The sequence below is a fragment of the Brassica napus genome, chromosome C1 (genome assembly GCF_020379485.1).
Source record: "Brassica napus cultivar Da-Ae chromosome C1, Da-Ae, whole genome shotgun sequence".
NCBI lineage: Eukaryota > Viridiplantae > Streptophyta > Magnoliopsida > Brassicales > Brassicaceae > Brassica > Brassica napus.
This window is the reverse complement of record NC_063444.1, coordinates 12,039,733-12,111,283: the sequence shown is the minus strand read 5'-3', so window position 1 is coordinate 12,111,283 and position 71,551 is coordinate 12,039,733. Positions and strand designations below refer to the sequence as shown.

Below are 71,551 nucleotides of genomic sequence, written 5' to 3'. Positions count from 1 at the left end.
TTTTTAATTATAAAGCGTCTCTTATTCCACGTAAGTTCACGAGGCTATTACGACGTTTACTGTTACCGTGGAATATGCGAGGTAATGTATTATAAATCGTCGTAAAATTCCCGTGAGGTAACGTGGAAAGTACGACGACTGTCTCTAAACCCCTAAAACGAAACCCCAAACCCCAAACCACATCTTCTTTATCTTCTACTTCATATATCAAACACTTCTATCCTTTAACCTCAAGCAATTCATTCTAATCCAAACCGAAAATTATAAAAACACAATTCCTTTACTTATAATTAATGTCGATATCTTATTTATAAATAAACTCCCATTATCTTTAATTATATATAATAAATCAAACTCATACAAATATCAAATACATTAATCGGATTCATCGACATTCTCGTCATCACTTGAAACATCATCATTTTCATGAAACTCGTCTTCAACAGCTTCCTCCGTGGGATCTTCGGTAAGATCTTCATACTCGTGATTATGCGGATCAATGAGAAGGATGTCATCAATTTCTTGTTCAGGTTCATGAACTTCATTTATTTGTTCTTCTTGCAATGGTGGTTCTTCTCCTATGATGATTCGTCCTCGAGGTGTAACTTTGATCACGGCTAACCAATTTATACCCGACTCTCTCATCCGAGGGTATGGAAGGAAGCTAACTTGGTCTGCTTGTGAAGCTAAGATGAAGGGCTCGAATTTGTTGTACCTCCGGCCACCGTTGACATCTACTACACCGAATTTGTTCAACCGAACACCTCTATTGACGACGGGGTCGAACCATTCACACTTGAAGAGGACGCATTTTAGCTTCAATATCCCTGGGAATTCGACTTCAATAATCTCCGTCAAGATTCCGTAGAAATCTGTTTCTCCTTTCACACAAATTCCATAGTTACTGGTTGCCCGCTGTTTACCATACTCATATGTGTGAAAAGTATAGCCTCGTGTGAAATACATCTGTGATGTGGTGACCTTTACAAGTGGAGATTGAATTACTTCGTGTAACCACTTAGGATAATCTGCATCGTCGTCATAATCAACCTATTTAAAAATAAAAAGAACGTTGAAATACAATCATTCATGTATGAAAATTTTAAAAGTATTTGATTAATACCTGATTCTTCAACCACTTAACAAAGTGTTGATCTTTTCTTTTGTCTACGTCACTTGTGAATATACCAGGAAATGTTTCTTCGACTTGTGAAACAAACATGCTGTAAAATCACATTTTACATGAATTAATCTCTCTCAATTATATAATGTATACTCAATTTAAGTTACCTTTCAAAATAACGCATCAATGGATCCTCGCAATTGAGTAGAATATAGGTGTGTGCACTATGAGCGTCTTCTTCACTCGACCACCAAACCTGTTTTGATTTCCCACCAAGTCGTCCAATCTGGCTAAAGATTTCTGGAACACCAACAACTGCATATGTGGGCGCAACGCCACCATCATCATATCTTCTTGGAGCTCTTCTTCGGGTACGTACTTTTGACGCAAAGTAGTACGATGTGAAGTGAGAAACTTCTTCTGTCAAACTTCCAGCAATTATAGAACCTTCAACTTTGGCGAGGTTCTTTGCTTTTCCCTTCAAATATTTCATGGCTCGCTCGTACTGATACATCCATCCGTAATGTACCGGTCCACGAAGCAATGCCTCATATGGGAGGTGGATAGCTAGATGCTCCATCACGTCAAAAAAGCCTGGAGGAAATATCTTCTCCAAGTTGCACAATAAGATAGGAATGTTCTCCTGAAGCTGTTCTACGACTTCTTCTTTAAGAGTGCGTGTGCTCAAATCCCTGAAAAATGCTCCAATGCCTATTCCAAAAACAATTAAACACATTGTTAGTCAAATACTATTATTGTAAACTAAACCAATTTAATATTATTGTCCTATTGTAAACTACCTGCAAGTGCTTCATGTACGTTTGTTGGAAGTAGCTCCGCAAATGCAAATGGCAGAAGTCGTTGCATAAAGACATGACAATCATGACTCTTCATCCCGGAGAACTTTTGACCCTTTTCAACACATCTTGAAAGATTTGAAACATACCCATCAGGGAACTTCACTTCTGATGCCACCCAATTGAACAAAACCGACTTTTTTTCTGAAGACAATCTAAAAATTGGAACGGGAACTTGGCCATTGCTTTTTATATGTAACTCACTTCTTGAGCAAATATCCGGCAAGTCCAACCTCGATTTTATGTTGTCTTTTGTCTTCCCTGGGACATTCAATATTGTATTCATGATGTTCTCAAAGAAATTCTTCTCTATATGCATCACATCAAGGTTGTGGCGCAGAAGAAGATCCTTCCAATATGGTAACTCCCAAAATATACTCTTCTTGTGCCAGTTGTGATGAACACCGTAAGAATCAGGCATATTACGAGGGACATGCCAATTACCACCCCAGCGAACTGTTTCGTTAGCTCCGTGATAGTCGATTTGCGCTTCAATTTGTTCTCCAGTTAGATATGGAGGAGGAGTGTCTCTCACAACCTTTTTGTGCCTAAACAAATTCTTGTTTCTTCGGTACGGATGGCCAACTGGAAGAAATCGACGGTGACAATCGAACCAACTTGTCTTTCTACCATTCTTCAGTTGAAATGCATCTGTCGTTCCATTACAATATGGACAAGCTAATCTCCCATGTGTAGTCCATCCAGACAACATCCCATAGGCAGGAAAGTCACTTATGGTCCACAAAAGCATAGCTCGCATCGTAAAATTCTTCTTCGTTGAGCAGTCATACGTCCTCACCCCTGTTGACCACAAATCCTTCAACTCTTTTATCAGTGGTTGTAGAAAACATCAAGTGACCTTTTTGGATGCTTCGGACCGGGTATTAATATGGTCAAGAATAAAAACTCCCGTTGCATGCACATCTCCGGTGGCAGGTTGTATGGCGTAAGAAAGACTGGCCACAATGAATATTGTCTCCCTGACATTCCAAATGGACTAAATCCATCTGTGCATAATCCGAGGTACACATTCCGGCTATTGCTAGCGAAATTCGGATGTACTTTGTTAAAATATTTCCAGGCTCTTGCATCTGATGGATGAGTCATCTCACCATCCGTCTGAGTATGCTCGGCATGCCACCTCATCTTTCCAGCAGTCTGCTCCGATTGGTACAATCTTTTCAATCTATCTGTAATTGGTAGGTACCACATCCTTTGGTACGGTACCCTATTACGTCCCCTTCCTTGCGGCTTGAATCGTGGTTTCTTGCAGAATCGACATTCTTCCAACTTCTCATCATCTCCCCAGTAGATCATGCAGTTGTCGATGCAAACATCTATCATCTCCGAAGGCAACCCAAGACTATAAACCAGTTTCTGAATCTCATAATAAGAATCAGCAGACTCATTGTCTTCCGGCAAATACTCTTTAAATAAATCTGCCCATTCGTTCATGCAACTTTCAGGTAGATTGTGATCAGTTTTAATATTCATCATTCTAGCAGCCAATGACAATTTAGAGAGACCTTCTCTACAACCACTGTAAAGTGGTTGATTTGCCGCATCTAACATTTCATAAAAAATTTTTGAATCTATGTTAGGTTCTTCATCTTCATCATCATGAGCTACGAATGCATCAGTTACCATATCATGAACCCTATCATAATCTACCATCGGCTGATCCTCCTGATGGTAACTATGTGCATTATGCAATTGATGATCAACCGGTTTTCTTGAAAGTTGCTATTACTACTACTAGCTTCATTCTGATCATAACTATAACCTTCTCCATGTTGAAACCAGATATAATAATTTGGCGTGAAACCTCTATTTACTAAATGCTTCCAAACATTTTCACGATTTGCCAACTTTGAATTGTTACATTTCCTACAAGGACAGAATATTTTACCGCTTTCTTGGGCGAGCGGTGTAGAATCTGCTTGATGCATAAAACGCTCCAACCCAGCAAGATATTCTTTCGTCACTCTCCCGTTAGCATCTCTATGCATATACATCCACCTCCGCAACTCGAAAATATTTCCCAAGCCCGACATTTTTTCACGTTTTTTTTTCTTGTTGGTGTGCTTAAAATTATGTTCAAACCTCCATATTTATAGAAAATTTTCGAATCTGGTAGTTGAATTTTGCTAGGAATTTACGACGAAATATTAGGTTGGTTGCAAAAAAAACGTGTTAAGTTGGTGGATTTCTCGTTCTTTCCTCGTAAGTTATTTCCTCGTAAAAATCATGATAATCTTACGACGAATTTGCGACGAAACACATTTTTCTCGGAATAACCACGTCAACTTACGACGATTTTACGAGGAATCGCTTTACTCGGTATTTTACAAGGCCGTTACGAGGAAACTTTATTTCCTCGCAATTTCATCGTTAAGTCAACGTAATTTCACGAGGATTAATTTTCCTCGTTAAATTTCCTTGCTAAAACTGTGTTTTCTTGTAGTGTTTAAAAAGGCTTGCATTAATAGTTCAAACATCCACCACAACATCGTGTGTAAAAAACAATAGCAATATGTATATGTTCAAACCCTTAATGAGAAAATGATCCATATATTATATTTATATTACAACCATAATAAACTTTGATAAAAACACAGTTTGTTAAAAATCTTAAAAACTAACATTTATATAATAATTTTAATACTATATTTTCAAACATTTCTTTAAGCCTGCAAACCCTAAGAAAGGTACTGTTTACGGATAATTATTCACTTGAAAATTGGTATTAAAAATTAATATATATAGGACACATTAAAGGAAGAAAGTTTTAAATCACAAAAAAATCTAAATTAATAAATAGGCCGTAAGTTAAAGATATCTATACTAATTAAAGATATCTGAATATGTAACTATTTACGTATGTTTGTTTTAAAATTAAAATACGTATTGATATATGCAAGTTGTTAACTTTTGGTATAATTATTAGGTTAAGTTATTTAGATTTAAATGTAGATTTAGAAAGGTTTCGCCCAGAATTATTTTGAAAATTTATTTAGTATTACAGAGTTATTGCATCAAATAATTTTTTGGTATGCTATTCTACAAAGATTTTTACGCTCTAAGTGATATTCTACAAAAAAAATTTTATGCACGTTTAATATTATTAGCTTTGCCAATACACTCCCTCGCAGCAGAGAAACAAATCTAATAGAGATTCTCAATCTTATTACAGTAAAAGTTATCAGCTTAGAGAGCTTTCTTAACCTCTGAAAATTTTTGGACGTGCACCGTTGCATCAATGTCTTCTGCGGACGCCATAGCCATAGCCACAGCCACAGCCACAGCCATAGCAACACCTTTGTCTCTAACCACATCTATGGCTTCCGCGAACGCTTTAAGGTCCTTTAGACTGTGGAACAAAGAGATGATCAAAACACATTAACACCTTTTAATCATGTAATATAGAGAACAATCATCGAAAGAATGTCTTGTTAATTAACCTCTGTCTTGTTAATTAACATCGGTTAGCTTGAGCTGGAATGAAGAGAAACTCAATTATCTGTGGAATTTCAAAGAACATGTAGATTGAGTAGTGTAATTTCCAAAAGTTTTCAATTTACAGAAGTGAATATGTCATCTGAGGCTGGGCAGCGATCACATATTCATTAAGCTCTGAGATGGTGAGTGGCTCAATTTCCTGTTGAGATGAGATCAATATATGGGAAGAGAAAGACATGAGGAGTTGAGTATGATGAAGAGGCCGTACATGGCGTAGTAATACTAGTTACCCGAGTAACTTCCAAGGGTTAAACCAAAGTTACCCTAGTTTTCCTAGTATACTAGTTATACTAGTTACCCGGGTAACTTTGGATGAAGAAGAAAAGTCATATTCCCTTTTCTAAGGCATCAGACCGTTGCAAGGGAAGATGAGGCACGTGTGACAGGCTGGAGAAGAGCTGGATAAAGCAAAAGGAGCTTTATACACAAGGAAGAAGCTCATTGGATGGTTTGAATTAAAGCAAACCTTATCTCTTGTAATAGTGTCTCTTTATGAAACCCTCATCCTAGTGTTGCCTCCTCATATATATTGTAAACTCTGATCAGATTAATAATTAAGAAGTTTGGGATTATCTCTCTAGACTCTCTCTCTTGTTCATGATGATTCTTAAATACTCTTAAACATGATTACTACCTAATCTCTCTACAAATCTCTCATTAATCTTCTCTAATCTTCCTTTAATCTCTCAATACCTACTCTATTCTCTAAAATCATATGGTATCAGAGCCAGGTTGGCTTTGGTATTGAGAAACCTCGTTCCATTTCTTTCTTTCTCTAGCTCTTGTGTTCTTGTGTTCTTGCTCTTGTGTTCTTTAGTGTTCCGTGAAGCTGTGTGATAAAGTTGAGTCCCGTGGTGCTGTGCTTTGAGTTCGTGTGTTCTTGAAGTCTGGTACTGTGTGTTCTTCAGCTGAGTTGCAAGTTTGAAGATTTCTGGTCATTTCTGGTTCAAGCAAGAGAAGATGGAGGGAAACAACTTCGGCAAGCTAGTTACTGTCCCGGTTGCGTTGAAAGGTGGTTCAAACTACCTCTTGTGGTCTCGATTTGTGAAGACTGCTATTGGAAGGCTAGGGCTGTGGAGCCACATCACTGATGATGGTCCGAAGCCAGTGGCCAACGAAACTGAAGAAGGTGAAGAGGAAAAGACTCTCACCTAAGCTGAAGCAAAGAAGTGGGTGCAAGAAGACTTGATGGTGCTCTCCGTGATGCAAGGATCTCTTGATGTCCCTCTTCTTGAAGCTTACAGCTACTGTGAGACTCCCAAACACTTGTGGGAGACCCTCTTAAAGACGTTTGGAAATGTCTCCAACATCAGTCGTGTGTTTGAGCTGAAGAGAGCCATTAACTCCATGAAGCAAGATGGAGAAGAGCTCACCAAACACATGGGAAAGTTTGGATCATTATGGTCTGAACTTGAAAGTCTAAGACCTAACACCACTGATCAAGCAGCTCTTATGGAAAGAAAAGAACAAGATCAAGTGTTTGGGTTGTTGATGACATTGGATCCTTGCTACAAGGATGTCATAAAACACATCTTGAGATCGCCTAACCTACCATCCATGGAGGAAGTATGCGCGCAACTTCAGAAGGAGGAGGGATCTCTTGGCCTGTTTGGAGGCAAGGGTGAGCTCACTATGGCTCATCAAGCCGAAGGAATGCAAGCAAACAAGACTGCATACAAAAGCTCAGGAAGGAAATATGAAAAGTATGAGGGGAGCTGTGTGCATTGCAAGAGGACCGGTCACAAGAAGAGTGAGTGTTGGATCCTACATCCTCACCTCAGGCCACGTGGGTCCAACATGGATAGGGAAGCAAAGGCTCATCTTTCTGCTGAAGCAAATGGTGCTGGTTCATCTGGAGCTAGCTCAGGCGCTAAGGTGGGTGAAAGTGAAGGTAGAGCCTTGGCATCTCATCAACTAATTGGAAAGGGTATGGATCAAGAGGTATTCAAGAGAGATGACCTTGAAGCCTTCTTCAAAGCTCTTAAGGAGTCTGGTAACACTCTCGGAAACACCCTTGGATACTCATATGCTGCTCATACATTGCCTAGTACTACTGATAAGTTACTAGACATTTTTAAAAGCTCTTACACTACTGCTAGTAATCATAGTAATACTGATAAGTTACTAGACATGTTTAAAAGCGCTTACACTGCTACTAGTGAGTCGAGTATAACTAGTAAGATGTTAGGATTACTAGGAAACCTGATAAAACAAAATGAACAATCAAGGACTGAGATTACTAGAAACATGCATAAACCTTTGATCATTGATTCTGGTGCATCTCATCATATGATTAGTGATAAAAACCTGATTAAAGACATAGAACCGGCTCATGGACATGTTATGATTGCTAATGGAGATAGAATTCCTATTAGAGGAATTGGTAAACTGAAACTGTTTGATAAGGACTCTAAAGCATTTTTCATGCCTGAGTTTACTTCTAATCTTTTATTTGTCAAAAGATGCACCACCGATCTTCAATGCAATGTTATTTTTAGTCCTGATGATGTTAAGTTTCAGGATATTAAGAGCAGTAAGTTGATTGATCAAGGAGCAACCAAAGGAGACCTTTATATGCTTGAAGATCTTAGTCCCATTTCTAGTTCTTGCTTCTCATTTAGTTTTGTTTCTTCCTTAAGTAAAGATGCATTGTGGCATGCTAGACTTGGACATCCACATGTTAGGACTTTAAGCATTATGTTACCAGGTGTCATGTTTAAAAATAATGATTGTGAGGCATGTATTTTGGGCAAACATTGTACGACTGTGTTTCAAAGATCATCCACTATTTATGAGAATTGCTTTGATTTGATTCACTCTGATGTTTGGACTGCACCGTGTTTATCTAGGGATGATTATAAGTATTATGTCACATTCATTGATGAAAAATCCAAATACACCTGGTTAACACTCATTAAAACAAAAGATAGGGTTCTTGATGCATTTAAAAATTTTCAAAGCTATGTTACTAACCATTATCATGCCAAGATTAAGATTTTCAGGTCAGATAATGGTGGGGAATACATAGGCCACGCATTCAAAGATCACCTAGCTCAACATGGGATTCTACATTAGACTAGCTGTCCTTACACTCCACAACAGAATGGAGTTGCTGAAAGGAAGAACAAACACCTCATGGAAGTGGCCCGTTCAATGATGTTCCACAAGAGTGTCCCTAAGAGATTTTGGAGTGATGCTGTGATGACTGCTTGCTATCTGATCAACATGATTCCAACCAGAATCCTAGAGGATCAGTCTCCATTTGAAGTACTCAACAAGAGTCGACCAGTTCTGGATCACTTGAGGACATTTGGATGTGCGTGCTATGTACTGGTGCCAGGAGAGATGAGAAACAAACTTGAAGCAAAGAGCACCAAGGCTATGCTTATTGGATATTCCGCATCTCAAAAGGGATACAAGTGCTTTGATCCCAATACTAGAAGAGTCTTGGTGTCTAGGGATGTGAAGTTCATGGAAGATAAAGGGTATTATGAAGAGAATAATTTGGAGGAGCTTGAAGAACTTTATCAACCATCAGATAGAGCTGCTAGTTTGAGAAACATACTAGAAGAACTCGGTATTGGTGTGTCCCAGGATCAGAGCAGGCGTGAAGAGCCTACTCAAGTGGCCGCTGAAGAACCATCCCACTTTGAACATGAGGGGGGAAGTGAATCTGAAGCTGAAGGGTTAAAAGATCAAGGCTCAGAAGAAGCTGGAGGTCTAAGAGATCAAGGCTAAGATTCTCCTGTCCAAAGTGGAGATGAATTAGTAAGAGAAGTTCAGAATGAAGGTCAGGAAGCTGGATAAGAAATCCAGATACAAGAGAAAGATTTTGAGGAACAAGTAGAAGTTCCTTTGAGAAGAAGCACACGGGTAAGGAGGGATGCTTCCGAGTGGGCAAACACGAGAAACTGGGTAAACACGAGAGTGTTATACAATGTCCAGGCTGTGGAACATCCTTCCCAAGCCGTGTGCTCCTTTGCTGAGTTTCTGGAAGAGCACTACTCCTTTATGGTAAGCTTAGATGAAAGCTATGTGCCAAGAAGCTATGAAGAAACAATGATGATTCAAGAGTGGAGGGATTCAGTCAATGATGAGGCTGATGCCATGATTAGAAATGATACATGGTATGAGAGTGAGTTGCCTAAGGGAAAGAGAGCTGTGTCATGCAAGTGGATCTTCACCATCAAGTATTTATTTAATGGGAAGATTGATAGGCGTAAGACAAGGCTGGTAGCAAGAGGTTTCACACAAACCTATGGAGAGGATTACATTGATACTTTTGCACCTGTTGCAAAGCTCCATACCATTAGGATTGTACTATCAGTTGCAACCAACCTTGGGTGGGATCTTTGGAAAATGGATGTGAAGAATGCTTTCCTCCAAGGAGAGCTAGAAGATGAAGTCTATATGCTACCACCTCCGGGTCTTGAAGGAATGGTGAAGCCTGGAAATGTTCTTAGACTAAAGAAAGCCTTCTATGGATTGAAACAATCACCTAGAGCATGGTATAATAAGCTAAGCACAACACTGAATGGTAGAGGCTTCAGGAAGTCCGAGCTTGATCACACTCTCTTTACTCTCAATACTCCCTCAGGCATCATTGTTTTGCTTGTGTATGTGGATGACATTATCATAACAGGCAGTGATAAGGAAGGAATCCGAGCCACCAAGGAGTTTTTGAAATCAGTATTTGATATAAAGGATTTGGGAGAGATGAAGTACTTTCTTGGGATTGAGTTGTGCAGATCCAAGGAAGGGTTGTTTATCTCTCAAAGGAAGTATGCATTGTATCTCTTGAAGGATGCTGGTGTGTATGGAGGAAGAACAGCCAAGATGCCCATGGAGGATGGGTACAAGGTTCCAAGTGAGGGGGAGATTGAAGACATCAAGTTGTTCCATGATCCAAAGCTGTATAGGAAGCTTGTGGGAAAGCTGATATACTTGACCATCACTAGGCCAGACATTTGTTTTGCTGTGAATCAAGTGAGCCAGCATATGCAAGCTCCAAAAGAGCATCACTGGCGCATGGTGGAGAGGGTTCTCATGTACCTGAATGGAACTCAAGGGCTTGGTATATGGATGAGCTGCAGTAAAAGCACTGAAGTTGTGGGTTATTGTGATGCTGATTGGGCAGGTGATAGAGCAGACATAAGGTCTACAACAGGCTATTGCACTTTCATTGGAGGAAACATGGTTACTTGGAAGAGTAAGAAGCAGAAGGTTGTATCATGCTCTAGTGCTGAAGCTGAGTATAGAGCTATGCTAAAGCTTACCAACGAGTTGGTATGGATCAAAGGGATTCTTAGGCACCTGGAGATTGAGCAAGCAACACCAATGACTATGCATTGTGACAATCAGGCGGCTATTCACATTGCTACAAACTCAGTGTTCCATGAGAGGACAAAGCACATTGAAGTAGATTGCCACAAGGTGAGGCAGATGATAGTCTTGGGAGTGATCTTGCCATGTTATACAAGAAGTGAAGATCAGTTGGCAGATTTGTTCACCAAGACAGCAAGACAAAAGACTATGGAGTCCATCCACATCAGATTGGGACTTATAGATCTTGGGAAGATAAGGAGCTGATCCCCTAAGTCATGAGGTCTTTACTCTTTTTCCCTCATCAAGGTTTTGTCCCAATGAGTTTTTCTTGGTGAGGTTTTTAATGAGGAAGATCTCATGGCTATCCAAGCTTAGACTTTCACAAAGCTAAGCTTGAGGGGGAGTGTTGAGATGAAATCAATATATGGGAAGAGAAAGACATGAGGAGTTGAGTATGATGAAGAGGCCGTACATGGCGTAGTAATACTAGTTACCCGAGTAAATTCCAAGGGTTAAACCAAATTTACCCTAGTTATCCTAGTATACTAGTTATACTAGTTACCCGGGTAACTTTGGATGAAGAAGAGAAGCCATATTCCCTTTGCTAAGGCATCAGACCATTGCAAGGGAAGATGATGCACGTGTGACAGGCTGGAGAAGAGCTGGATAAAGCAAAAGGAGCTTTATGCACAAGGAAGAAGCTCATTGGATGGTTTGAATTAAAGCAAACCTTATCTCTTGTAATAGTGCCTCTTTATGAAACCCTCATCCTAGTGTTGCATCCTCATATATATTGTAAACTCTGATCAGATTAATAATTAAGAAGTTTGGGATTATCTCTCTAGACTCTCTCTCTTGTTCATGATGATTCTTAAATACCCTTAAACATGATTACTACCTAATCTCTCTACAAATCTTCCATTAATCTTCTCTAATCTTTCTTTAATCTCTCAATACCTACTCTATTCTCTAAAATCATATTTTCTGGACATGATCTACCTTTGACGACACTGCCGTCTGCTCTGTGCCATCAGCTCAGTCTGGTAGGGGTTAAGTTGGAGAATACAGTCAAAGAAAGAGGAAATCAGATGCCAATACAATCTAAGTGGACGAAATGGTGTTTAAAATGAGTGGTACTTACTTGTCAGACTTCTCTTTTCCTAGAGCTGTCTCAGTGTCAAAGTAAATATGTGTTCCAGATGTTGAGCTCAGAAATAGCCGGCCTACAAAGAATACATCAAGTTTATGTGAAGTTATATCCGGTCAAAAACAAATTCTATGCAATGCATTACTCCAAAGCTATATTAAAATGAATAAACTACACATAGTAAAGTTTACAACCTCCAAATATCTTAGGATTGATGCTGGTGGCAAGGACACTTCTGTACCTTTAAAATTATTTATGAGAGGAAACAGCTAAGGAGTCAAATATACTGACACAGAGGGTTACATCCATGAAAAAATGCAATTATGTTGAGACGCAGTAGGCATACGTATGAATATGGACTATAACCACTCGAGATTAAACAATCCTAAGTACCTCTCTAGACGTAGAGTAAGTACATTACATGTTGAGCCCTCTGTGAACGGTCGTTGATTGTGCTCATGACTGCATTTACCTCACCAAGTATGCCTAAGAAATTGCTAAGTGGAAATCTGTAAGTATGTGATATAACAGAAACCAACTAACTCCTAAAATCATAAAAACATACCAGGTAGCTGTCTGTTGGTGTTCGCCTAAGCACGTAGTTGGTCGGACGGACGAAACCCGGAAAAGTTCAGTTGGTTTCGGCTTTGCGAATTCCGTCAACTTTTCAAAAGAAGTGGCATTATTGAAGCGTATGGCAAGAGGGGGAGGGGGGCATCAGGGAGTCAGAAAAAGTGTTCAGTACTGCAGAGAACTAAGGTTTGCTAAGATCCCCTGTGTGGCTTTTTGGAGTAGCTAATATCCTATAATCTGGAACTAAACTTTATATAGAAGATTCTCACTTCTCACAAACGTTTTATGTAAAAATCAAAAGGCTAATTTTATCTGAAATATAAAACCTTTTAATAGACATAGTGACCATTAAATTAAAAAAAAATATCAAACATACGATTCATGTGAATATCAGAGCATATTAAATAACTTCATGGGTTAACTAACCTTTAAATTTTTATCTGCGAGAGCCAGAAGCAAAGTTGATTTTTCAGAATCCGGTCGTCCTAATAGCAAAGTCATCCGTCGAGATGTTAAGTGCTTTAATAATCTCACTGATATCTTCAAAATCATTCGCTTGTGTCTTCTTCTGGAAACATGTAAGAATATAGTCAGAAAAAGAGATATTAACAATTGGAAAAAAAAGGAAGTGGAGACCTTGTTGTTGGAGCTCGTCATTGGGCCGAGAAGCTACGTTTACTTTTCTGAAGATTTTCATCTCTTTGATAGCATTCCTGGTAATGGCGGCCGGTTACATATGAAGATGGTGAGGTCGGTTAAATGCTATAGAGTGGGAGGAGCGGGATGAAGCTAGTAAATGAACGGATTTAAGAGGCAAATCAATGGAGTAAGAAGGCGTTACGGGAGATTCATCGGAGGAGGCTTCAGCATCAGGGAAGGGTCGGCGATGTTATCTATGTTAATATTCCTAATAGATCTATATTGGGCCTGAACAAAAAAAGAATAGAAGCCCAATTATAGCCTGGTTTCGTTCGCAAGTTTACGAAAAGAATTGATGAAGAATTAAAATGTGACATGTGTCTTAAAAAGCCCCACTCTCCTTGAGGACGTGGAGGAAAGAGGAGAGAGTATAATCTACTTTATTGTATAATATGGGCCAAGTACCCTCATTGTGATTGGGAACTAGGGTTCCTGAGGGGGATTTTTTTACCAAAAAGAAAGAGGAAAAAAAAAGAAGTTTCTAAGCCGAATTCCGAAGAAGTTCCACGGAGGAGGCCAGTTCTTGAGCGGTTGTTATCGAGCCAAACAGCCCAGACACCGTATCTGTATCTTAACGAGGACACTGTGTCATTGATTTATGGCGATACAGAGTGGGATCTGGCTGGCAGGGTGGTAGATACCAAACTATTCGAGTCGAGGAAGGAGGAGACGGTCATTATTCCAAACCAGGTAGAATCCTCTGAACTCTTGGGATCACAGCCTGTAGGATCCTCCCGTGGATGGTTAATTAGCTCTTCTTACAGAAGGACCAGACAAGGAATCCTCCATACTTCTTACAAAGAAGGTGGTAGACTGTGACAACCTATACACACGACCTTCCTTCCCTGCCTTCTCCTAGTTCTCCTACTGAGAGTGTCTTGAACGCGTCTCTCTCTTCTTCCTCCCCTGAGGACGATGATGACTGCATCCTAGCTGTGAAGTTTCTTGGACCTCGTTTTAGTTTCTGTAGGGCTGCTCTTGGGGAGGAAGCCAAATGGACCCATGTCTATATGTGTGCTAACCACTTTAACACCTCCAGCATTGTTTACTCCAAATAGGCACCGAAGGTTTTATATGACGACTCAGGGAAGTCAGTATTTGTGCGCTTGGTATCTACACACTTACCCTCCTGTTACCACCAATTACAACAATTTTTGGTTAACTCCGCTCCGTCTAACGAATAAACCTGATTTCACTCATTCACTCGCACAAATGATGCTCTCATGTTTCACAACCCATTACTTGGTGGAGTCACCTTCCCTCGAATGTGAATTCTTCCATGTTACCGGCTATTTCCAGACCTGCCATGATAGAGAACTAGCTCTGGTATACCACCGTCTTGCCCACAATGCCAAACGGTTCACGGTGTTTAAGCAATCCAATTCGGAGATGAGCTACACGGAAGACATTGGTGATCTCTGCATCTTTGATGGAAAGAATGAAGCTTTCTGTCTCTCCTCCACTATGTACCCGGGCCTTAGGCCTAACTCCATCTACTTTGTTAGCCTTGGGTCCGGCCCTAATGCTGGTGTTTACGACATTGCCACCGGCACCATCCATCCTTTCCCTTTGGATCGCTTCCACTCCCCTAAGTTATGGTTTGCTCCCATTGTGTAATCTTCTTTTATTTTTATGTTTTACCTTGCTTGGTTGTTAATGGAGCTAGAGATATCTACATAGTTTGTTCCTCAGCATCCCCTCTGTTTCTGTCTTTTTCTTTTACTAACTTACGAATTCAAAGATTACATATTGTGATACCTCAATATAACAATCTCCATTTGAGATGCAAGATTTTTTTTTAAAAAAAACTTGGAATCTCAACAAACTGAACACATTGAGGAAAGTGTTTCAAAAAAGAAGAAGAAAGATCACATTAAGGATCAAATGCCTAAATTTAATTCCCACATATTAGATATAAAGTATCCCACATCGGAAATTTAATGGGACATTAACTAATATATAAAGGGTTAAGACCAATCCACTAATCACCAATTGGTTTTAAGTTGGAAGTCCATAATAAACCCAAATCTAACACCACATACTTTTAAGTGTATATTACGTGAATTTAGTTTTTAACGATGGCACACACAAACCCAATATTAGCAGAAAACTAGTAGGTTACGGACGTGTCCTAATCACAGTCAAATAATCTATCTATCTATCTATTTATATAAATAAAGAAGACTTTTCTCCCTCGTTTTTGCGCCACATCACTATGGAGGGAAGAGCAAATCATGCCACGTGTCAACTCAATAATAATTTACAAATCTTTTGTTTATGTTGTTTTGTGGGCCTATCGCGTTTTGCTGTTATATTATTCAGGCCGAACTCAGCCGTCGCTTCCTCTCTCTTCATGTTTTCTCTTCACGTGATGCCCATTCCGTATCCGTTTTGATTTTCATGACCCGTGGCAGATTAAAAATTTTAGTTTTCAAATGGTTTGGTTACTTCTGTTGGACTGGGCCTTTTTTATCTTTTGTTTTTATTTAAAATTTTATTAATATGATGAAGCCCAATCTGAAAATTAAAGAAAAAAAATTTAACAATCAAGACCTTTCGTTGTCGATCTTCCTCTGCTCACATCCAGTAGACCCCAACACTGAAAACTTAACTGAGTTGTAACGCTTTCGTCGTCATTAAAACCTTCTCATAAAGTTTGGACATTGACTCTCCCATTCAAGCTTTCTTCCACGATGTTGATTTTAATACCCCTTTCATAACGTCCATCGCAAACCCCTAATGTCGAATGCTATAAAAAGGGATGAAGAAAACTCGAACTCTCCTTACTTCACCAGATTCAACCCTTCTTCTTCCTTACACACACAGAAAGTAACAATGGTTTCATCTCATATTTTTCTTTTTAGTTTGAATCCCGGTTGTTGCTCTCTAACAGTGGTGATGTGTCTTCTGCATTTCTGGGAAGCACAAAATGTTTGAGAAAAAAAGGCGAGCTGATGGGAGTTCACATGCTTCTGCTTAATGAGAAGATTTGGCTCCTCTTTTTACACTGACTATGTAGTAACAAGATTCGACAGATCTGCACTTTCTCCTTTCCTCTTTAGGCTATGAGTTTTTGAGCTATGCATCATGGTTTAGATTTCTATTTCTTATTTGTTTTCCACTGTTTAAGAATCTCTCAAAATTCATTCCGTAAAGTCAAAAACTTTCTCCAGATTTTCAGGTAAAGTAACTTGCAAAATCCTAACTTCCTCTGTTCTCAGGTATGAGCTACTTCCATGAAACAAGCTGGAAGGAAGTTCTGAAATTCTTGAGACGTGATTACACGGCTCTGAAGAACATTTGAATCAACGACATTTTTCTTCTTGCATGGGTGGAGACCATGATGGTTCACTCTTATTTCTTTCTTTTCTTAGATCATGAAAAGACAGAATTGTTTTAACTGTTCACATTTCTGAATCCATGAAACCCCCAAGTAAATGAAGTTACAAAAAATATATGCTTACGAGCCTGATTCGAGGTGGGGGAATCGGTTCACTAACGGTTCTGTATATAAATGGCAAATTGATAAAGTCTTTTTTTTAACTACTACTGGATCACAATTTTATTACTCTCTTAGTCGTACAGTTACAGTAATATATTATGGTTATAAAGTTCTTAGCAAATAACAATGCTATTTAGACATTTTCTCAACTTCCTGTTTATGATTGTATCTTGCCTTATGTTTCACTAGCAGTACAGTTCCAGGACCGATACAAGTATGTTTCATTACTAACAATGGATTGCTGTTATTGTGTAATGGAATTATTACTAATTCACAAAACTACTTGAAAATATCACTTTTGTACATTTAACATTTCCAGGTTGATGTGTTCATGTCCAATCAAACAGAGTTCACTATGTATAGTAAAATAATAAGTAAAGATGACTGGAAATTCTCAGGAGATACTCGCATCACAAGTAACCATCTGCGAATGATTACAGATGTAGCAAATCAAACATGATCCATAAAAACAATGTCAAAGATACACGAGCACTGGTTTAGTAATTGCCAAATAGATCCACTCTTTATTAACATCATTACTTCTTTTTTCCTGAAGAAATAGAGCATTTTTTAAAATGAACTACGTGAGTTTCATAATGTAGTGAAAGAAGGGCCAAACTGAAAATAGACAATGCTACTACAGATACGTTACTTCTACGTGAACTAATTCCTTGAAAAAAGTTTTAAGGGAAAATAAATAATTACTCCAAATAAAGACACGTTTACACAAATAGCAAGAATTTATTGTATCCACAAGTGAACTAAATTCCTTGGAAAAGAAAATAAATAATTACTCCAAATGCAAGACACATTTACACAAATCTCAAGAATTTATAGACTCCATAAATAACAAACAGACGCCATGATCAGTAAAATTATCCCAAGAAAAACAAAAGGGCATAGAACAAGGTAAAAGATTCTCACAAGTAGTTGTTAGTAACTTGCCAATAAAATCCAGTTGTAACCAAAGAACCTTCATTTCGATCAAAGAGAAAGAACTTTTAATAAATGCTTTTATTCCAATAAATCTGTAATACAAAAAAGTTACGACAAGAATTACATAGAAAAAAATAGAGATTTCTATTATATGTGAAAGAAATAAAGATAGATTAGAATAATTTTACCTCTAAAAATTATTATATAAATAAAAATACTAATGAGTTAAAAATGCTTTAAATAAAATATCAATTTTATTTTATGCTTAAATTCTAACTAAAATAACTTTGTTACGATTATCGTTTTTTATTCTACTTTTATTGAATCTATTAGTCACAACCACTTATGCTATTCTTTTTTGAACTAAATAATTTGAAACAAAATAATAAATACATCATGGTCGTTAACCGCTATCAAATGGATCGGAAAAAAAATATCATTCTCTTTTAACATATTCTCATTTTTATATTTTTTAACATATTTTTTTACTAAAATCCTAAAATGAATTTACAATTTATTTAAGAATAAAACATAAAAATCTGGCGTACAGCGCCAGAATACCACTAATATGAAATAAAATTAAGAAATGATAAAATATCCAGACGACCTAATATTTTCGTCGCAATTAGTGCGTACGAGGATATCATCTAAAGGATGATGGGCCTAGTTTCCCTCGTTAACAACGTGGTCGAGGATCAATAGAAAATGTACATTTCAGTGATTCAGTAATGTTCATAAAATAGTGTAAGTTGATAAAAATGAGAATATTTTAGGGTGGATATTTAACCGATTATAAAGTTAAAAGAATCGGTCGAAACCATGTCTTTAATTTTTTTTTTTGAAGAAAATCACTGGCAAACTCTATTCACATGTTAGTGTCCAAATCTAATATATCAAGCTGTTGAAGAATATAAGGGAAAAATATAAGTACAGACTCGAAATATAAATGTGTGTCTAGTATATATTCACCAGTTCAGTCTTAAGTTAAAATCATCTAATTCTAAAACAACAAAACAAATTACTTATTTCATTAACCTATGCTTTTGAAGTTTAGTTACTTAAGAGTATACCGATAAAAAATATATATATATATATATATATATATATATATATATAATATTTTACTATTCTAGTATATGTAAACTATGTATAAAATAAGAATTGTTTGATTTATTAAATAATAAACCAGAAACTTTTTAATAAATAGTTCAAATCTATGTTCTTACAATTATAATAGCTAGATAGAGTATTATGGAGTAACAAGTATTAGACGAATAATCAAATCTCACATTCTTCAAACAAACTCAAAAGAAGGTGATTGGAATTGAATCTTGTCATGATATTTCACTAAAAGATTTTTAGGAATAAAAATCAAGACTACATTATGTAATCTGAATGAAATAATATATATAGTGCTTCCAACATTAAAAATCATTTCAATTTGGAGAAGTGTATTTATGGGATTGTCAGGATCAAATAACATATTAGAAACCACCTATTTGAAAAATAATCTGTATACATAAATATATATACATTAGAGTAAATACATAATTCAAAACCAATACCTTTTGTTAATTTACAATTATGTTTTTGGTAAATAAATCAAAGACCACTTTATTTATTTTATATGGTATATAATTAAACTTTAGTGATATTGACATAGATATATATATATATAGTACATTTTAATATAAATATTTGTTATTGACACTTCCTACTCATATGATTTTATTTACATTTGTATATTTGCTATAACAAAAATTTAAACCTTAATCACAAAACTTTTAATATGAGATTTTTCATTACAAATTTCAAAATTAAAATATTAAGATCTCAAAAATTTTGAAATTTAAACCTTAATCACAAAACTTTTAATATGAGATTTTTCACTACAAATTTCAAAATTAAAATATTAAGATCTCAATAATTTTAACTGTAAATTTTGAAATTAGCATACTTATTTAACAAGCAAAAATGTGACCGGTCCAATCACAACTGACACCTCATACCTTTTTACACACGTATGAACACTACCGATCACATTTTTTTTTGTTAAAGAAGTAAGTTAGTTTCAAGATTTAATGTGTTAATATAATTGGTTTGAGGGTTTGAAGTGTGAGTTTTTGAGCACTGAGGTTTAATGTGCTACCTTTTTACACCTTCATGGTTTAAAATGCGATCTTCCCATTATTGTTTTCTAGCTTTGTCTTTTTTTTCCCCAAAATACTTTATTAATTTCCCTATTATTGTTTCCCATTAATGTACTATATAGCATAAATTTTTTTTGCTAAAACTATATAGCATAAATTCTATAAAAATAGTTAGTTAATATCTTAGATAAAGCAAATAACTAAGCGATCCTTATATTGCAACTTGAATTCATTTTTTACCAATAAATGTTAACAAAAATATTAAAATCTAAAATCAGATAATCAAGAGCTTTAAGAGAATACTTGAAATGCTGGAGGGATTTTTCATTCGGATCTCACAAGGACTAGCTAATATTAACTAAATTTCAAGCCGGTTAAACAATTTTTATTTGAAGGTTTATGTTATTAGACAAAATAACCAACCCATTCATCGTTCATGATTGACAAAGGGGAGCCATGAAGATATTAGAAGGCAATATATGTATGAAAATATGGTTTCAATGATATTTGGCTAGGTGGCAAAATGAGAAGGAACTCGAATTGTGAGTGTAAGTACAAGAGAAGGAGCAAGCACATGTGAGAAGGAAACATTTAAGATTCGTAGTCCTTGGTTTTTAATTAGAAAGGATGTTTCTTGTTGATTGTTTGAAATTGGTTGTGTCAAATCAGGGATAGATGCATGATTTCTGAAAAATGGGGTCGAGTAGGTACAAAATGTACGATTGTCGATCTAAATTACTATTTTTTTTGAAAAAATGTGGGAATCCTAAACCTTTAGTCCATTTTTTTTTCTAGTATTCGAGAGTTAGTATTTATAAATTAGAAAAAATATCCCTACGAAAAGAAATTCGAACCCTATACCAAAAAGAAATCAGTCCTTTTCAATTGCCACTAGTGAGTGATTGATTATTTCTAGCTAATATGCGAAGATTGTTAAATCTCTGTAAGGTGGATGTGCTCAGTGTGGTCTAATTTTAGAAAAATATACATGGTATGTGTCCTCTCCATCAATGTGTGTAGGGGCCGGGGGGGAGCATGATTATCTTAAAGACGATGTTTGTCCCAACTACCTACAGTTTACCAATGATAAACACATGCGTGTCGGTTAAGAAAGAAAACCTCAAAAATTTACTATCAAACGAAAAACAAGAAACATTATAGACCATCCTTTTAACCGTCACTTCACTATATAAACAAGGCGACGGGAAGTGTTATCTCATCAACCAAAGACAACAAGAAAACAAAACGAGTGGAAGCTTTAAAACAAAAGAGAGAGAGAGAAATGGCGACGTCTGGAACATATGTGACGGAGGTTCCTTTAAAAGGAACGGCGGAGAAACACTACAAGAGGTGGAGGAACGAGAACCATGCTTTCCCTGACGCCGTCGGCCACCACATCCAAAGTGTCACCGTTCATGATGGCGAATGGGACTCTCATGGCGCCATCAAGATTTGGAACTACACATTGAGTATTTTACTTATACCTATAGATTCCAACACTTTATATAAACATATATGAGTCATACTAAACTCCATGTGTTAAGCTAGGGTTTTTGAGATTTTGGCAGTCTATTTACCAAGAATTATGAATTATTATAGTTATTGTTAGCTAATTATATACAGTATTTATTGACATATTAATGAAGACAAATAAAATATGGGAATATATAGGTTGTTTAAGAAAGTTTTTTTTTTTTTTTGATAAAGGGCTTTGTTGTTTAAGAAAGTTAACGTAAGATAGTAATTTTTTTTTTTTTTTTATTTGATAAAAAAAAAAAAAGATAGTAATTTTTTTTATATATTCTGCATATTTTTTTGTCATTAGTTAAATTATGTTATGGTTTAAGCAGCTAATAAACAATATGTAAATTTAGAAAAGGTACAACTTTGAATTATTTATAAATTTTGTATGCAAAAACCGTTTAACATCTTTAATATAAATACGGAACGTTATATATATTTGTCAGATGTTGGAAATTTATTGCATACGTAAGAAAATGACCGAGATTTTTTTTTTGGTAACTTGCAAATTACCGAGATTTAACAAACACATATGTGTGTGTATAGATGGAAAGCAGGAGGTATTCAAGGAGAGGAGAGAGATAGACGATGAGAAGAAAACGGTGACGTTTAGAGGACTGGGGAGGGTCATGTGATGGAGCAGCTCAAGGTGTATGAGGCCAACTTCCAATTCATTCCCAAATCTGAGGATGGCAGCGTCTGCAAAATCACTTTTAACTGGGAGAAGCGCAACGATGACTTCCCCGATCCCAGCAACTACATGAAATTCATCAAGAGCTTGGCTGCTGACATGGACGACCACGTTATAAAAGCTTAATAATCACCATGATTACCGTCATCATCATTCTCACCATCATCACTAAGTAAGGTGTTTTATAATATAATAAATGGAGTGTTGTGGCTTTTCATTTCTATGTAACCGTTTGTTTTTTGTAAGATGCTTTGATATGTACGTTGTTTGTGGTCATCATCCGGTTTGATGTAATGAATGAATCTACGACGTTATAAGCAGCATCACTCTCACGTCGTCATTTTTGTGGGTCCGCCTTTAATTTTTTTCCGTCGCATGAGCTTAGATGGACTACTGCTTTGTTGGGCTTCTAAAGTTTTGGTCCAAAGCGGGTAGGGTTTCTTCTTCTCTTCCAGATGCTTCGACGTCACAAGACGCTTCCAATTTCGGCGATTCATTTTGGTTACTCGATCCTTCTCTACCGACGATACGACTCTTCTTCCTGTCTCCATCCTCCATCCTCCATCCTCCTATATGTAAAGGTAGTCGACAGTTTCATCTCCCTTTCAACTTTTCTTCTCGAGTTTTTCCTTCGTTTGACACTGCAACTGCCGTCACGAAAATCAGGTATCTTTTCGCTGATTTCTCCCTCCTTGAACTGTGTGAATAACAAAGTAATCATATAAATTCATCTCTGTATTTTCTCTTTTGTGTGTTGTACATAGGTAGCGAGCGTGTAATCACATCCCGAGGCATGACTCAGCAAGGAGAAGATATAAACTCTGCAACTGAAGGAAGAGTTAGCAGAGACTGATACGCGAAACACTGAGAGTTATACAAGGTGAATAAATAATACTATTGCCTTCAGTTTGAAATAAATTTCTTCAGATTGTTTTGTCTTAACAACCATCTTTTATTTGACTTATAGGAACTTCAATCTGTGCGGAGTCTAGGTGTGAGGTATGTAGGATATTACTTCCCTTTCCATTTTGGAAGCGTAGTGTAAGTTCTGGTTTGATATCTGAATATCTCTATGTGCTCGCAGGTTGAGGTTGCAGAGGTAAGACAAAAGCGTCATGTTTTTGGCTGACGGTGCCGCCGGAAAAGCACTGACCGTTGGATATGAATGGAAGCCATTACGGAAGCGATCATGGGTTGACGAGGGTGCCTACAACAGTTCCCACTAATTGACATTTGGATTAAATATTTTGTGCTGTTGTTAAGTGCAGTTTTGGCGTGTTGACTCTTGTGATAATGTTCCAACGCTCTTTTCTCTTTTTGTCAACTCTGTAAAAGTACTTATGTAATTACCAGAATATTACTCAACATAAACTCAAGTTAAATTTTGATCTTAACTTGTATGTTTTTATTCCATGTATAGTAAGAAGTTTACTTATTTATTTTTTAATATCAACAAGTTTGAGATCGAAATCTATAATTCTCACATATGTCCGAGATCACATCATGTATATACCAGTTTTGTATCAGCGAACTAAGAACCTCTAATATAATTGCAACATAAGCTCCGGTTCAACTATGATCCTAACTTGAATATATCTTTATTGTAGTGTTATACTAAGAAGTTTAAATTATGTTATTTACGAACTTTTTTTTAATAGATACAAGTTTCAAATGTTTAGTGGGACACATGTATATGGATGGGTTCAAGTGAAATGGCTGTTTCACGCATATAGTATTGCTCGTTAATCAATGTGTAAAGACTCTAATCACAGTTTGTTTATTTCCTACCAAAAAAAATCACAGTTTGTTTATTTTCTTTTCTTTTCACTAGCAAGAAATTTTTTTATATTTTAAATCAACCATGTTGAAGTTACTAAATAATTGCGCAGAGTCGTTATCAACCTTAGCCCTGTTCTTTTCGTTAACGCGCGACCAGCGGCTGCGACGTCAATTCTAAAGAAAAAGAGGGAAGAAAATTGAACGGAATCAGTTTTAAACGCAGAGGAAAGACGCAGAGGAGAGAGAATGAAGGTAATTGGTCGCTGTTATTTTTGGCGTCAACGGAATTTGCCAAATCCGTGTAGTTTTTGATCGCTGCGTCTCTCCTCCTCCCTCCGAGCAACCATTAAAGATAAAAACAATGAAGAAATTTCAGTCGCTGGTCGCAACTCGCAACCGCCGCGAGAATGAAACGGACAGGGCTTTTATCCTCGCAATACCCTACATTGGAATACTTCTTCTCTCTCAAGTCTCAGTCTTATTATTTTTTATTATTTTTTTTTATTAACCTGGGGTATCCCAGGCGAGACTCAGACTAATCCCCAAGAAGAGGTGCAACCCACGGATAGACCTTCTCTCCGGGTATTCAAGGGGAGATCTCAGTCTTTTCCCCTACGTAACTTCTATTTCTAATTGATACAATAAAATAACCTTAATTTTCCTTTTATTTTGAAGTATATACATATATGTATCATCTCAGCACATTGTCATTATAAAAATCAACAACTACATACAAAAATTAAAATTTCTAAATAAAAATTATACATTTCATTGACTAAAGGTGCTTTCTTATGCTATAATATTACCAGTGGAACAAATTCGCAAAAACCAAAAAAAAGTTACCAGTGGAATTCAAACGGTAGTTTCTATAAGCAAATGATGTTACTAGCTTATGTTGAACTTGGAAAGGAATAGGAATTCAAACGGTTGCGTCTGATATGAATGGCAAAAGACAAAGCCCTGGTGGAGCGTCTGCCAAAAACATGAATGCCCATGAAGTCATGTTTTTTCGGGCACTTCTTTTTTTTCATTACCAGTCTCATCTTTTATATCAGTATTTACTTTTACAAAAGAAATAAAGAGATACACATCATACAGAAATTTTGTCAAAGCCGGTTCTTGCTGGAAATAAGGTGTAAATGGTTGTATCTACAATCGTATGATATTTTTGATACACACTGTCTTAGATTATATGCTCTGAATCATTTTGTATGTCGTCTAATCCACTAATGGTTTGTGCAGATGATAATTGTATTCAATTTTGAAAATACCAGATTATATTAATTTTTTTGCTTAAAACTTCTTGTATTAATATTTTTAAAAGGTAATTATTATTAGCTCGCTTTTTATGAACGTATGAGAGAGAGAGAGAGAGAGAGAGAGAGAGAGAGAGAGAGAGAGAGAGAGAGAGAGAGAGAGAGAGAGAGAGAGAGAGAGAGAGAGAGAGAGAGGTACCAAGCTGTTTCGAACCCTGGAGCAAGAGCGGAAAGAGCAGCACAACCACAACCAATTCTTATAATCTTATATAACTTAAAAAAGTAAAATACTGAGTAACCAGTGTACTAAATTGTTCTCTGATGTGTTGGGCTGCATACCGTCTCGTTCTTCTCACAAATACTGCGCTAAGCTGTATAAACTTTTATTTTCCTCTTATAACCATAGAAAGCCTTTTTTCAAACAAACAAAAAAATATGAGTCTAGGATTAGACTTTAATACGACTAAATCCTATATATGGTAATGCTTTTGATTTTCTAAATTTAGGTTTAAAGTTCTTAGGTTTTCAAAGGATTTATGGATTGTTTTAAAATCAGACTTTTGTAAATCTAGGTAAGTATTTTAATTGTTAATTGTCAATTTACTTTCTTGAAATATTTTGAGCCTGAGAATTAAAGTAATTTGTTATTTAGTGAGCACGAAAAAATCAAGGTACTTACAGATTCTTCCAATTTTGTAAATTACGGATTTGATTTGAGCATTCAAAAGTTTAGGGGTACGACGAAGGTGCAAAAAGAGAATGATTACACCAAATTTTTTGCCACATGTTTTATTTCCGTTAAAACCAACGAAGCCGGCTGAGTCTGTTGGATCTGTGACCAGCATCTGTTGCCATTTTGTTACTAAATCATTGTCAGAACATGTGTGCATAGGCTAGAAAAAAAATGTCTTAAATTTAGGTTGAGTGCAATGCCATACAACAAAAATTGCATTGTTGACATGACAGCGTATGTAAGTAAAAACACAACGTCATGTACAGAAAATTATCTAATGCAGCAAAAACATCTCCGGCCCCGCGCTTGCGCTAGGTCTATTCCCCTAGTCTTCATAATGATATTATGAAATGTTTTTAATATAGGTAAGCCAAATATAAAATAAGTAGGGAGTCGTCTAATTTTGTTTTTTTTTTTTAATAAAAATTTACCAGTCATGATATAGGCAAAGGACATGTTGCTTTATAGTCTCTAGAAAATTTGAAAAAAATTATATAAACATATGTCCTTGAATTAATTTTTAAAAACTATTTTACTGACATCTGTATTAAATCACCTATAACTCCAAAATCTTAGGACGGACCTGATTCTCAGTGAACGAAAGTTGCATTAGATCACCAAAAGCTTTTCTTTTGGTCGTGCTTAGATAGTGTCGTGTCCCGCATGATCGCCCACAAGGTTAAGTGCCGACGCCGTTCTCTCTATCAACTGAGCTAGATGAGCTTCTTTTAAGGTTGTGAATTTATCCGCATATTTCAGTGTATTTTCTTGATTTACATGTTATCATATAGATTATAAGTAAACATGCATGCATCTGGTGGTACTAGTTAATCCGCATTAGTTCACAAATCACATGATTAGGTTTTAGAACATTTTTTGGATTGTCCTGATTCTGTCGTACGAACAATGTTGAAAGGTTTGAGTCTCGTCTGCCAACAGGCTCGTTTGCAGGTTGAGTAAAATTATATACCATTAAAAATAAATTTTACAATCTATAATTTGGTTTAAATTTGTAAACATTAATTTTTATAATGGTTCACAAATCAGAAAATAATTGTGTATTTTTTTTTAGTTTGTTGGTTACATCATTAGTTTAATGGTTTAACTGTTGGAGCAAAACAAAGTAGCCGTTGGATGTTTGAAGTCTTTGGAGTCAGTTTGAATTAGTCTTATGTTATTTGTTTTAGTTGTTGTTTATGTTTAGTGTCAACCGAGTTTATAGGTCCAAGTTTGTTAGTGGTGTAGTGGCGTCAGTTTAGGATCTATCGTTTTATGTAAGACTACTTATAGTCATCTCTCTCTTATCAATGAAGCTAGCGTATTATTCAGAAACACAGAGCATTTGATCTTTCAAATTGGTATCAGAGCTCTGTTACTTTCAAAGAAAGAAGCCGCAGCTTCTAAGATAACAAGTGAGGAGAGATGGGAGATGATAAGATGAAGTTACCACAGTTCGATGGACACTGGGATCATTGGAGTGAAGTCATGGAGAACTTCTTCCGAGCCAAAGGTTTGTGGAGTATGATCGAGAATGGGTATGAGGAACCTCCAAACACAACGGTTCTGGCGACGGAGCAGAGGAACCAATTGGACAATGCTAAGACCAACGACTTCAAGGTCAAGCATTACCTCTATCAGAGCATTGATAGAGCAACATTTGAGCAAATCCTTGATCGGAAGACGTCCAAAATCATATGGGACTGCATGAAGGAGAAGTTTGGAGGGAATGCTCGAGTGAAGAGATCCTTGCTGCAGAAGCTAAGAAGAGACTTTGAGGTGCTGGAAATGAAAGAATCTGAAACCGTGGAGGAGTACTTCACTCGTGTGTTGGCCATCACAAATCAGATGAGAAGCAATGGAGAAACGATGGCTGATACTAAGGTGGTTGAAAAGATTCTTAGGACCTTGAGTGAGAAATTCATGTATGTGGTGGTCTCCATAGAGGAGTCCAAAGACATTGAAAGCATCACTCTGGCTGAACTTCAAAGCTCACTGGTAGTTCATGAACAGAAGTTCAAGAGATCAGAGAAGAGTGATGATCAAGTGTTAAAGGTCACACACGGAAGAGGAACTGGAACGAGAGGGAGAGGCTTCGCAGGAAGAAGCAGAGGACGTGGGAGAGGCAGAACACCTTTCAACAAAAGCAATGTGGAATGTTACAAATGCCATCGTCTGGGACACTTTCAGAATGAGTGTCCAAAGTGGGATGAAGAAGCCAACTATGCAGACTATGATGAGGAGATGCTACTGATGGCACACATTGAAACCGATGGTGAAGAAGACAATGCTGACAAAGACAATGTGGAGCAGATGCAGATGACACGAGCTGAGAAACAAGGAAATGCGAGAAGAAGGGTTTGGTTTCTTGACTCAGGTTGCTCGAACCACATGAGTGGAGACAGGGAGCTGTTCCTAACAATGGATGACAAGTTCAAGCACTCAGTTAAGCTGGGAAACAACAAAAGATTGGAGGTAGTAGGGAAAGGGAACGTGAGACTGACTCTCAACAGAGCAGTGTATACGATCAGTGAAGTCTACTACGTTCCAGAACTCAGAAACAACCTACTGAGTCTCGGGCAACTCCAAGAGAAGAAGATAACAGTCATCATACAGAAGGGAGTGTGTAAGATGTATCATGAAGATCGAGGTCTGATAGGAGAAAGTCACATGAGCACAAACAGAATGTTCATACTGCTTGATGAAACCAACCACAGTGAAAGGCACAAACAACAATGTCTTCAGGTGATCACTGATGACATACCCAAGTTGTGGCATGAGAGATATGGTCATCTCAATCACCGAGGGATGAAGATGCTTCAAAGCAAAGAGATGGCACGTGGTCTCCCTACATTTGATGTTCAGAGTTTCACTTGCTCAGACTGCTTGATAGGGAAGCAACAGAGGAATCCGATTCCTAAGAAGAGCATGTGGAGAGCCAAGGAAACACTCGAGCTCATACACTCTGACATCTGTGGTCCTATCAGCCCCATGACCACAAATGGAAAGAGGTACATACTTTGCTTCATTGACGACTATAGCAGGAAGGCGTGGGTGTATTTTCTGAAGGCAAAATCAGAAGCCTTCGGTCAGTTCAAGTTGTTTAAGAAGAAAGTGAAAACTGAGACCGGAAAGCACATCAAGTGCTTGAGAACCGACAGAGGTGGGGAGTACACATCTCATGAGTTCAGTGACTATTGCAAGGAGCAAGGGATAAGGAGGCAATTGACCACTGCCTACACTCCTCAACAAAACGGCATCGCTGAGAGAAAGAATCGCACAGTGATGAATGTGGTGAGGTCTATGCTCTCAACCAGAAGAGTACCGAAAGTATTTTGGGCTGAAGCAGTAAACTGGACCTTCTATGTACTCAACCGGTGTCCTACTGTGGCTGTCAAGGACATGACTCCACAAGAAGCCTGAAGTGGAATCAAGCCTAATGTGGAGCATTTTCGAGTTTGGGGAAGTCTTGGACATGTTCATGTCTCAGATGAAGGAAGAAGAAAGCTTGATGACAAGAGCGTGACTTGTGTTGTATTTGGGGTCTCAGAAGAGTCTAAGGGTTACAGGCTGTACAATCCACAAACCAAGAAGATCATTGTGAGCCGAGATGTAGTGTTTGAAGAAAAAAAGGGGTGGAACTGGGATGAAGATCAAGATCAAGATCATCAAAGTGACTCAGAACTGACTTGGAATGAAAGCGATGTAGAAATGGAAGAAAGTGAAGAAGAAGAGGGTGAGGATGACAATCCTATTGGAGAACCGGGACAGAATGATGAAGCTGAGCAGCCAGAAGAAGTGGTAGAAGAAGCTCAAAACACACCAGTTGCAGAAGTAAGGGAGGGACGAAGGACAAGGCCTCCACGATATCTTAATGACTACGTCACTGGCCTTACTATCACAGAAGAAGAAGAATGCGAGGTCAACATGGTAGAGATCAACTCGTCTGATCCTTCAACCTTTGAAGAAGCTGAGAAGAGTTTGAAGTGGAGAGATGCTATGGACAGTGAGATAAGCTCCATAGAAAGGAATCAGACTTGGGAGCTTGCTACTCTGCCAGATGGAGCAAAATGCATTGGGGTCAAGTGGATCTACAAAACAAAACTCGATGAGAATGGAGAGGTGAGCAAATACAAGGCTCGCTTGGTAGCCAAGGGATACTCTCAAGAACAAGGCATAGACTACACTGAAGTATACGCACCTGTGGCTAGAATGGACACCATCAGAACAATCTTAGCCACGGCAGCTCAAAGAAACTGGAACATCTATCAACTAGATGTCAAGTCGGCGTTTCTTCATGGTGTGCTTACTGAAGAGGTATATATTCAACAACCTAAAGGCTATGTAACAGAGGGACATGAAGAAAAGGTTTATAAGCTTCACAAGGCTCTCTACGGCTTAAAGCAAGGGCCGAGAGCCTGGTTTAGCAGGATAAAAGATTACTTCCTCAAGGAAGGGTTCACAAAGTCTGAGAATGAAGAGACACTATTTCTGAAAGCAAGCAAGCAAGGTAATATGTTGATTGTTAGTGTATACGTGGATGATCTTATCTACACAGGAGATGATGAGATGATGATGGAGGAGTTCAAGACATCAATGCAGAGAGAGCTTGATATGACTGATCTCGGGAAGATGAGATACTTTCTCGGCATTGAAGTGATGCAAGCATCGAATGGAATCCACATATCTCAGTCAAAGTATGCTCGTGAGATCTTGAAGCGGTTCAATATGGAGGAGTGCCATGCTGTGAAAAATCCAATGATCCCTGGAAACAAGCTGGACAAAGATGAAGAAGGAGAGCGAGCAGATGAAACACTCTACAAGCAGATCATTGGAAGTTTGATGTACATCACAACAACCAGGCCAGACATACAGTTCTCCGTAAGTCTTCTAAGTCGCTTCATGGCTAAACCTACACAGCTTCATCTACAAGCAGCAAAAAGGGTTCTGAGATACTTAAAAGGGACGATGGAACTTGGTATCTGGTACGAGAAAGGAGGAAGTGGGGAGCTGTTGGTCTACACAGACAGTGACTTTGCTGGAGACATTGATAGTAGGAAGAGTACATCAGGGTATGTGTTTGTAATGGATGGAGCTGCAGTCGCCTGGTCCTCAAAGAAACAGCCTATAGTCACACTATCCTCAACAGAAGCAGAGTATGTGGCTGCTTCAGTGTGTGCTTGTCAAGCGATATGGTTCAAGAGAGTCTTGGAGGAGCTTGGACATGATGTGAAGGGAAGCACAATCATCCTGTGCGACAACACCTCGACAATCAAGTTGTCCAAGAACCCTGTCTTCCACGGGAGATGCAAGCATATTGGAGTTCGGTTCCATTTCTTGAGAGACTTGGTTAACAATGGAGAGATCAACTTGGAGCATTGTGGAACGTACGATCAGGTTGCAGACATTCTCACAAAGCCGCTGAGCAGAGAAGCATTCGAGAGGATGAGGAATCAACTTGGGATTTGCTCAGTGATGGATAAGCTAAGCCTTGTTCACCAAACTTAGTTTAGGGAGGGTTTGTTGGAGCAAAACAAAGTAGCCGTTGGATGTTTGAAGTCTTTGGAGTCAGTTTGAATTAGTCTTATGTTATTTGTTTCAGTTGTTGTTTATGTTTAGTGTCAACCGAGTTTATAGGTCCAAGTTTGTTAGTGGTGTAGTGGCGTCAGTTTAGGATCTATCGTTTTATGTAAGACTACTTATAGTCATCTCTCTCTTATCAATGAAGCTAGTGTATTATTCAGAAACACAGAGCATTTGATCTTTCATTAACCAAGTCATACTACAGTTTTTTTGGAAGGCATCAACTCATACTACAGTTACACAAAAAAAAAAGGAAGTCATACTTTTGTTGAAAAGTTGTATTGTAATTATTTTACTATCTCTACTTTTCAGAGATAAGAAACTTATATTAGATCAACAAAATGTACTATTTTGCTATACAATAATCCAGGCTTCTAGATACTTGAAATACCATTTCCCAGTCTTCACCACCCTTAAATGGATTAACAAAGAGACAAATATGAAGACACACTTTTAATTTTCGATGCTACTCTTGCAGTCTTCCGAAAATCTAAGAATTGTTGGTCATATCTCTCACTTAAACCTGGTCCAAACAAATTTCATCTTTACCAAGGTTCACACTTAGCAGCCTGGGGCATGCACAAAACAAAAGGTTATCTTTGACTTTTCTCATATTTAAATTTTTCTTGTGTTCATAGGTTACCGAAGAGCAGCTTTCTGATTTGTTTGTGAGCTGTGGCCAGGTTCTTGAAATAAATTTATTGTCTCTCTCACTCTATTTTTTCGTATACTTTTTATTTTTTAATCAGTAAAACTTGTCATAATACCCCTGTCGGGGTTGTCCTAAGTATCATTGGACCGCGAAAATTATGTCTCTCCCTCTTCATGCAAACTGGAGTCCCAGTATTTATTCGAGTTTTAAGCTCGATGAACGTGAATAAAACCATGATTAACCCAGAGTTCTTAGAGTGAAGTTCTTAGCGGAAGTTAAGAAACTGTTTCTTAACTTTTAAATAAAAAAGTTAAGAACCGGTTCTTAAAGTCCTTATTTAAGAACCGGTTCTTAAGTTTTTTAGTTAAAAGTTAAGAAACAGTTTCTTAACTTCCGCTAAGAACTCCACTCTAAGAACCCCAGATTAATCATGCTCTAATCCTTTGAAACTGAAAGTTCTATTGGTTTCAATATTGTGAATACTCAACAATCAATTAGAATTACCAAATAGATGGTGATCTAGTAAGCCTGAGAATATATGATTGCTACTTTGAACCTGCCTGCGAGGGGTACTCATTTACATTTAACAGTATTATCAACATGCTTAACACATACAACAGGGAGAAGTGATTGGCATTTGCATATGATATCCTGGTAATAATAAAGTGTCTACTTATGATGAACAGGATGAAACTGTTTTGTTAATAATCTCTATTCCAAGAAATATAACCGATAAATTGCATATGGTAAAACATTAACAACTCAAATTTAATTGCATACTAGGATAAGACCTGCGCCTTGCGCAGGGTGAATTTATTTGTATATATTATCGATAGTTTTTTTATATATGTGATCATTTTATTTATATATATAAAATATTTTTTGTTGTTATTATATAATTTCTTTTCGATTGATCGGATCAATTTTTATTAAAAATAATAGAACAAAACTATAATTAATACATCATGGGTTGATCGGATTGGACATTAAACAAATTATGACATAAAAACCTTATTTTTTCCATCGACCACATTCTTGAAAAAAGTGAACAGTATTGTTTTCACAGTTGAATTATTTTGACTTTTATTTTCCATATGGTTTTGAAAGCTTTCAAATCAACCATCGAATTGATACACGTCATTTTAATGTTTTTAGTTGTATACTTAAGGAAAACTTACATTTTTGTAATTTAAAGTCGTTTTAAAAAATTCAAAATATAACATCTAAGAAAAAATCTAACATATAAGAAAAATCTAACATATAAGGTGTCCTCATTTTTGTATTTTAAAGTCGTTTTTTAAAAAAAAATAACATATAAGGTTTCCTCATTTTTGTAATTTAAAGTCATTTTAAAAAATTCAAAATATTACATATAAGAAAAAATCTAAATTTTTATTATATGGTTAATGTGATTGTTTATTTTTTTAATAATATAAAATTAAACAAAATGAAGGAGGATGCAAAAATTGTTATCAAATCTTTATTATTCATAATCATTAATTGCCACATATATGTAAATCATATTAGGTAATTTCGTAGCTTTTATTTAGGGAACAAATACACACTTCTTATATTTTAGGTTAATATAATGTTCTCTAGTGGACATTAAACAAATTATGACATAAAAACCTTATTTTTTTCCTCGAACACAATTTTGAAAAAGTGAATAGTATTGTTTTCACCGTTGAATTATTTTGATTTTTAACTCACATATGGTTTTGAAAGCTTTCAAATCAACCATCGAACTGATACATGTCATTTTAATGTTTTTCGTCGTATACTTAAGGAAAACTTACATTTTTGTAATTTAAAGTTGTTTTAAAAAATTCAAAATATAACATATAAGAAAAAATCTAACATATAAGGTGTCCTCATTTTTGTATTTTAAAGTGGTTTTTTTTAAAAAAAATAACATATAAGGTTTCCTCATTTTTCTAATATAAAGTCATTTTAAAAAATTCAAAATATAACATATAAGAAAAAATATAATTTTTTATTATATGGTTAATGTGATTGTTTATTTTTTTAATAATATAAAATTATACAAAAATGAAGAAGGATGCAAAAATTGTTATCAAATCTTTATTATTCATAATCATTAATTGTCATATATATGTAAATCATATTATGTAATTCTGTAGCTTTTATTTAAGGAAAGAATACACATTTCTTATATTTTAGGTTAATATAATGTTCTCTAGTGGACATTAAACAAAATATGACATAAAACCTTATTTTTTTCAGCTAACACATTCTTGAAAAAAGTGAACAATATTATTTTTACAGTTGAATTATTTTGACTTTTATCTTCCATATGGTTTTGAAAGCTTCAAATCAACCATCAAATTGATACATGTCATTTTAATGTTTTTAGTCGTATACTTAAGAAAAACTTACATTTTTGTAATTTAAAGTCGTTTTAAAAAATTCAAAATATAACATCTAAGAAAAAATCTAACATATAAGAAAAATCTAACATATAAGGTGTCCTCATTTTTGTATTTTAAAGTCGTTTTTTAAAAAAAATAACATATAAGATTTCCTCATTTTTGTAATTTAAAGTAATTTTAAAAAATTCAAAATATTACATATAAAAAAAATCTAATTATTTTATTATATGGTTAATGTAATTGTTTATTTTTTTAATAATATAAAATTAAACAAAATGAAGGAGGATGTAAAAATTGTTATCAAATCTTTATTATTCATAATCATTAATTGCCATATATATGTAAATCATATTAGGTAATTTCGTAGCTTTTATTTAGGTAACAAATACACACTTCTTATATTTTAGGTTAATATAATGTTCTCTAGTGGACATTAAACAAATTATAACATAAAAACCTTATTTTTTTCCTCGAACACAATTTTGAAAAAGTGAATAGTATTGTTTTCACAGTTGAATTATTTTGACTTTTAACTTACATATGGTTTTGAAAGCTTTCAAATCAACCATCGAACTGATACATGTCATTTTAATGTTTTTAGTCGTATACTTAAGGAAAACTTACATTTTTGTAATATAAAGTTGTTTTAAAAAATTCAAAATATAACATATAAGAAAAAATCTAACATATAAGGTGTCCTCATTTTTGTAATTTAAAGTCGTTTTTCAAAAAAATAACATATAAGGTTTCCTCATTTTTGTAATTTAAAGTCATTTTAAAAAATTCAAAATATAACATATAAGAAAAATCTAATTTTTTATTATATGGTTAATGTGATTGTTTATTTTTTTTAATAATATAAAATTAAACAAAAATGAAGAAGGATGCAAAAATTGTTATCAAATCTTTATTATTCATAATCATTAATTGTCATATATATGTAAATCATTTTAGGTAATTCTGTAGCTTTTATTTAAGGAAAGAATACACACTTCTTATATTTTAGGTTAATATAATGTTCTCTAGTGGACATTAAACAAAATATGACATAAAAACCTTATTTTTTCCAGCGAACACATTTTTGAAAAAAGTGAACAGTATTGTTTTCACAGTTGAATTATTTTGACTTTTATCTTCCATATTGTTTTGAAAGCTTTCAAATCAACCATCGAATTGATACATGTCATTTTAATGTTTTTAGTCGTATACTTAAGGAAAACTTACATTTTTGTAATTTAAAGTCATTTTAAAAAAATTCAAAATATAACATATAAGAAAATTCTAACATATAAGAAAAATATAACATATAAGGTGTCCTCATTTTTGTATTTTAAAGTCGTTTAAAAAAAAATATAACATATAAATGTTTCCTCATTTTTGTAATTTAAAGTCATTTTAAAAAATTCAAAATATAACATATAAAAAAAAATCTAATTTTTTTATTATATGGTTAATGTGATTATTTATTTTTTTTAATAATATAAATTTAAACAAAAAATGAAGAAGGATGCAAAAATTGTTATCAAATCTTTATTATTCATAATCATTAATTTCCGTATATATGTAAATCATATTAGGTAATTCCGTAGCTTTTATTTAAGGAAAGAATACACACTTCATATATTTTAGGTTAATATAATGTTCTCTAGTGTTATATAATTATGGAATAATGTGACACCATTAGATTAAACTATATTTTATATTAGATGCTATAGAATTCTTTGAAATGGAATTTAGAAGGTATTTAGAGTGCCACCTAAGATTTGAGGTTTTTTTAATTAATACAAAATTAAGGTTCTAATTTTTCAAATGCTTTTCAATTAATATATAGCGGATTTTCTTTCTTCTATCTCGGTAAAACACTCCCGCATTTATTATTGGGTGTTTTCATGTATTATTCCCTTGTTCACAAAGCTCGCATATTCAGTATCGTCAACCAATTGAATTCCTCTAGCTAGTTGATCCAATTATAGATCCTAACAATGATGACTTCCCATACCGATATTATATAATCCATTTCTATAATCTATTAAAAATAATACTACCAACTAGTATAGCTAACTTGGAATCCCTTTGGTCTGGGTTCATTAATGCTTCTACACCAAGAGGTCTGGATTTCAATTCCTAGAGAATGCCGAATTATGCGAATTAAAAGAGAAAAGGCTTACAAGAGATCTGCAGCATGGCGCAAGGAGTACCGTCAAGCAACGATCCCATAGGACGGCTCAGGTGATGCAGTCAGACGTGAATCCTCGTACGGCAGGTAGAATTGTCGGTCGTAGAATCGTCTGTAATATTTTTCATAGTTGTAATAGCATAATTATCGAGCCAAAAAAAAAAAACTAGTATAGCTATTAGCATGTTCATTGTTCTATGCACAAATTGTCGTCCCCAATAACATTTTTGCTTCTTGATATACATTCAATTATTTTCCACAGATACAGACAGCAAAAGCATGAAGAAAGTAGGATCGCTAATTTTCTTTCGTTTTTATTTGTAGAGTACTACTATACAAATCATAATGCAGCTTGGAAAAAGATTACAAGAACTATTTAATGCATTTCCATGTCAGGAACTGGATCAAACTCGATGTTTTATTTTATTCTATCGAAAATGATTACATTTAATTATGGACCGAATGATAAGCTGCAATAAACATTAATTGCCCCCACCCGCTCGACTGTTAAATTAGTAAGGCACACATATCAAAATTAGATTCGGAATATGACACCAGATTTTTTTTAAAAATAAAATCACTAGGTAATTCAACCGTGACTGACTAAAATTTTCTAAAATGAATAAAATTGATAAAAGTTGCTGATTGGTGAAATTGGAAAACACTTTTGACATTCAAATTGAATACAATTTCACTATCTAAATGTATTTATTCATGTTTTCAAGACGTTTTGTAACCAAGTGAAATTGTATCCCTTACGGATGGCATGTCAATTGCCATATCCATATATATACATATACGTATATGGAATATATACTACACTAGGTGATACTCGCGCCCTGCGCGGAGTGAATGGATTAAAAGAGATTATAACTTTTAATCTATAGATATTAGAAATGCAAAACTTATAGTCACAAGATTACATATTATATAATGAGTTGAGACCCACCATAAGTGTTTTGCTTGTAAGATCGAATTTGTAATGAAGGTTTGGGAAGAAGAATGTGATGAGTAGATGTGCTCAAAACAACCTATTTATATATACGATGAGGAAGGATTAGATTTCAAATGATAAAATCGTATGTGATTCGGATGAAAGCTAATCTATAAGAGTAATCAAAAACTTATATAAACTAAATTATGAAGGAAAAAAAACACATACAATAGAATTATTGTTTTCATAAAATAAAATATACATATAAGATAAAACGAAATATAAGCAATAAACTAATAAAATTCTTGAAAAACATGAGCAAGGACACCATAAGAAACACACTTAATGATGACGTTACTGTAATCATAAAACATGATATTGCAGCATATGTGATAGAATAACATAATAAAGTGAAATTACGATGTTATCACCTAGGTAAAATGGCAATGTTACCACCCTAGGTAAAATCAGAAAAACCTAATGTTTTGGTAACAATGTTTTGAGATATAAACTGTGGTGAGGATATGTTAACATCGGCTACATATTTATATACAAGAAGTTTTGGGTCTAGGGTTTGCTATCTTTATTCGAAATCGCTTTAAATATATGTAATATTCAATAATTAATACTGAATAACTTGCGCTACAATTCTATTTTGAAACTCGCCTTATTACTCCATTTGCGAATTGATCTTTCAAAAACAGAAAACATTTTATTCTTATTTTTAATATAAGGAAACAAAGATTGCAGCCTGATTGAAAAAATCAATCGATCTCAAATCAATAATCAATTCTGATTTTGAAACTTTTCATTTTTCGTCGCAATTTTTGTATAGAAATTATTGAGTTCAACTCCTATAACATACATTTATTCCAATAGCGTCATATTTATCTTTATACATTCCTGATTTGAAATATCATGGAGATCATCGTATGTCCCATTAAGTGTTGTGTGATTGACAATCCCTTCGTTTAGGTGAAAACTTATATTATTAAGAAAGTAGAAAAATATTGTAATATGTAAGTTTTAATATATATTTATTTTCACCAATGCCATTATTGCTGTAAGAAAATCTTTAAAATGCATAGCAAAGATATTTATAATGCATAGCAAGGATTTCATGTACACTTTATCTTTAAAATGCATAGCAATGTTATTATATATGGCTTATTGAGAGTAAAAAAAATACCCAGTAATTACATATCCCAAAAAGGAAGTCTTTGTTTGAAAACAAAATCTACATTTACATTTGAAATATTGTATCATAAATTTTATAGAAAACTCCTCTTTTCACGTCAATTGTGTTGCCATTTCCTACGCTAACATTGCCATTGACAATAATTTATTTGATCCCGTGATTGACAAATCAATTTTGATTCATATATTATCGGAACACTCGAAATGGTAATGTATTAAATTGTGTTGCCTTGAATCCAAACTATCATAAAATGATCGTCGATTACAATTGCATTGATAATTATGGAAACGATAAACGTGGTTAACATACAATGGATGAGATTTGAAACTATTATTAGCTTTTAAAAATACTATATATTAGATCGTTTTATGTAATTTTTTTGAAAAAGTGTATGTATATATCTATAAGATTTTGCGATTATGTAAGAATTGTTGAACATTGTGTTTGACAATACATATATAACGAATTCGTGACATAGCAACACATATATAAGTAGATATGTAGATACATACGTACACAATGGATTTTATATAGTTTAACTATATAGAAATGCATCAATATTTAAGTCAGGCTATACAAATTTCCATATTGAAATCGATAATTATGAAGTAGGGGTTATTTGATCTAGTATTTTAGTGGATTTAGAAAAAAAATTAGATTTACAAATCATTGACAAATCCCTTGATTTCAAAATCAAACAAACAGATTTCACTATCAATGATATAAATTTTAAAATCAAAATAAGTGGATTTTTATAAATGAATGAAATGGATTTGCAACTAATTCATCATCGTCCTCATGCGATTATAAATATATTTTCTTCTTCCGAAGTTTCTTGATGTCCAATAAGTTCTGGCTTCATATTTGATAATGTATACATTTGACAAAAAAACTTAAAAATTGGTTGTGTTATTTGGTAGGCAAGACACGTTTGTATGGTTACTGTCAATTTAAAAGTGGAAGAAGTGCTAATAATATATCTCTCTTCGCAAGAAACAACAACTTCAGAAACTTTTCATCCTTGATTTTTTATCTCTGTCTACCTCCACCACAAAGAAACAAATCGATAACCAGTCCATCGTTTCGGAAGAGCACTGTTTCGTGTTGATGCAAAGGTATCTGAAAGAGTAAAGTCGCTTTAAATCCGAGTTTTTTGCATTGGTAGGGCGAAAAGATCAACCCTACGCAAGAGCTTAACGATAAAGTCTTTCTTTTATTTGTTTCCATGGTCGCTTTAACAAGGAACACTCGAAAAACCAATACTTCTAGGGGGTGTTATTGGTTTCTACAATTTTTCTCTAGGGTTGTCGGTATAGACTTCTTATTCGAAAAATACCAATAAGGCAAATCCATTCAAAATAATAAGGTATAACTCAATATTTGCTTCTTTGTATTTTACTCTTTAAAACATTTATAAATCTATGCAAATCCAAATCCAAATCAAATGTTTAAGCAAATCCTTAAAATTGAATAACACCTGATTTGAAAATCTATTTTAGAATCATAAAACCAATAACAATGAATTTGAATATGTATTTTAAAATCATAGAACCAATAATAATAGATTTGACTTGGATTTTTAAATCCATTAAAATGTAGAAACCAATAACACCCTCGAAGAATTTCTGGTCATGGTAATAAAATCTCTGCGTATTTGAAAATGGAAACGTTCGTAATCAAAGAGTAGTAGGGCATGGGATAAATTATTTTGTTAGTCAATAAGCTTATAGTATATACGGAAGTTTTAATGTAATTAGCAATGACAAATTTTGTAATTAGTCTAGTTAAGAAAGGGTGTTTGAATATAAGGTGTGAGAGAGCTTGTGGTGATGCCACGTAGGAAATGGCACACATGTAATAAACACATGAAGTAAAGGTTATTTTTATCTAATGTTCCTAGAATAATAAGAAAGGGATTACATTATTGTTTAATGCATGGCGATATATACATACACGTATATCTGTCTTAGTTGATTAATATATATGGGGCATGATTGATGTTAGGCCAACTACCCGCATAAATAACGTGGACGAAGATTACTCACCAATTAAGAAAACACACTTCTATGACCCAGTTCTGCTCATTAATTAGAAAGTGTAGGTTTAAAGGAAGAAGAGGAGAAGATTCTAGCGTGCACGATCAATGATTAAAATAAAACGGTAAAACCCGTATTTTAACCCTCACTTTCACTATATAAACAGTGGGAGGCGTGTGTTATTTCATCAACTATCACAACGCAAAATAATCAAGTAGAAGCTTTAAAAGAGAGAGAGAAATGGCGACGTCAGGAACATACGTGACGGAGGTTCCGTTGAAAGGAACAGCGGAGAAACACTACAAGAGGTGGAAGAGCGAGAACCATGTCTTCCCTGACGCAATCGGCCACCACATCCAAAATGTCACCGTTCACGAGGGCGAACATGACTCCCATGGTTCTATCAGGAGCTGGAACTACACATGGGGTATACATTTACTTTACTTTTTCTCTTTTTTCTCTAGTCAACATATTTCATTCATTGTACGAGACGCATTAGTTACAGTTTGCTACAACATTCAGGCTTTAATAGCTGATTTTGCGAAAAAATCAGCATGACAATTATCAAGATGACTTCTCTCTCTCTATATATATATATATTTAACACTTTAAAGTCATATACACACTGTTGAGTTTGAATATACTACATGCATGTATGAACTAGGGTTTTAGTAAATCTATTGTCTAGTACGGATTATGATGGTTAATGTATGGTTTATCTTAGATGCAAGTAATTTGGCAAATGCTTATATGAAAGAAAAGACTTAAAGTTTGCGTGTATAATTAGCTATGAATTTAGCTTCGAAATTCTAATAATATAGATTCATTCACATTAAACAGTATAACACAGGCAAAAATAGGCAATCGGGGTCATAGCTAGTAAACATATGTCAAAATCCGTCTAGGTTTGTTGGTCTCGTTAAAAAACATATTGATATGAGTTCAGCTCTCTCTAGGGGATTTATTCACTATGCGTGGCGTCATGGCTTCAACAACCTGCGCAGACTAGTTAAACGAAACATTAGTCCGCTGAAGATTGACTGTGAACGTATAATCACACATACATATTCTTATGATTAGCTAGTATGATTAGTCAGATGTTAGAAACTTATTTAATGAACTTATACATGTGTGTGAAGATGGAAAGGAAGAGATGTTCAAGGAGAAGAGAGAGGTAGACGATGAGAACTTAACGTTGACGTTAAGAGGACTTGAGGGTCACGTGATGGAGCAACTCAAGGTGTATGATGTCATCTACCAATTTATCCCAAAAACTGAGGATACCTGCGCCTGCAAAATCACCATTGTGTGGGAGAAGCGCAACGATGATTCTCCTGAACCAAGCACCTACATGAAATTCGTCAAGAGCCTGGTCGCAGACATGGACCACCACGTCAACAAAGCTTAATCATTATAACCATCACCACCATCATCATCAACATCGCACCATCACCATCATCACTGTCTCTACTTACTTATTGAGGTGTTTATCAATATAATAAAGGGCGTCTTGTACGTGGAGTTTAATTTTATGTAATTGTCTGGTTCCGTAAGACGGTTTGATATGTTGTCATGGTCATCATCGAGTTCGATGTAATGATTCTTACGAATAATGTACGTTCTTCAGTAATCTACTTTTTCAGTCTTTAGTATAAGTAAGCTTTTCATAGATATAAATCTAGTGCCATTGGTTGATTTGGATGAGCGGCTGTTTCGATAAATATGCGGACAAAGAAAAGCACACTAGTTTTAGATTTAACCATTGAACATGGGTGATACATAATCGCAATCACGTGTTGTGTTTAATACAAAAAAAAATCTCAATCACTTGTACCGTTGTACAGATATATTAAAAGTGCATGATTGTAAAATTTATGCGTTGACCCGACCATAAGGGGCAATGGCAGTGTGGCGGCCATGCCACATCTCCAAATATATCATCCAACATTGAAGTTTCCAGGCACATCAATTTAAAATTATTAGAGCATCTCCAATGAACCTATTATGGTTCTACTAAATAATTTAATAGTTAATTTTATGATTCGAGAAGTTTAGAATCTTTATGAGTGTAATTAATTTTTTCATGGTCCAATGGGATAACTTTTTTTAAGGTTTTTAAAAATTATTTTTTTTAGAAGTTGAATTATTAAATTAAATTTTACAAAACTTATAAATTATTAGATTTCATAAAATTTAAACAAATATGACATAGAAACAAAATAGAAATACAAATTTATAATTAAAATTTTATCAAAATCCCTGTGTTAACAACACTCAGCCAAAAGAACATAACTTTCAACATCCCCATCAACGCAAATCAAAAACCAAATCATCAAACACACAAAGTTCGATAAATGTGTGCGCAGAAGACGCCATGGCGGAGGAAGACGTGAGCTCGGTGAGAAGTGAGTCTTTCGACACGAGCAATCAGCGACTCGTCTATCTTATCGCAGCCGAACTTTTCGATCTCATGACTGACATTACCACGGAGTCACAGCTTGCACCTCCTCCGATGATGACGATTCAGGCTCTTGTTTCTCCAAGTTCAGCATCTCATCCAACAAACGGTTGATCTCGTGTTTCCTAGTCTCCTCCTGTGGTGGAGAGTAATGAAACAAAAAAAAAACATCGACGAACCTCCACGGTGATGATTCGGAGAGATTTCTCAAAACCATCGACAACATCGACGAAAAAAATTTTCAGACCCAAAAAAATACACAAACGAAGAGAAAGAGAGAGAAACCAATAGCAAAGAGACACGTATGGGGTGTTTACCGGTTCTAGAAGTGTCATATTAGATACCGGTTCTTTGGCTTTTTCACATTTTTCATTTTTTCTAGACCTCTTACTAGAAGCTCCGTTGGAGGTGGTCTTACGTGCCTAGCTAATCCGTTAAGTTATTACTGGCTGTGTCCATGGGTGGCCCATGCATTGTAACTACCCATCCTTGGGGATGATATGAACCTAATAAGTGCATGGATGGTCGGCTTATAAGGTCATAATTAACCACTAGGGACCATATGCAGTTGATTCTATTTATTGATGAGAAACAGATTTGAATATTTTAATTATTCTTTCTTTCTTCTAAAACATACAATGGAGTATTTTCTATAGACAGAAACCGCAAGAGCATGAGGGGGGGGGGGTCTGTTTGGTAAAACCGTAAAAGTATTAATCATAATATTTTTTTATATATGTTATATAGATTAATAAAAATTAGACAAAAGATTGGAAAAATAAAGAGGCTCTGTTTGTTTGTACATCTCGAAGATGTATCCAGATGGTCCATCTAGATGTATTATCCAGATGCTCCATGCTCCATCTGGGTGTTGTTCATTTCTTTATTTCGTCCATGCATCCAGATGAATCATCTGAATGCAACTATGTTCGTTTGCTTTTCATTTTTTAACTTTCATCTACATCCAGATGGACTTGTTAATAAAATGATTAAAATATAATTTTTTACGTTTCGGCGGAAAAATAGCATTTTCACGATTTTGGCGGAAAATATTTTTGCGTTTTTTGAGGAAAAATGTGTTTTTGGCGAAAAAGTTCATTTTTGTTGTTTTGGCGGAAAAATACGTTTTTATGGGTTTGGCGAAAAAATACGTTTTGCGGTTGGACGGGAAAAGTGTGTTTTGCGGTTTTGGCGGGAAAAGTGTTTTTGACGGGAAAAGTTTTTTTTCACGATTTTGGCGGGAAAAGTTTTTTTCGCGATTTTGGCGGGAAAAGCATTTTCGCGATTTTGGCGGGAAAAACATTTTTGCGGTTTCGACGAGAAAATACATTTTTTTCCGGTTTTGGGTGGGAAAATACATTTTCCCGATTTTGGCGGGAAAATGCGTTTTTCCGATTTTGGCGAAAAAATGTGTTTTCCCGTTTTGGCGGGAATATACGTTTTTCCGGTTTTGGCGGAAAAATTCTGTTTTCCGGTTTTGGCAGTAAAATTACGTTTTTCCGTTTTTGGCGAGGAAAATGTGTTTTCCAGTTTTGGCGGGAAAATACGTTTTTTCGGTTTTGGCGGGAAATTCCGTTTTCCGGTTTTGGCGGGAAAATTGTGTTTTCCGTTTTTGGCGGGAAAATTGTGTTTTCCGTTTTTGGCGGGAAAATTCTGTTTTCCAGTTTTGGCGGGAAAATGCGCTTTTCCGGTTTTGGCGGAAAAATTTCGTTTTCCAGTTTTGGCGGGAAAATTTTGTTTTCTAGTTTTGGCGGGAAAATGCTTTTTTTTTCCGGTTTTGGCGGAAAAATTGTGTTTTCCGGTTTTGGCGGGAAAATTGTGTTTTCCGGTTTTGGCGGGAAAATTGTGTGTTTTCCGGTTTTGGCGAGAAAATGCTTTTTGCGGTTTTGGCTGGAAAATGCTTTTTGGAGTTTGGCGGGAAAATGCGTTTTTTGGGTTTTGGCAGGCTAATGCGTTTTTTTTTGTTTTGACGGGAAAATGCGATTTTCGGTTTTGGTCTAAAAGTGCGATTTTACTGGTTTGGCCGAAAAATGTGTTTTTACGGAAATGTGTGTTTTACATTTTTTTGCGGAAAAACGCATCTTGCGGTTTTGGCGGGAAAGTGTGTTTTTCAGTTTTTGCGAGAAAATGCATTTTTTTGTTATAGCAGAAAAATGTATATGCAAAAAAATAGAATTTAGGGTTTGAAAATAATATTTTGCTTTTAAAAGGTCATTTTTGTCATTTATTATTTTGGACTGAACTAGATACATCTGCACCATCAACACTCACTTTCATTTGGGTGAGAATTTGAGATGAGTTTTTAAAAATTCATCTGGGTAATCTAGCTGGACGTAGCATTAAACATCGATGAGCAAACTAACAGGGCCCAGAGTCTATAACATGTTTCCTCAACAGTCCCAAGCTTTCCTGGCCCATTGGTATTAACAGGGGGGGGGGGGGTCTGTTTGGTAAAACCGTAAAATTATTAATCATAATATTTTTTTATATATGTTATATAGATTAATAAAAATTAGACAAAAGATTGGAAAAATTAAGAGGCTCTGTTTGTTTGTACATCTCGAAGATGTATCCAGATGGTCCATCTAGATGTATTATCCAGATGCTCCATGCTCTATCTGGGTGTTGTTCATTTCTTTATTTCGTCCATGCATCCAGATGAATCATCTGAATGCAACTATGTTAGTTTGCTTTTCATTTTTTAACTTTCATCTACATCCAGGTGGACTTGTTAATAAAATGATTAAAATATAATTTTTTACGTTTCGGCGGAAAAATAGCATTTTCACGATTTTGGCGGAAAATATTTTTGCGTTTTTTGAGGAAAAATGTGTTTTTGACGAAAAAGTTCATTTTTGTTGTTTTGGCGGAAAAATACGTTTTTATGGGTTTGGCGAAAAAATACGTTTTGCGGTTGGACGGGAAAAGTGTGTTTTGCGGTTTTGGCGGGAAAAGTGTTTTTGACGGGAAAAGTTTTTTTTCACGATTTTGGCGGGAAAAGTTTTTTTCGCGATTTTGGCGGGAAAAGCATTTTCGCGATTTTGGCAGGAAAAACATTTTTGCGGTTTCGACGAGAAAATACATTTTTTTCCGGTTTTGGGTGGGAAAATACATTTTCCCGATTTTGGCGGGAAAATGCGTTTTTCCGATTTTGGCGAAAATATACGTTTTTCCGTTTTGGCGGGAATATACGTTTTTCCGGTTTTGGCGGGAAAATTCTGTTTTCCGGTTTTGGCAGTAAAATTGCGTTTTTCCGTTTTTGGCGAGGAAAATGTGTTTTCCAGTTTTGGCGGAAAAATGCGTTTTTTCGGTTTTGGCGGGAAATTCCGTTTTCCGGTTTTGGCGGGAAAATTGTGTTTTCTGTTTTTGGCGGGAAAATTGTGTTTTCCGTTTTTGGCGGGAAAATTCTGTTTTCCAGTTTTGGCGGGAAAATGCGTTTTTCCGGTTTTGGCGGAAAAATTTCGTTTTCCAGTTTTGGCGGGAAAATTTTGTTTTCTAGTTTTGGCGGGAAAATGCTTTTTTTCCGGTTTTGGCGGAAAAATTGTGTTTTCCGGTTTTGGCGGGAAAATTGTGTTTTCCGGTTTTGGCGGGAAAATTGTGTGTTTTCCGGTTTTGGCGAGAAAATGCTTTTTGCGGTTTTGGCTGGAAAATGCTTTTTGGAGTTTGGCGGGAAAATGCGTTTTTTGGGTTTTGGCAGGCTAATGCGTTTTTTTTTGTTTTGACGGGAAAATGCGATTTTCGGTTTTGGTCTAAAAGTGCGATTTTACTGGTTTGGCCGAAAAATGTGTTTTTACGGAAATGTGTGTTTTACATTTTTTTGCGGAAAAACGCATCTTGCGGTTTTGGCGGGAAAGTGTGTTTTTCAGTTTTTGCGAGAAAATGCATTTTTTTGTTATAGCAGAAAAATGTATATGCAAAAAAATAGAGTTTAGGGTTTGAAAATAATATTTTGCTTTTAAAAGGTCATTTTTGTCATTTATTATTTTGGACTGAACTAGATACATCTGCACCATCAACACTCACTTTCATTTGGGTGAGAATTTGAGATGAGTTTTTAAAAATTCATCTGGGTAATCTAGCTGGACGTAGCATTAAACATCGATGACCAAACTAACAGGGCCCAGAGTCTATAACATGTTTCCTCAACAGTCCCAAGCTTTCCTGGCCCATTGGTATTAACTCATTATGGGCCAGATCAGAAATAGTGCACAGGCCCAATACTGACCCATCCGAGTTACTGAAGAAGTGTAGCTTCCGAGAGGTGCTTGCTCCTCCACGCCGGAGTCGTTGTTAACCGGTAAGCTTTCCGCTGCTCCCCCATTCTTCTCCTTCCTCCTTCTCTTAGTCTGCTAAATCCGATCTTAGCTTCTGTTTGTGTCCTGCCCGTGATTGTTGAATTATCTAGAACCAATCAAAACTCAGCCTCTGACATTCGTCGCTTGACTTCACTTGGCGTTTCGAAACCTCCCAAGTCCTTTTCTTTTTTTTTTTCTTGCAGGCAAAACCTCACTCACTCACTCACAAAGATGGCGTTTTTTCGCCTGACCCGCGTTTCACGGCGGTTGTTGAAGTCATCCGTGTCGGCAACTCCATCTTCGAGTTATGTTTTCCACTCTCAACAACAACATATATACTTGTCCAAACCCGTTACTACTACACGGCATTACATCAACCCTTTGCTTAAGTATCCTCTATGGAGTCATAGCTACCAAGTGTGGAGTAAAGGGACGGACTTTCATCATGAGAAGGTTCTTGGTGTTGGCTGGAACCATAGATTGGTAGCTGGAATGTCTTCGGTTGTGGAGGGGAATCCTAAGAAAGACGACAAGGAGAAGAGTGGTGTTGGTTGTGTTAAGGAAGCTTCTTGGGTTGATTTGTATTTGCCTGAAGGAGCTAGAGGTTATGCTAAGCTTGCTCGTTTGGATAAACCCATTGGGACTTGGTTGCTTGCTTGGCCTTGTATGTGGTGAGTTTAGTTTATGTTGTCATTTGAATACTGTAGCTTAGTTTCTGAGTTTTAATCATTCTTGTACAGGTCAATTGCGTTGGCTGCTGATCCGGGAAGCCTTCCAAGTTTCAAAATGATGGGTTTGTTCGGTTGCGGTGCGCTACTTCTCAGAGGTGCTGGCTGTACTATAAATGATCTGCTTGACCGGGACATTGATACAAAGGTCAGTTTATTCCTCAACAAAGATAAATGATGTTAAATATATAGATCCTCTAAGTATGTCGTTTAGGGAATATGTTAGGTATAAACTATGGTTCCTGTGACTATTCTGCTTTGACATCTTGAAGTGCTCTTGATACTCTTATGCCGGATCAATTTATGGCAACATTTGATCAAGCATTTTCTAGTCACATCTCACATCTTGTACTGATTGCTTTGTCCACGAAGACAAAAGACTTAAAGATATTAGATGCAGTGAAGGTGGAATATGTTTTTTAATTGAAAATTTGAAATATGTGTAGTAGTTAGGGTAGCTACACAATTATATAATATTTGATTGATGATCAAGATTTATATGATTGTTCCTTAGAATTTACTTTTTACTTTTATCCAGGTTGATCGTACAAGATTAAGACCTATTGCAAGTGGTCTTTTGACACCATTTCAAGGGCTTCAGTTTCTTGGGCTACAGTTGCTTTTAGGTTTAGGGATTCTTCTCCAACTTAACAATTACAGGTTTGTTTCGAATTCACCAGATGTCGTAAACTTCTGAATACATAATATCACACGTTCCCTTTAGTTTTGTGCTTCACTTCTTTCTTTCTATGCTAGCTCATTTAAATTCCTTTTTTCTTTCTTTCTGCAGCCGTGTTTTAGGGGCTTCATCTTTGTTACTTGTTTTCTCCTATCCACTCATGAAGAGGTTTACATTTTGGGTAATTTAAAGTCCATTCTCTAATTTAGTCTATATGTTTTTCTTTTCTGTCTTTTTTTATCGGTTCTTGGATTCATATTGCAGCCTCAAGCATTTTTAGGTTTGACCATAAACTGGGGAGCACTGTTAGGATGGGCTGCAGTTAAAGGAAGCTTAGAACCAGCTGTTGTTCTCCCTCTTTATCTCTCAGGAGTCTGCTGGACCCTTGTGTATGATACTATTTATGCTCATCAGGTATTATTCACTTTGTTTCTTGAAACTATTTTGTTTGTTCATGAGCTAGTGTGAAAGAATGGCTTATTGTGTGTCTACAGGACAAAGAAGATGATGTGAAGGTTGGTGTGAAGTCAACAGCTCTTAGATTCGGTGATGATACAAAGCTTTGGCTAACCGGATTTGGCACAACATCCATGGGGTTGCTTGCACTTTCTGGACTGAGTGCAGATCTCGGTAACTCAATGAACTTCACAACGGTTCAGTTCTTTTTTGTGATTCCAAATTCCATCCACATTCTTTTTTATTTTGTGTTTCTTGCTGTAATGATTAAGGGTGGCAATATTACGCATCACTGGTCGCTGCTTCAGGACACTTAGGATGGCAAATAGGGACAGCTGACTTGTCATCTCGCACTGACTGCAGTAGAAAGTATGGCTTCTTTCTTCTGTCTGAATCCAATATGTGGTTTGGCTTGGAAAACTAACACCTATGGCTTTGATGTTTCCACAGGTTTGTGTCGAACAAGTGGTTTGGTGCTATTATATTCAGTGGGGTTGTACTCGGAAGAACTTTTCAGTAGAGAGATATCTGTTAGTGAAATAGAGGACATGGCCACCTTCAGGCTCCAAAAGATAAAGGCGCGTTTTCCAAAACTTGGAAGAAGCCTTTGTCAGATAAGCGTTGACAGAGTAACCCTCTGGGCTGACTCTTCTCATTAGTTTCTTGTTCTGTTAATAGGAACTGGGATTCATGTCTTTGTTTACAAGGATGTTTGTTTATCCATACTCATTCAAAGTGTTGACACTTGACAGAGTAAACCTCTGGAACGTAATAGAGTCTTGCTTTAAAATAGTTGTATCAATTATTTGAAAGTTACAGGATTATTTTCCCCTATTGGTTGTATAAATTTATTTTTAATCTCAAACTGCAAAAAATAAAAATAATATCCGACACAAACTGATTTTCTATTTTTTTATTAGTTAATGGATGTTAATAAATGATATAACTTTAATTGATTTAATTGAAGATATTTAAATTTTCTTAAATACTATTGGCTCATTGGTATAAAAGAATGTTTGCAACAGATTGTTCTCAATTGGGAAAATATGGTTTCAGAACCACAAGAATGGTCAACATTTGGATGTTATCTACAACATATCAAAACTTTGAATGACTGCTTCCTCATCTCAAAACTCATTCATGTATTCCGGACGAAAAGTTTAAGAGTGGACAGTCTTGCACGCAGTGCCAGAAAATAACTGTCATTCATCGTTCACGTGGATGGATGGATGTAGCCTCTGGTTTACATTTGAGTTTTATGTTTACGTTGATGAAAAAAAAAAAAAATTGTGTAAGTATAAAAGATCTAACCCCTTTTTCTATCACCGATTAGTTTTCTAAAAAATGGGGAAATAATCAACAAATACGCGGTTTAATTGGTAAAGCTATTCGCCAATGAAAACCTGGCACGTAGTCTCCACTTTTCGCGTTCGATCTTCGGACATAAAAAGACGATGAGAATCGAAGATCCTTGTTTCTTTCTCCATTGACTTTATTGACTCAGAGAGAAAGAAACAAAGCTCGGCGATGGGACACAGACACAGCAAGTCCAAAACCTCCTCCTCCTCCTCTTCCTCCGACAACGTCGTCCACCATGTCCAACCTTCCGGACAACGCCGCGGATCCTCCGGCTCCGGTTCTGTACCCGTCAAATCCTCCTCAGGCTCCGGAACCGGCGGATCCCGTTCTCAACAGAACGGTCGGATCCTAGGCAAGCCGATGGAGGATGTCAAGGCGACCTACGACTTCGGTCGCGAGCTTGGTCGTGGCCAGTTCGGAGTCACGTACTTGGTCACTCACAAAGAGACCAAGAAAGTCTTCGCTTGCAAGTCAATCCCCACGCGCCGACTCGTCCAAAGTGACGACATTGAAGATGTTCGCCGTGAAGTCCACATTATGCACCATCTCAGTGGTCACCGGTAATTCATTTCTCGATTTTAACCTGAAAAAAATGCTTCTTTTGAGATGGTCCAATAGTAATGTCTAATGATAATATATATGTTGGAATGGTAGAATGCTAATCTAGAACTATTGTTGTTATAACAATGTTGTTTTTCTACTATTAAATGGTTCTTCATTTTTCATATTAATGAGCAGTAGGAACCACACACTTGTAGGAACAATGATCTTTGCAAGTGTGTGGTTTCCATATTCTTTTCCTGAGGTTCTGAGTTGGTGCATTGATTTGTGAATTGTGTAGGAACATTGTGGACTTGAAGGGAGCTTACGAGGACAGACACTCGGTGAATCTGATCATGGAGCTGTGTGAAGGAGGGGAGCTTTTCGATAGGATCATAGCTAAAGGTCATTACACAGAGAGAGCCGCGGCGGATTTGTGCAGGCAGATGGTGATGGTTGTGCACAGCTGCCACTCTATGGGCGTGATGCACCGTGACTTGAAGCCCGAAAACTTCCTCTTTCTGAGCAAAGATGAGAGCTCCCCGTTGAAAGCTACAGACTTTGGTCTCTCCGTCTTCTTCAAACCAGGTTCAAAACAGGCTAGGTGCACTTTTGTTACTTGTAGTTTCTGCATTCATAACTTTGATTACGTTGAATGCAGGAGATAAGTTTAAGGATCTTGTTGGAAGTGCATACTATGTTGCCCCGGAAGTTTTAAAACGGAACTATGGACCAGAGGCTGATATTTGGAGTGCCGGTGTGATTCTGTACATCCTTCTCAGTGGTGTCCCACCTTTCTGGGGAGGTATAGTTTTCATCTTTAATTGAGAAGAGAGTTTGGTTTCATGGTGGACCGTGAATGCATAGTTAGTTATCTTTGTGCAGAAAATGAGACAGGGATCTTCGATGCCATTCTAGAAGGAAAGCTTGATTTTTCAGCTGATCCATGGCCTGATGTATCCAACGGTGCCAAAGATCTTGTGAAGAAAATGTTGACATATGACCCTAAAGACCGGCTAACAGCGAGTGAAGTACTAAGTAAGATCACTTTTATAACATGTTTTGATGATTAAATAACACTGCACTTAACACGTTTTTTAATATACCAACGCAGAACATCCGTGGATTAAAGAAGACGGAGAGGCGTCAGACAAACCGCTTGACAATGCTGTGTTATCCAGGATGAAACAGTTCCGAGCGATGAACAAACTCAAGAAAATGGCACTCAAGGTAAACAAAGAACACTAATAAGTGAAATCCAACTGCCATTTAGTCTTTTTTTTGGTTCTTAAGTCAAATATCTTGTTTCAGGTCATCGCAGAGAACTTATCTGAAGAAGAAATCATTGGTCTGAAAGAGATGTTCAAAGCTCTAGACACTGATAAAAACGGAATAGTCACCTTGGAGGAGTTGAGAACTGGTCTCCCAAAACTTGGCAATAAGATCTCTGAGGCTGAGATAAAACAGTTAATGGAAGCAGTAAGTCTCTTAAGTCTTTGATGTTTTCTCCCCCTGCCTAAAACAAAAGCTTATTATTGTTTTTTTTTTTTTTTGGTTTAGGCTGATATGGATGGAGATGGATCAATAGACTACTTGGAGTTTATATCAGCAACAATGCATATGAACAGAATCGAACGTGAGGATCACTTATACACAGCTTTCCAATACTTTGACAATGACAACAGCGGGTAAACAACACATTAGTCAATAGTTTTCGTCCTTTTTAAGAAGCTGATAAAGACTCACATTTTGGATCTTGGTTTGTGTTATTTAAGCTACATAACAATGGAAGAGCTAGAGCAAGCCATGAAGAAGTACAACATGGGTGATGACAAGTCCATCAAAGAGATCATTGCTGAAGTAGACACCGATCGTGTATGTTTATCGTTATTATTATTTGGTTTTGGTCCATTCATATATGGCATTATCATTTGTCTTCTTAACTCCACTCTCTTCTCTTATGAAACTCAAATCTTGTAGGATGGGAAAATCAACTACGAAGAATTCGTGGCCATGATGAAGAAAGGACATCCAGAGTTGGTGACAAACCGACGCAGAGTTAATATGTAAAACGACGTTGGAGGTGTAATAACAACCACAACGAATCTCTTTCTTCTATGCTGTCTGACGAGAGATCTTTTGATGTTTGGTTTGTTTGCTTTGCTTCTTTCTTACTTGAACTAGGCTTCTTTGCGAAATATTATTTTGTTTCCTGCAATCTCTCTTTATCAACCAACACTTGGGATTAAAGAAAACTATTTGCAGATCATGAGAGATTCTAATCGCAGGTCCTCCATCACTTGATTAGTGTATGATTGGAAAAGTTCTATATCTTAGGCATGAACCATGTCACTGTCCTAAAGGAAATATTAAGCATTGTGGCGCAGTAGTTTTACATTGATAATCCAACTGATCCCATCGTATATACTCCTTCCCTTTCTGTATTACTTGACAATTATAGATTGAGTAATAACCATTTGATGTAAAAAAAAGATTAGTACACAAATTTTAAAAATATTTGTAACTTTTATAAACATAAACATAATTAACTATCTATCCGAAATTTAATAAACATTTAAAAAATATCACAAAATATAAAAAGTTGATAAAATTGATGTAATACATCTAATAAAACCGTGGATTCTCATATCAAGAGGAGAGAGGGTTTGTTTCTAATCGAGAAAGTGAGTAGCTGTATTGATATTTATTCAGACAAAAAGCTACATAAAGAGGAAGAAAATACTCAAAAGTTTGATTGCTTCTGTTTTGTCCTTCTTTTATGTTCTGTTCCAAGGCTGTTGTGATAAAGAGAGAAAGATAGAGGTTTCATTTTTTTAATTGTGATTTTTACAGTGTTTATTAACCTGCACGGTAGATTTGAAACACAAACCAACTACAATTCTCGGACAACATCACACAGACAAGTATACACTTAAGAGCTTGCCGTCTTCCAGATGAAATTACCTGTGGATGATAGAACAATTAGTTGACTTGTAAGCATATTGTCCAAATCCTTCAATTTCTGATGCATATTTTGGCAGTCTCATTTTCCATCTTACTTCGTAATTCTGTAAATGTGTTTGGAGAATCCCCATTACGATGCAAGACGGCAATTGGTTCTTTTTGCACTACCTTGAAATTATTTGTGTAGGAAGGCATATGCAAACACTCATGCCACTGCATTTCAGGAAATTCAGTAAGTACTTTGAAGGAGTCACTGAGAGTACCAATATTTGCATCATTGACATGGTAGATTATTGGCAGACCTCCTGAAAGGACGCCCTTGTTTTTATCCCAAGTCCATTAGCTTCTAAAAACACAGAATGAGATCAGAAACATTTCTTCTGACCCAAGAGGAAATATGGTTCTTCTACTCTTTATATGTAAAGATAACAATTATGAATACATTTATCAGGAATCAAGATATATATATAGTTGCCACTGAGCATCATCGGCAGTAAATCCTTTTAAGGTCAAGTTTTTGAGCATTCTTGATAACATTCATTCGCCTCCTTCATACACCAGCACAATATTGAACAGCTATGACAGTTTCCATACAGAAGCAGTTTTTCAGAAGGCTAACAAATTGAAGCAGTTTTTTTATAAGGGAGCTAGGCTAACAAATTAATGAATATGAAAGCAGTACTTTTATAATAGTATCTTGTCAAAGGAAAGGAAAACAACTGATGATGGATTCCGTTTTCCAGCTAGTGAAAATGAGAAATTGTTGCTCTGAGTAGGAAAATCAACCCGATGACACAAAGATGAAACCTCAGAAACATGAAGATGTCATGTCTTTAGAACAGTGAGAACATGAGAGAGGATGTCCAAATTCATTTCCCATGAAGTTCGAGAGTGATAAGTCATAAGTCTAATCATCATGGAAGGTAATGAATTTGTTTAGGAACCTTATTTTACTACCATAGGACAACTGATATTTTGAAAGAATAATAAGAACATGAAATAAAATTTCAATACCAAAATATAAAAATAAAGAAAAATTGCAGAGTCGAGATAGTTAATCTCTTTCCTTAAATCTTTAAACGCCCCGTAGTGTGACGAATTTGTTTAGGAACCTTGTTTTTCTGTTTACCATCACCGAAAAACAGAATCTATCGAACCTATTTCTGTGATGTACTCTCAGACTCAAAAAAAAAAAATATTAGCATAACTATTCTGAGTGGGAGAAATGTTTCTTGATTGTATGAATATGTGTATTTTTCTATAATGCTACCAAACCTATTTATAGAAAAATAATGAGAAGCATAAGTTTCATTTTTCAACACAAAAATGAAACCTCCATGGTGCACTAATAGAGTCTTCAATTCTTGTCAATTAGTATGTGAATTTATTCCACATTTTGACCAAAAAATTAAGAGTAAAATTATTTTTTGTTTGACCAATTCAAACTAAATAATATACTTTAAAATGGATTTCTTTTTTATATTTTATCAATATAAAAGATCAACATATATTTGGTTTATAAGATTAAGTCAATGAACATGAAGTCCAACTAACAAATCAAAAAACCCAAATCCAAGTTCAAATATCCAATGTGTGTATTTACTACTTTATATAAGTTTCTCAAATCGCACACATTAGACCTCCATTTCTCATTCAAATAAAACTTCCTTTTTGACATATGAATACATTATTCATAATGTTCAAAAAATAGTTCCAACAATCCCCCACATGAATAGAAATGACTCTAGACACTAGACAATTCGACAAACTTTCTAGAAAAGACTCAACTTCCTAGACAAGACTCGACAAGACCTAACTAAGGACTTTTGAGAGTACAAACGAAAAATCCACTGCATGATGAGTTGGTAGCAATTTTTCAGCCTTGAACCAGTCATTGTTAATAGCTATCGGATTTACTCGGCCAGGAGGTGGCCATGTGTCTTGAACCTCCCGGGCTTTGGTGTAAACCTAGACAATAGCTATAATACAACTTCATTCTCTCACAGAACTAGGTTCTCTATTGTGTTCATTTTTGGCCGTGAACAGTCCTGGTTAATCATGAGTGAACTTGGAGAATATAGCCTTTCCTTCATTCTCCTAGAAACGGCCCCATTTCACACTCATCACGTGATTTGCCATTAGTTTTGTTTAGAGGAGTATCATGTACTACTCCATTCATATCTCAAAACAACGGACACAAATCATTAAAAGCTAATGCTTATCCTATATTCCTTACATGTAGCACTGTTTAATCATCATAGGAACTGGGTATAGACCGAAGTCTTACAGTGCTTTGGGCAGATTTAGTTTGACTTAGTTGTCTCCTTGAACCCATTTCTTGGGATCTCCAGTCAATTAGGTAGAGTTACCGCCAAACCTCATCTTAATTCACAGGCTACTCATTCCTTTAGATGATATAACAACTTGATCTCATGACACACCTTTAATTAAAGGATCCTAGGTTGCCATCACAGTGAACATAATCTCTTGAGATTAGTCGAGATCAATTGTCTAATGATTTTTGTCATCTTTTTTTTTCAAGATACAATTAATCATTATACACAAAACTCAGTGTATGACACTAGTTTTTTTTTTCTTAAAAAAAAATTATATTGTGATAACTATTACTAAGTTTATTTGGCCTCTTGCCAACAACATTATATGGAAAGCAAAGCTTCCCCCACATTTCTTGAGACCACTCAAAATATGCATATTGCATTTAACATCTCTTAAGAGTTTAGAAAGTTAATCTAAAACTCCTTTAGATTTAAATGAATAAAAAGCAATTTCGAAAATTATTACAATTTTCTTAAAAAATGTGTTTCATTCTTAAAAATTCACATTTTACATACAACTATTTTCATAGTTCTCTCAAGTTGATTAATAAATCCAACTTGTATGTTTTGGATTTTTCCAAACACATACTTTGTTTTTTAACAAATATACATATCATTACAAGATATTATTTTTGCCATCAAAACCGCACAATTTTATATGATTATTATCAACCATATTGACTTTAGAAGCTACAAAACACATGTCAGTTTCAGTCACATTGGTCTGAAAATTCTCATTGTTTTTGCATGGCCAATCTTTTTAAGCATTGATGAAATAGAAATGTTTTGATCAATATCAACACATTTTATTTTCTATGGCAAATGATTTATATGTGGCAGACCTCTCTCAAACTTAATTTGGGGCGTCGACTCACTAAATCCATTTCCATATATACCATTTTATCTCTTAAAGATCAAAATGTTTTTATAATTATAACTATGGTATCACCATTCTTCAAACTTGAATTTCTTTTTATTTTCTCATGGTCATCCATGTGCTTAATAATTAAATTAAGTTACACTATAAGAAGAAAATCTGTAACAATGAAACAAAAACGTTAAGCATTCTTGATAATTAAAGCAAATATTAATCTTTAACCAAGTGAAAGCATTAACACATTTTTGACCAATTTAGTGAACCACTTTTGACAATTCAATAACAGAAGTCAAGATACCAAAAAAATATCTCTAAAATCTAAAGCGTTTAAGGCAATTAGAATAATGCAGGAAGAGACAAAACTCTAGCAATTTTACTTTAAAAATGCCAGAGAACAAGTCTTGATTCTGTCAAAACGATTCCTAAACCAAACTAACCCAAGTCTTAAACCGCTATAGATTAACTTAACAAATTTCAATATTGTCAAATGACGATTTTAAGAGTGGAGGAAACTTATTTTACTATCATAGGACAACTGATATTTGTAAAGAATAATAAGAACATGAACTAAAATTTCAATACCGAAATATAAAAATAAAGAAAAATTGCAGAGTCGAGATAGTTAATCTCTTTCCTTAAATCTTTAAACGCCCCGTAGTGTGACGGTTTTATGGCGCTCAGATTCCCATGATACAACTGCAGCATTGTTTCTGTTTACCATCACCGAAAAACAGAATCTATCGAACCTATTTCTGTGATGTACTCTCAGACTCAAAATAAAAAAATACTAGCATAACTATTCTGAGTGGGAGAAATGTTTCTTGATTGTATGAATATGTGTATTTTTCTATAATGCTACCAAGCCTATTTATAGAAAAATAATGAGAAGCATAAGTTTCATTTTTCAACGCAAAAATGAAACCTCTATGACGCACTAATAGAGTCTTTAATTCTTGTGAATTAGTATGTGAATTTATTCCACATTTTGACCAAAACATTAAGAGTAAAATTATTTTTTGTTTGACCAATTCAAACTAAATAATATACTTTAAAATGGATTTTTTTTTTTATATTTTATCAATATAAAAGATCAACATATATTTGGTTTATAAGATTAAGTCAATGAAGATGAAGTCTAACTAACAAATCAAAAAACCCAAATCCAAGTTCAAATATCCAATGTGTGTATTTACTACTTTATATAAGTTTCTCAAATCACACACATTAGACCTCCATTTCTCATTCAAATAAAACTTCTTTTTTGACATATGAATACATTCCAACAATTTGGACATACTCTTTGTTAGCTACCAATTGTACTGCAGTCCGCCAAACATGAAGAAAACGAGACCAAAATCTTGTTCTGTCATATCTAAACAAACGAAGCTTAAATTCTATGACCTTGCTTCAGAGTTTTTCTTTTCTTTTCATAATTCAAAAATGGAGGGAAAGTAAAAACCGGTTTAATCTTAAACTACATGGATTGGAGTAGAAAAGAAAGGTTTCAATTTTCAACGCCGGTTTATTGAATTATCCGAGTTTATATATACATATTTGAGATTGCTAGGGATTCCATCCATCATCGTCCCTGAATCGGGTTTGATATATTTTTTTGGCAAGCAATAATGAGATTTAAACCTACCTCTTACCTCAATCCTTATTTTGGTCATGGCCGTAGTCTCCCACGTCGTCCATACGACATCTGTGAATCTCCTATTGCGCAACGGAAGAGGGTGGTCAGGCCCAAGGAGGAGCTTCAGATTGGAAATTCTGATGAGCTAAGCAACTTACCTGAATCTGAAACTCGGGTTTGTAATTCTTGTAATTTCTTCAGTCAACTCTGGTTTATTCACTAATCTCTCTATATAGCAAACAGGATCAGAAGATCTCTGAGGCTACTGCCTCCACGCCTCCACCTCTGTCAAGGTCAAGGTATTGGGATTGATGTTGTTAATTGTTGTACATCTTTCATATTTTGTGTGTTATATTATGACTCAGCGTGCACGACCAATCCATCCGCATGGCTGATTTGGCTTTGGAAAAGAAGAATCACATTAACACGAAGAAGACACCAACGCTTAAGGCATTCGAGAGCAAATCCATCACCTAAGGCGTCCGTTTATCCTATAATCACCAGAACCTACCGTCGCTTTCTAATTTCCTAGTGCTTTGTAAACTTATAACCCACAAATAAATGTACGAGTTGGATTCTCAGGGTCTTGTGTTAGTAGTCCGAAATGTTCTCGTCTGGACTTAAGTTATGTGAATGACAAAGGAACGGAGACGGCAAAGAGTTAGTCAATCAAGCTCATCATTTTAATCGTGGTTGCTGGCTTAGGCTAACACAAAAAGTTCCCAAAGAGCTACAGGTCCAACGTTCCTAAAGATGTTTATCATTTTGTCATTCTTGAAGCTAAAAAGAGAGCTTAAGTTAAACTCCTGTTGACTTCTCTTCTCAGTGCATTGTAGGTTAAGAAAATAGTGCAGATTAGAGAAAATCATCCAGTTCCAGGTTGCAAGCAAGTGCTCTAGTTTGTTACTCTTATATATACCCCACCACTATTACTAGTTTTTTTTATAATCTTGACACAAAACGACAGTCGTTTTGGATATCCTAACGGTCATCTGTTAGTCAAAGTAGTATTTTGAGTTATTGAAGTAAGTTCGGAGAAGAAAACTAAATTTTAATTAAGCTCATGTTGTATTTAGCACTTACTAATTATTTGAATCGTATTTGGCACGATCAAAATTGTTCGGGTTGAAATACACATTTTTTCCCTCATCTTTCAGAGTTTTTCTTTTTTCTTTTCATAATTCAGAAGTATATCAACCAAGCCAAGGGCAAATAAAAATAAATATTTATCTTTTTTTATTTAAAATAAAATAAATATTTATTTAAAAAAATTCTAACAAAATATTTTAAAAATCTTTTCAGTTGCATTTTAAAATTTATTTCCAAAAATTGATTAATTTAAATTTGAGTTATCATAAAATATAATAAAAAATTTAAATTTAATTTAGTTTTGATTTATAAACGAAAATTAAAAGTTCTATACAATATTTTCATAATAATAAAAACTCAAATTGTTACTTTTAAAAATGCATTTTACAAAGATTTTAAAAATATTTTGTTGGAAATCAATATCCATTTATATTTAAATTTAAAATAAAAATATCATATTTATCAAACACATAAATCATGATTCATTGCAAGTGTAATTTTTAATTTAAACTATCATGTAACATTACAATTTATGTCAATAGTTTTTAACACATATCTATTATTCTTATTAATGTTTAAATTTTAATTTACACCTCCTTCGTAGATGAAACTTTTAACCTCTTTACATATCGTCTATATATATAAATCTTTAGTCAACTATTATTAGAGTTTATATATTCATTGGGTTAAAACCTATTTTATTTTAATATTCAAAATTATACCAATTTGGTTATTTACTATATATAAAGTTTTACATCCCTACTCCAACCGTAAATGGACAAACAATATATATACTTACAAAATAATTATATACATGGACGAATACATTAAACATGAACACACTTTTATCATCTATACGCATACTAATTTCATAACATGAATGACCTATATATGTTAAAAAGATTAATATTCCAACACTATTTTATATGAATAGAACACATATTTATCAAATTGGTTTAATGTTACAGTATATAAAATAATTCCAACAAAAATTTTAATTTTACTTCACATTTGATATTTATTTTTCAAATTACCTTTAAACTATTATCATTTTTCATAAATATCTTAAATTTATTATTGAAAAAAAAATTAACCCTCCCAAAACATTTATAGATATATATATATAAGAATTAGTTACAAAAGTTTATAAACTCAACTTCACCACCTAAATAATAAATCCTAAACAATAATCGTTAAAACCTAAACTCAAATGTTAGAATATCTTTAATTGTGTTTTTTTTTTAAATGTTATCCAAGTTGGTGTATTTCAGGCAATTTCTCAAATATGATCTTTATTACAAAATTACTTTGCAAGTACAAAATATTATAGTTTTTTTTCTTTTAATAAGTTTTGTTGTTTTAATAGTATCCCAAAAAAATCATCTCTATTATATAGGAAAATTACCAAAAAATACAATTTTCAAAGTACCAATTTTCATGTTTACATTAACCATTTTTACTTTCATCTTTAACGAAGGGTAAAAGACATTTATAACCTTTTGATTAACTAAGAAAAAAAAACATAAGGTTAACTAATCTAAACATAAAACATAACTCTAAACCCTAAATCATCAAACATCAACTCTAAACCCTAAACCCCGAAACAACAACTCTAAACCCTAAACCCTAAACATTCAAATCTAAACCCAAAAACATCAACTCTAAACCCTAAACATAAACCCTAAACCCTAAACATAAACCCTAAACCCTAAATCTAAACTTAAAACATCAACTTTAAACCCTAAGTCATCAACTCTAAACCCTAAACCATGAACAACTCTAAACCTTAAATCCCGAGACATCAACTCTAAACCATAAATCATCAAATCTAAACCCTAAAACATCAACTCTAAACCCTAAACGTAAACCCTAAACCCTATATTTTTCTGAAATTCGAACCCTAAACCCTAAAATCTTAAACCTTCAAATCTAAACCCTAAAACATCAACTCTAAACGTAAACCCTAAACCCTAAAACCCAAAACCTTCAAATCTAAACCCTAAAACATCAACTCTAGGGTTTTAGAGTTTAGGGTTTAGGGTTTATGCTTCAGAGTTGAAGGTTTAGGGTTTAGGGTTTATGTTTTAGGGTTTAGGGTAAATTTTTTGGGTTTAGGGATTAGTGTTTACTTTTTAGGGTTTAAGATTTAGTGTTGATAGTTTAGGGTTTAGTGTTGATGGTTTAGAGTTTAGAGTTGAAGTTTAGGTTTTAGGGTTTAGAGTTGATGTTTTAGGTTTAGATTTGAAGGTTTAGGGTTTAGGGTTTAGAGTTAATGTTTCAGGGTTTATGGTTGATGGTTTAGGGTTTAGGGTTCGTATTTCAAAAAAAAAATAGGATTTAGTATTGATGGTTTAGTGTTTAGAGTTCGTATTAAAAAAAAGGTTTATGATTGATGGTTTAGGGTTTAGAGGTTAATTTTATGGTTAGAGTTTGAATTTCGAAATAGTATAATTCGAAAAAAAAATAGATTTTTATTTATTTAAATATTTATTTATTATATATATAAAGAACAAGAGCATAAGAGTCTTTTGCCACTTAATGAAGAAGATATTTTTAAAAAATGTTCTTTTAGTGGTAGTAAAAATAAAAAAGTTGTAGCATGAAAGTGGTAAACATGTGATTTCCCCCATTATATAAGTTTAGTTTAATTTAATTTTCGTATAAATTCCAAATTTTAGATATGAAACATAAAATTATGTAAAATAGTATTGTTACATAATAAAGTTTACAAAACAATTTTTTTTTTTGCAAAATACAAAACAATTATGTAAAATAGTATTGTTACATACTAATAATGTTATAGAATATTTTAGTATAGAAAGAATAAAATCCGCACGAATGTGTGGATCAAGACCTAGTAGTAATTTAAAATAATATTTTATATTTTATATTTGAAAATAATATTTTATAATTGATTATATCAAACCAAATAATACTCCTTCTGTTTTTTTGTGTGATGTTTTAGTATAAACAGACAAATCAAGAAAAAATATATTTTTATTAAAAACACTTGATTACAAAAAATGTAATAAAAAATAGTTAACCGTTACTATTCTGGACAAATAAGACAAAAAAACACATTAACTTTTAATATTTTAATCAATTGATTTAATAATTTTTACATAGAAAATTTCAAAACATAAACAAAAATATTCTCTAAAAACAGCATACAAAAAGAAAATAATTATGTAGCGTGTAGCAAATATTTATGACCATCCCTAGTATTAAGTTTCCATTTTATAACTAAAAAGAAAAAAAATGCAAGATTGTAGATATTTCTAATTATATAAAAAATATTCTAAAACTAAAACTAAATTAAATTAGAAACAAGCTGATCTCATAAAAAGGAAACGCGTCGGACCAAACAAATTTGAGGATAAGGGGTTTCTTCTCCTCAGGGAGTCTCTGTTGAGAAGTGACGACTACGACTGGACTATCTCTTACGATTTTCGAGGTTCTATTTCTAGATCCTAACCTAACGTTTGTTATATAGAGAGAGCTGTAATTAAGTAGGGTTAAATGCGTTGGTTTCTAGCATTTGCGTGATGGATTTTGATTTCCTTTGTTCGATAGATTGACTAGGGTTTTGGGGGTTTCGGTAATTATCAAAGATGTTGAAGCTATTGACGAAGAAAGATCACATTTAGTATTATTCTATTCGTCTACTTTTAACTCTGTGGACCATCAAATTAACGAACAAATTTTGCTCCACTTGTCTTCTCTGTTTTTTTTATAAGGAAAATAATTAATTATTTTTATTATTTCTGATTTGTTTTTGTTACCTCTATTTTCTTCTTCCTGTTAGGAGACATAACCCCCAACATGGATGTTCAGGACGTAATTCCTCTTCCCAACAGTAAAAAACAGTTCAGATCGATAGAATTGAAGAACGGGCTTTGTGCTTTGCTCGTCTCTGATCCAGAGTTAGAATGGAATGGTTCGCCAGCAGCTGTATCTATGGCCGTAAGGGCTGGCAACTTCCTTGATCCTCCGGAAGCACAGGGGTTAGCCCATTTTCTTGGTAAGCTGAACTATTTGCGCTGTCTACTTATTATTGACCATGATTAGTTACTCATCCATACTTTTCTTAACTGTTAATGCAGAACATATGCTGTTCTAGGCTCTGATAAATTTCCCATGGAAAATGCTGTAAGATTCACCTTTTTAGTTAACATGATTTGATGTGTCAGATAGCTAACAGACAATGATTTTTTTGTTGCTTATAGCTTGATAACTACTTAAATATGCATGGAGGCGACTCAATTGCAGCCACAGATGATGATCATACTATATTCTTCCTCTTTGCTGAGTCAAAACTACTTAAACATGTTCTGGATATGTGAGTGTCTGCAAATTTTAATTAATTCTTTTGATTTTTGTATTCCAAATTGGTTTGACCCTTTTTGCCTTTCCTTTGCTAGGTTCGCTCGGCCTTTTATTGCACCTCTCATGAAACCTGGCTCTATGAACCGAGAGATCCAATCCATTGATTCAGGTTTGCTCACTTCACATTGGTTTTTATGGAAGACAGAGAGAGAGAGAGAGAGAGAGATCCATCTCCACTAACTTTATTCATGTAATGTTTATTTCAGAATTTGAAATTCTGCTGAAGCAAAGCGATACTCATCGTCTCTACCAGTTAAGACGTCACACATCTAAAAATGATCATGCATATAATAGATTCACAGCTGGAACGCAATAAGGAAAAATGGTTTATTTTTATACATCCAACACATACATTTAGAGTTTATTTTGCTAAATTTAATTTGTTTTTTTTTTCGTGTGTTTGCCCGGAAGGTAATAAGAAATCACTTCGCAGTAAGTGTTGAGACGAAGCATAAAGATTAAAGAGAATACTGCAACATTAGAATAATGAATTACACTGCAACATTAGAATAATGAATTACTTGAGGTATGGGTGGAAGATGTACGTGAAACACCAAGTGGAGGAAGTGCGTGAGGTGGTCCAAGCACTAGCCTGAAGTGGAATAAGTGCGTGAAACACCATTCTGGATGGAAGAAGTGCATGACACACCATAGATTAGTTTATCATTTACTCTTGTTACGCAGGATAATGTCTGTGTCTATATATTGAGTGTGTTGTAACACAATTTTAATTAACTTGAATCAAACAAGTTCTTCCCATTCTCTTTCTCTCTCACAACTTGTCATATACTCCCTTATTTTTGTTAAGTCTTTCTCACTAATATTCTCTTTTAATCTCGTAAATAAGTCATTCTCACATGGTATCAGAGCGTCTGATGGACTCATCCTGATTGGTTCTCACGCTACCGGAGCTGCTGGATGCAAGTGCTTTTCCTTCACCGGCATGATTATTGCTTGAGGCAGATCTCATGGAACGAGGAGTAGTTGGTTCACCTATGTCATCAGAGAAGTTGGCTCTTGCATTATAGTAAGGATTTTTGAACTTCTGTGGTTTGAGATGTGGGTGGAGAATCCAACACTTGTCCTTCCCGTGCCCTTTCTTCTTACAGTGATCACATACCCAACTTTTCTTGTCCTCCGGCTTGTAGTAACTTTTGTTTGCAGTTCCTTCAGCTTGGTTTGCCAGCACAAGCTCCCCTTTTCCTCCAAAGAGACCTACAGATCCTTGCTCCTTTTGAATGTGAGAGCACACCTCTTCCAAGGTTGGTAGCTTCTCGGCTCTAAGCAAGTGCTTAATGAGGTCATTGTAGCCGGGATTCAATGTGAGGAGTAGAGCAAACACCTTGTCTTGCTCCCTCCGGTCTCTTAGGATAGTTGGATCCACGGTGCTTGGCCTCAGCATCTCCAACTCAGCCCACAAGGCTCGGAACTTGCCGAAATGCTGGTTGAAGTCCATGTCTTCTTGGTGGAGTGAGTTTATAGCCCTCTTGACTTCAAATACTCTACTCATGTTTGAAATGTTGCCATACACCTTTTGGAGAGTGTTCCACAACTCTTTGGAAGTTTCACAGTATGAGTAACCTTCCAAGATTGATGGCTCAAGGCTGCTTTGAATGATGGACAACACCAAAAGATTCTCCTGGTCCCATTTGTCCTCGCTAGCCACCACTACTTTAGTACCATCCCCTTCTTGGACGGTTTCTTTAGAGGGCTTGTCTTATGTTACATATGACCAGAGACCTCTTCCTCCCAAGGCCGTTTTCACAAGCCTAGACCACAAGAGATAATTTACACCTTTGAGAGTAACTGGAATAATGATTTTGGATGACTTTTCCATTTTTTTTTTTTTTTTGGTTTGAAAATAAAAAAACAGCTTAGGAACACAAGTGTTTGCGGAAGTAATAAAGAGAACGAGAGAGCGATTCAGGTCTCAAGAGCAGTATGCTCTGATACCATGTGAGAATGACTTATTTACGAGATTAAAAGAGAATATTAGTGAGAAAGACTTAACAAAAATAAGGGAGTATATGACAAGTTGTGAGAGAGAAAGAGAATGGGAAGAACTTGTTTGATTCAAGTTAATTAAAATTGTGTTACAACACACTCAATATATAGACACAGACATTATCCTGCGTAACAAGAGTAAATGATAAACTAATCTATGGTGTGTCATGCACTTCCTCCACTCAGACTAGTGCATAATGCACTTCTTCCATCCAGAATGGTGTTTCACGCACTTATTCCACTTCAGGCTAGTGCTTGGGCCACCTCACGCACTTCCTCCACTTGGTGTTTCACGTACATCTTCCACCCATACCTCAAGTAATTCATTATTCTAATGTTGCAGTGTAATTCATTATTCTAATGTTGCAGTATTCTCTTTAATCTTTATGCTTCATCTCAACATTTTTTTTTTTTGTTGCCTGCTATCTAATTAACAAAATACCAACCAAGGTATTACAAGATCAGTCACCACATGAGGTATTAAACAAGAACCATCCGTCTATAGATCACCTTCGGGTATTTGGTTGCTTGTGCTTTGTGTTGATACCAGGAGAGAAAAGGAACAAGCTGGAACCTAAGAGCACCCGGGCCATGTTTATTGGCTACTCTCCTCAACAAAAAGGATACAAATGCTATGTACTGGATACCAGGAGGGTCTTAGTATCTAGAGACGTGAAGTTTGTTGAGGCAAAAGGATACTATGAAGAAAAGAGCTGGGATGAAGTGAAAGACTTGTCTCAATCTGCCTCAGACAGAGCTGAGAACTTGAGGATAGTTATGGAAAACATTGGCATTAGAATACCGAGAAGAGAAGCTGAAGTTCAGCCACAATCCACCAACCCATACGCAACCGAAGAAAGGGACCAAGAGGGTCCTGTTAATGAAGTGGCTGGGGAAGATGACCAAGAGGGTCCTATTAATGAAGTTGCTGAGGAAGCTCCTCTTGATCCTGAGGGGGGGAATCAAACTGAGTCACAACCGGACAACACAGCTACTCATGACCAAGAAGAGCAACCAGAAGGATTAGGAGGCAGTGAAGAACAATCTACGGATGTTGAAACTACAACAACTGTCCAACCATTAAGAAGAAGCACTAGGATCAGATATCCTCCATCAAACTGGGTGAACACGAGACTGCACTACAACTCACAAGCCGTGGCACACCCTACTCAAAATCCATGTTCTCTAGTTCAATTCCCTATCAACCACAAAGCCTTCATGACTAGTGTGGACCAAGAATTTATTCCAAGAAACTATGAAGAAGCTATGGAGATAGATGAGTGGAGAGACTCAGTGGGAGATGAAATTGGTGCCATGATCAAGAATGAAACCTGGTTTGAGTGTGAACTTCCCAAAGGCAAGAAAGTCATTACAAGCATGCTGCTGTTCACCATCAAATACTTGGCAAATGGGAAGCCGGAGAGGAAGAAAACCAGGCTTGTGGCTAGAGGCTATACACAAGTATATGGAGAAGACTACCTTGAGACATTCGCACCAGTAGCCAAACTCCATACCATCAGGATTCTTTTGTCCATTGCCGTGAACCTAGAGTGGGATCTTTGGCAAATAGATGTCAAGAATGCATTTCTACAAGGGGAGCTTGAAGATGAAGTGTACATGAGACCACCACCTGGTATGGAAGGCATGGTTAAACCTGGAAATGTTTTGAGACTAAGAAAAGCTATCTACGGTTTGAAGCAATCTCCAAGAGCTTGGTACCATAAGCTGAGCACAACCTTGAATGGGAAAGGATTTACAAAATCTGAGGCCGACCATACTCTCTTCACCCTCACAAGCAACCAAGGAATCATTGTCATACTGATCTATGTGGACGACATCATCATCACTGGCAGTGATAAAAATGGGATTGCATCAACAAAAGAGTTCCTCAAGGCAACCTTTGACATTAAAGACTTAGGAGAGCTAAAGTATTTCTTCGGCATTGAGATGTGTAGGTCCAAGGAGGGTATGTTCATGTCCCAAAGAAAGTACACGCTTGATATACTTAAAGAAGCTGGTGATCTAGGAGGAAGAACAGCCAAAACACCATTAGAAGAAGGCTACAAAGTAATGCATGAGGGGGAGATAGAAGACAAGCCATATGAAGATATGAAACACTATAGAAGAATGGTGGGAAATCTTATCTATCTAACCATCACAAGGCCGGATGTATGTTTTGCTGTGAACCAAGTCAGTCAACATATGCAAGCGCCAAAGATGTACCATTGGAACATGGTGGAAAGGATTATGAGATACCTTAGAGAGGCACCAGGGCAAGGAGTTTGGCTAGGTTGCAACAAGAGCACCGAGATAGTTGGGTATTGTGATGCAGACTGGGCTGGAGATAGGAAGGACATGAGGTCTACTACTGGATACTGTACACTCATTGGAGGTAATCTGGTCACTTGGAAGAGCAAGAAGCAGAAGATAGTTTCATGTTCTAGTGCTGAAGCTGAGTATAGGGTAATGAGAAAACTTACTAGTGAGCTGATTTGGATAAGGAACCTACTGACAGGCTTGGGAATTGAAACCAAAGCTCCCATCACCATGCATTGTGATAATCAGGCGGCCATTCATATAGCCTCAAACAATGTGTTCCATGAGCGGACCAAACATATTGAAGTGGATTGTCACAAAGTTAGGCAGGCCGTTGAGCAACAGATCATCCTGCCATGTTATACGAGAAGTGAAGAGCAGCTAGCAGATATCTTCACCAAAGCTGCGAGCCAAAAAGTCTGTGAGTTCATTCATTCAAAGCTTGGACTCACGAAACTCTCATCTCATTAATTCTCTCCTTCATGAAGTGTTCTACTCTTTTTCCTTGGCTGGGGTTTTATCCCATGTGGTTTTATCCGGCTAAGTTTTTAATGAGGGAATGCTTCATGACTTCCAAACTTGACTTGTTTCATATGGTCAAGCTTGAGGGGGAGTGTTGAGATGAAGCATAAAGATTAAAGAGAATACTGCAACATTAGAATAATGAATTACACTGCAACATTAGAATAATGAATTACTTGAGGTATGGGTGGAAGATGTACGTGAAACACCAAGTGGAGGAAGTGCGTGAGGTGGCCCAAGCACTAGCCTGAAGTGGAATAAGTGCGTGAAACACCATTCTGGATGGAAGAAGTGCATTATGCACTAGTCTGAGTGGAAGAAGTGCATGACACACCATAGATTAGTTTATCATTTACTCTTGTTACGTAGGATAATGTTTGTGTCTATATATTGAGTGTGTTGTAACACAATTTTAATTAACTTGAATCAAACAAGTTCTTCCCATTCTCTTTCTCTCTCACAACTTGTCATATACTCCCTTATTTTTGTTAAGTCTTTCTCACTAATATTCTCTTTTAATCTCGTAAATAAGTCATTCTCACAGTAAGAACATGAACGCTCTCCTTACAAGAACAAAAACATTTTTTGCTGATCACTACCATGGTGGTTCAATGAAACTCTGTGTCATAGGAGGAGGTTCTTTGTGCTAAATTCAGTTCTAAATTTTAATTAATTTTGCATTTCACAATTGTATTAATTTGATATTAATATTATTAATTTTGCAGATTCACTCACTGACCTTGAACGTTGGGTAAGGAAGTACTTTGATGGTGTTAAGGATGGACCAAAAAGTATGCATGCAATCAATCCACCAAAGCCCATATGGGATGCAAGTAAATTGCATGTTATAGAAAGTGTCGAAGGTTTGACTGCTCTTCAGCTTGTTTGGATGCTTCCTCCTTACTCAGAAAACAACCATCTAGAAATGCCAGAAGTGTATCTAATTGAAGTTTTAAGTAACCGTACGTGAGTAATATTGTCTATCTTCTGTCTTATCTCTTGATGTTTATTGCAGTGGTTTAGCTAGTCATATATTAAATCATGTTGACTAATTTGCAGAAAGTAAAGAAAGCTTGTATGGATTCTTCAAAGAGAAAGACTGGGTAGCTGATATAGAAGTCTCTCTTGAGGGTCATCTAGGCGATTACAGATCAGGAGGCCGTTTATTTAGCTTTTCATTGTATCTCACTAACTCGGGCTTGAAAAAGGTAACATATTCTATAACTCATATGCCTTATTTTCTACATCTGTATTTAAGTTTTGAAATACTTTGTCAAGAGCTAATGATAACTATTGATTTGACAGAAGTATGAAATGATTAATTATGTCTATCAATATATCAAATTATTGAGAGATATGATTCCACAAGAATGGGTTTGGAACCAGTATTGGAAGATGAAGGAAATAGAGTTTGATTGTATTGACGTTTCTGGCATGGCTGCAAATTCTCCAAGTGACTTTGCTCGGTATCTCTCAGGTTTGTACGTGTGTCTCATTATACTTTTTTTTTTTTGGGTGATTGCAGTTGATGCATATAGTCCACCGACTGGGCAAAAAAAAATTGAAACTGCAACTATAAATTTTTTTATACTCTCAATTTATTTTCAAATGATGGAGAGAAAAAGAAGGTGGATATAGGTTGGCTTCTGTTTTAGCTGAGCTGGATGCCTTGATGTGTACACTTTTGCAGCAGAGCACATTGTCAAACCACTCTTGCTGTTCAAGGTTCCAAAGACAATCAGTATTTGATGACCAATACACATTTCTTAATAATTATTAGATAATTATAATACGTTCCATTTAATTATTACATTTAATGCAATAAAACTTATAAGAGATTTATGTGAAGTTCATATGATAAATTTAACAAAATATGCATATAAGTGTTTGTTTTGGGATGAAAATATCAAGAATCACAATAGCTAATAAAAATACAGCACATGTTTCATTCTCAATTGCACAATCATTGTACACCACATAACATAACTATATCCTTGCCAAACTTAACCTCAAGAAATGTTGTATCTTCCTATAATATCCAATATAGTATAAATATTGTTGAGGTTTTGATTGCCAAAATAGAAGATATCATATGTAATTTGAAATATTGTTGAATTAGCTAGAGCAACTTG

At 35.4% G+C, this 71,551-nt stretch overlaps 6 protein-coding genes and 1 pseudogene across 7 annotated transcripts; all 7 read left to right on the top strand.

The window, feature by feature from the left end:
* The first annotated feature begins 19,706 nt into the window (after positions 1-19,706).
* On the top strand, positions 19,707-23,451 carry LOC106374561 (annotated as a pseudogene).
* Positions 23,452-40,796: 17,345 nt separating this feature from the next.
* On the top strand, positions 40,797-42,432 carry LOC106417375 (MLP-like protein 328). The gene is made up of 2 exons (XM_013858188.3): positions 40,797-41,204; positions 41,917-42,432. Exons 1-2 carry the CDS (start codon positions 41,018-41,020, stop codon positions 42,183-42,185), a joined length of 456 nt encoding a protein of 151 aa, XP_013713642.2. The 5' UTR covers positions 40,797-41,017; the 3' UTR covers positions 42,186-42,432.
* A 5,015-nt stretch (positions 42,433-47,447) lies between these two features.
* LOC125580119 (4-hydroxybenzoate polyprenyltransferase, mitochondrial-like) lies at positions 47,448-50,227 on the top strand. The gene is made up of 9 exons (XM_048744104.1): positions 47,448-47,532; positions 47,734-48,201; positions 48,271-48,406; positions 48,797-48,918; positions 49,049-49,118; positions 49,202-49,351; positions 49,432-49,567; positions 49,666-49,762; positions 49,844-50,227. Exons 2-9 carry the CDS (start codon positions 47,762-47,764, stop codon positions 49,911-49,913), a joined length of 1,221 nt encoding a protein of 406 aa, XP_048600061.1. The 5' UTR covers positions 47,448-47,532; positions 47,734-47,761; the 3' UTR covers positions 49,914-50,227.
* A 693-nt stretch (positions 50,228-50,920) lies between these two features.
* LOC106376326 (calcium-dependent protein kinase 3-like) lies at positions 50,921-53,362 on the top strand. The gene is given in 9 exon segments (NM_001316000.1): positions 50,921-51,312; positions 51,594-51,880; positions 51,954-52,097; positions 52,178-52,330; positions 52,407-52,522; positions 52,604-52,771; positions 52,853-52,980; positions 53,068-53,167; positions 53,273-53,362. Coding segments are annotated over 9 exon segments (1,578 nt in total).
* A 5,241-nt stretch (positions 53,363-58,603) lies between these two features.
* LOC111201912 lies at positions 58,604-60,412 on the top strand. The gene is made up of 3 exons (XM_022694258.2): positions 58,604-59,277; positions 59,346-59,401; positions 59,468-60,412. Exons 1-3 carry the CDS (start codon positions 59,095-59,097, stop codon positions 59,577-59,579), a joined length of 351 nt encoding a protein of 116 aa, XP_022549979.1. The 5' UTR covers positions 58,604-59,094; the 3' UTR covers positions 59,580-60,412.
* Positions 60,413-64,013: 3,601 nt separating this feature from the next.
* Positions 64,014-64,893, top strand: LOC106376330 (nardilysin-like). Its single transcript, XM_022693980.1, has 5 exons — positions 64,014-64,212; positions 64,312-64,340; positions 64,418-64,530; positions 64,613-64,686; positions 64,784-64,893. Exons 1-5 carry the CDS (start codon positions 64,014-64,016, stop codon positions 64,891-64,893), a joined length of 525 nt encoding a protein of 174 aa, XP_022549701.1.
* Positions 64,894-69,441: 4,548 nt separating this feature from the next.
* LOC106376329 (nardilysin-like) lies at positions 69,442-71,324 on the top strand. Of its 2 annotated transcripts, none has more exons than XM_013816393.3 (4): positions 69,442-70,055; positions 70,145-70,381; positions 70,479-70,627; positions 70,725-71,324. In XM_013816393.3, the coding sequence occupies exons 1-4, from the start codon at positions 69,971-69,973 to the stop codon at positions 71,055-71,057; spliced, it is 804 nt and encodes a 267-aa protein (XP_013671847.1). In that variant the 5' UTR covers positions 69,442-69,970; the 3' UTR covers positions 71,058-71,324. The 2 variants fall into 2 exon arrangements, 1 of the variants encoding a protein (XP_013671847.1); XR_002654846.2 differs by having other exon boundaries at positions 69,455-70,055; positions 70,145-70,385.
* Positions 71,325-71,551: the final 227 nt, after the last annotated feature.

What these genes read in the sequence shown, in the direction of transcription:
- LOC106376330 (XM_022693980.1), top strand. Translation starts at nt 64,014, where the DNA reads ATGGATGTTCAGGACGTAATTCCTCTTCCCAACAGTAAAAAACAGTTC. An exon ending in GGGGTTAGCCCATTTTCTTG is followed by an intron (nt 64,213 to 64,311) that starts GTAAGCTGAACT and finishes ATGCTGTTCTAG; the next exon opens with GCTCTGATAAATTTCCCATG. An exon ending in GATCCAATCCATTGATTCAG is followed by an intron (nt 64,687 to 64,783) that starts GTTTGCTCACTT and finishes TGTTTATTTCAG; the next exon opens with AATTTGAAATTCTGCTGAAG.
- LOC106376329 (XM_013816393.3), top strand. Translation starts at nt 69,971, where the DNA reads ATGAACGCTCTCCTTACAAGAACAAAAACATTTTTTGCTGATCACTAC. An exon ending in AATTGAAGTTTTAAGTAACC is followed by an intron (nt 70,382 to 70,478) that starts GTACGTGAGTAA and finishes ACTAATTTGCAG; the next exon opens with AAAGTAAAGAAAGCTTGTAT. An exon ending in CTAACTCGGGCTTGAAAAAG is followed by an intron (nt 70,628 to 70,724) that starts GTAACATATTCT and finishes TTGATTTGACAG; the next exon opens with AAGTATGAAATGATTAATTA.
- LOC125580119 (XM_048744104.1), top strand. Translation starts at nt 47,762, where the DNA reads ATGGCGTTTTTTCGCCTGACCCGCGTTTCACGGCGGTTGTTGAAGTCA. An exon ending in ATACTATTTATGCTCATCAG is followed by an intron (nt 49,352 to 49,431) that starts GTATTATTCACT and finishes GTGTGTCTACAG; the next exon opens with GACAAAGAAGATGATGTGAA. An exon ending in CGCACTGACTGCAGTAGAAA is followed by an intron (nt 49,763 to 49,843) that starts GTATGGCTTCTT and finishes ATGTTTCCACAG; the next exon opens with GTTTGTGTCGAACAAGTGGT.
- LOC106417375 (XM_013858188.3), top strand. Translation starts at nt 41,018, where the DNA reads ATGGCGACGTCAGGAACATACGTGACGGAGGTTCCGTTGAAAGGAACA. An exon ending in GAGCTGGAACTACACATGGG is followed by an intron (nt 41,205 to 41,916) that starts GTATACATTTAC and finishes ATGTGTGTGAAG; the next exon opens with ATGGAAAGGAAGAGATGTTC.
- LOC111201912 (XM_022694258.2), top strand. Translation starts at nt 59,095, where the DNA reads ATGAGATTTAAACCTACCTCTTACCTCAATCCTTATTTTGGTCATGGC. An exon ending in TACCTGAATCTGAAACTCGG is followed by an intron (nt 59,278 to 59,345) that starts GTTTGTAATTCT and finishes TATAGCAAACAG; the next exon opens with GATCAGAAGATCTCTGAGGC. An exon ending in CCACCTCTGTCAAGGTCAAG is followed by an intron (nt 59,402 to 59,467) that starts GTATTGGGATTG and finishes ATTATGACTCAG; the next exon opens with CGTGCACGACCAATCCATCC.